A 72,089-nucleotide genomic window follows, 5' to 3' on the forward strand; every position below is an offset into this window, starting at 1 on the left:
GGACCGTGAAGAAGTGAGCTAATGATGAGAATGGTGGTCCGTTGTACAGGACCGGCCCTCACAAGGACTTCTTTCTTCTGGTGGCAGAGCCTCTCTTTGCGCCGGGTGAACATCCTTACCATCAGCAGTAGCCGCGCTAGGGTTTCATCATCACCATGCCCATGTCTGCTTCTCTCGACCACACAGCAGGTGTCTGCTACCAAGGTTTCATCATCAACAACAACGACATCATCGTCATCAGCATGCGTTGACGTCTCAGAAATGGAGGAGCAGGAGCCACAAGAAGTCCAAGATGAAGACGAAGATGGCGATGAAGGTTTTGGCAGTAGCCACACGCCCGTACTTTTGTCCGAGGTCCTGGCCGCTTTCCGGGATGTCCACCTTCACACCTTCGTCGATTGCACCCTTGGAGCCGCCGGACACGCTTCCTCTGTTAGTAGGCCTCGCTGCTCCTTGCATCTCCGTGTGGCTGTGTTGTTAAATTTTCTTAATTCCCACAGGTAGGCAATGAGGATGGAACAACCCTAGTGTTGGTGCACTTATTCAAACAACGAAAACCACCTTAAGATAGTCCCATGCATGTGTGCAGATCATAGGGGACCACTCGGAACTGAGAACTTTTGTGGGACTGGATGTCGACCCGACGGCACATTCAGAGGCTGCCCCAAAGCTCCAGGATGCCATTGAGCATAGAAACCAGAACTTTGCAAGCCCTTCAGAATTGAAATTACATGTGCTCGAGGCGAATTTCAGGAATTTAAAGAGCACTTTACATGGGCTGGGTCTAGCAGTTCAAGGAGTAGATGGGATTTTGATGGATCTTGGCATGTCCTCTATGCAGGTCTCCATCCATTTTTTGACTTGAGACATGCAATATTTGATACAGGTTGGACTGGTTTGCAGAAGAAACAATTTCATCTTTATAGAAAAAGTGGTTTAGAGAAGAAATGGTCTCGTCCCTATAGAAAAAGTGCTTGTTTGCAGAGCTAGAGGTTTCATGGAGCTAACTAGGAGGTGTTAATGCAGTTGAACGTTGCAGAGAGAGGCTTCAGCTTGCAGCAGGATGGGCCACTTGATATGCGCATGGACCCATTGGTAAATCTAGTCTCTTTCCAGTAGGGTTGCAGAGCTCCTGTCATATCTGGGCATAATCAACACAGAGATTGATTTCCATTAGTCCTTTTTTCTTTTTTTCTTTTTTTCTTTTTTTCTTTTTTGATATTGCAGGCAACCTTAACAGCAAGTGATATCCTAAATAACTGGCCTGAGACAGAGATTGGGCGAATCATTAGGGAGTATGGAGAGGAAAGGCAATGGAAGAGGCTGGCACGGAAAATCAGCGAGGCCCAACTCTTGGGAGGCATTCATTCCACCTCAAACCTCTTGCAGCTAATCCAAAAGTCTTTGCCTTCTAAATTTTGTCCAGGTTTTTCTCCAGTTTCAATATGATGATCAACATTCCTGTTAATGTAAATTGCTGCTTGGCCGGGGCCTCATGTATACCTTTTGATGCTACAGGAAGGGCAGGATGGAAGAAGACTGCCATCCGTGTTTTCCAAGCTTTACGGATTGCAGTCAATGATGAATTGTCTGCCTTGGAAGTAGCTCTACCTGATGCATTTGAATGCTTGAGCTCCAAGGGTCGATTAGCAGTGATTACTTTTCACAGTCTAGAGGACAGAATTGTGAAGCAGTTTTTCCTGAAGGTTATGGGTGAAGGTGTTGATAGGAAGTCACGTACGGATAGAGAGTCGAAGTATGCCATATCTATACAAAGCAGTGACCAGAAGGACACCAAGCTAGAGGGGGTGAGGAGAACAAGGGGGAATAAGATGCTAGAAGGTAGACATGCTTTAGTTCTGACCAAAAGACCTATGATTGCTGGGATAGATGAAATAAAACAAAACTCCAGGGCCAGGAGTGCCAAGTTAAGGATTCTGGAAAAGAAGTGAAGTGACTCTTCTAGTTTCACCCTTCATATAGGAAGGTCTGTTAATCATTTGATTGTTATACATCTTGAAGGGGCATTTTGTAGATGCGCTATTTTGATGAGTGGATGAATGTGCTACATGTATCTTTGCATTTCGTGTGTCTTAAGCAGGGGTAATGGTGTAAGTTATGCCAACAATACGTGAGTGGCCATGCTTATTTTGAGTGTGAAGATTGTTGAAAAAAGGCACATCCACAATATTGCAAGGCTACCTTCTGTGTCTGATGCACATCATTCAACAGGAGCTCATTTGTTGTCTGTTATGGGCACTGTGAATGCTTTGTTGTTTCTCAACAGATTTTATTCTTTTAAGAATTTTCTAGAAATATATAATTGTTTTAGGAAGGATCGTTGCAAGTCTACATGGTTAACGTGTCTTTAAATGCTTTAAATAATGCATGAAGTCGGAGAAAATCATTTAACACTTAGGTTTGCCTTGTTGAATCAGGTTGTCATCATCCCTTTTTGGCTTGCTAGGTATAGTTCTTGCTTTTGCTTAGAGAGTGTTTGAAATGATTAGTTACCTTCTCTCTCACTCTCGCTCGCAAACCCTTGACCAATTATTTTCTTGTTCCATGAAAGTTGTCAAGATACTGATGCAGAGTTAGCAGTCAAAAACCAATCTAAAGTAGGCTCATTTTAGCAAGGACCAATGATGCAGTCGCTAGAAAATATGGTTAAAATCTGTTGAGGAACAACAAAGCATTCACAATGCTCATAGCAGACAACAAATGAGCTGGTGTGCATCAGATAGAGAAGGTTCATCCTCACAAAATTGTGGATATGCCTCTTTCCAACAATCTTCACACTCAAATTAAGCATGGTGGCTGACTTACTGATGGCATAAGTTATGACCATTACCCTTGCTAAAGACGCACAAAATGCATGGGCAATGCGAATGCTTTGTTGTTTCTCAATAGATTTTAATCTTTTAAGAACTTTCTAAGAATATATATTTCTCTGAGGAAGGATTGATACATGGCTACATGGTTGCTAACATGTATTTAAATGCTTTAAATAATGAATGAAGTCAGAGAAAATCAACACACTTTTGTTTGTCTTGTTGAATTAGGCTTCCATCATCCCTTTTTGGCTTGCTAGTTATAGTTCTTGTTTTTTTTTGCGTAGGGATTGTTTGAAATGACTCTCCGTCTCTAATGGAGGCTCATTTTATCAAGGAGTAATGATGCAATTGATAGAATGAAATCACTATGGTGATGTTGATGAAAGCTCCTCCTTTTGTGCTTTTATGTAGTTGTAGTTCAATAGTAGTTACAACAGGAATATAGTAGGGATATCTATAGGAAGCTCAAGTAATCCACCCAAGGTAAGATACTTGTCAATTAGACAATGTAGGTAATTAATTGCATCCACTGTTAGTTTTCAGATGAGAATTGCTTCATTGAAGCACAAATACTTTCTCCATAATTACCGATGCATGCCAAAGTAAGATTGTGCATTGCTTGGTATAATTTGATTTGGTTCCAAGTTAGAGAATACACACAAATCAAACTTCAAAAGAGGCCACACAATGTAATTGTGGTACATGTAGTTGGATCATAGAGTGAAATTATGAAAGGTGAGAATATTTGTGTACCTTGAGAATATATCTTGATTAAAGATATGAGTTAACCACATTAGAGAGAGAGAGAGAGAGAGAGAGAGAGAGAGAGAGAGTTCTACAGACAATGGATCATTTTTCGGGCAAGTCAAGCCTGTATATCAAGCGGTTGCTCTCGCCACAAGAGGGCAAAACCTTAATACCTTTGCCAGGAGACCACCTCTTCAATGCTACGATTGTGGTGGACCGCATCGTGTAATAGGCTATAGAAGATCGCTACTCAAATGCAACCAAATCAAGGGAGCAAGTCGGGAATGCCGATACTTACATGTAATCGTTGTGGCATAGATCATTTGATTGCTCAATGTTCACATAATCCAAGTGCACCCAAGATTACGCCATTGAATTTGGTTGAGGTCACCAATGAGGCACTAGGAACCACACCTGTTGTACCCGCAAATGTAGTCACACGGTCAATGCTTTAAAATCAAAACTACATTCTTGAAGAGAGGGATACTGCATCAATTGCTCGAGCAAAGAAAAAGAAAACGTGACGGAAGAGATCGCGTAATGCCACAAGCTCCAAACCTAGTTCAAAGACTATTATAGGAACATGAGACAACCCTATGTATATGAATGATCCTGAAGATGATTCTGATTCAATAGAAACCATGGAGACCAAAGCCACTACTTTAAGGAAGGAACCCACTCAAGAGCGCAACGAAGGAGAATCAAGCAAAGACATAAATCGGGGAAAACAAAAGGAAACTCCTCCTGCCACCACCACACAACCAAGTCAGCTAATGCCCTCTCAACTACCCAGACTGACTGAGACTCTCAAAGACAAGCCACGTGGGCCAAAAACCCTCAAGAAAAAGATTGGGACTTATCCAAACCCAGTAGAGGAGATTGAATGAGTGCAACACTTAAGGGGTTTGGTGGAAGAAACACAAAGAGAACTGGAGCCAGAACATAGAAAAATCAAGATCCCAGACACAGTGTTTCCTACACAAGTTCAGCCTCACAGGAGCCATAAACCGTTAGCTCTACCTAGTATTATTCGGGTAGACAGTGAGGATAGGACATCAGGAAGTGGGCAGACACCCTTCTTGCTTGATCCCATCGAAGAGGAAGTGATTCCATCTTCACCAGTCCCTAGTCAAGGGCCGATATCTCAAAAAGTACCGTTGAATGTGTCAAAACTAATGGATTTCATGTCCTCTGAAATCAGAACCACGATCATATCCAAGTTATACGGAGATCCTGAGCTATTCTTAGCTCTTCGGGCATTTCTCAATGGAGAATTGAAGGTGGGGTTACCACAATTTGCAAATATGAATAGACCCGACACACTTCAAGATGTGGAGGAACATTTGGATCTACAGCCCAACCTAGATGAAGACTCGGTGGCTGAAATACTTGTTAACAAGTTGGGACGGTACTTTGAAGGTGATGAATCTAATGCAACCCTCCCCATTACTACCAAGGGATTAACTCTAAAGGGAATCCTTAATGGTGGTGCTGGAGTGAGCATTGTGACTAAAAATTGTTGGGAATCTATGGGAAGACCCCTCACCTAGAAGTCACAAACATAGTGTGGTTAAGATGGCAAACGAAACTTTAGCTAAACCTATTGGAATGCTAAGGGACCTTAAGATCAAGGTTCTGGGATACAAGGTAAGGCATACCTTCATTGTAATGGATTTCTCTAAGCATCCTATGTCATATCAAATGACCTTAGGACGTCCTTTTATGATGAGGGAAGCACAAATGGTGCATGACTGGTTGAAAAACCATGTCTACTTACAATTCCTGGACTCTGTCATTCGAGTTGATCTTGAGAATGGTCACGCACATCCTTTAGAAAGCAAGGTTATCATTGATAATCGATCGGATACCACTAAACTCAGCCCTATTAAAGTATTGCTATACATGCGAAAAAGGGACCGATGATGGGGAAGATTCTCCTTATATGGATGTCCTACCGGGCATGACTGAGTCACATAACATAGATTGGGTACACCTAGCGGCAACCATAGACACATGGAGAAATAGAGGCACAAGTTGGGTAACACCTGAGGGGCAAGATATGCCACCATTAGTGCCAATAAACATGATAGGTGTTATGCACTTGACTTCTGATGACAAGAAAATGGCAAACTCCCTTGACACTGAAAGTAGCGAAGACTCTGACCAATGTGACTCCGAGTCTGAATCTCAAGAAGAAACTGACTCTGAGCCTGATAGGGGGTATGAATTGAATATTCACCCAAGTGTGGGCTCAAGGCCTAGGACAGTAACCTCTTGCAGTTCATCCGAGAGTGAGGGGGGCACAAGTGAAGATCGATCAAGTGAGTCTGAATTTGATATAAACAAAAATCAGAAACTAGGTAAGAAGAAGACGAGACATAAGCGACAACGCTATCGAGCTAATGTACAAGCTAGAATAAACAAAGAGAGATCCACTGCAGAATGGCTTAGTTATGTAGGAGCATATGACGCTCATCAAAAGTTAGTGGATAATTGGGGAGAATACCTCCAAAGTGTCATGTGGTGTAGTCCGCAACCTCATGACATCGCCCAATTAGAAATCGAAGAGAAGCCGAAACTAAGTCGTACTGCGAGAAGGCGTCAAAACCGAGTTAGCTCAGCAACAAAAGGAAGCGAAATTTAAAGAAAAAAGCATGGCACAACAAGAACCGGTAGACTTACACCCTGCACCCGAGCATTTCAAATCTTTTACCGTGGGGGAACGTAAAGTCGTCTACACAAAAACCCAACGAATGCCTACCAATGGGAGTAGCGGTGTCTACGATGGCCCAGCGGTAGTTAAGGAGATAGAACTAGCAGATCCACGTGAGGAGTCTAAACCAGTTTTTATTACTGAAGACCTCACCAAGACGGAAGAAGCTACACTTAAGATGCTTCTTAAAGAATTCAAGGACATATTTGCTTGGACATACCATGATATGAAGGGTGTTCCACCCTCTGTGGTGCAACACACAATTCCAATTATTAGCACTGCTAAACCAATCCAGCAACGTCCCTACCCAATGAATCCTAAGTATGCAAAGATTGTACAAGAGGAAATTGAAAAGCTTATAAAATGTGGATTCATATACCCTACTGAGCACTCAGAATGGGTTTCTCCGATAGTCATTGTACCAAAGAAGAATGGGAAACTCAGAGTGTGCGTTGATCTCAAAAAGGTTAATGCAGCCACCAGAAGAGATCATTACCCCTTGCCGTATTCGGAACATGTGCTTGAAAGAGTTATAGGCAAGGAGGCTTATAACTTTTTAGACGGGTACTCTGGTTATGATCAGATCACAATTGTAGTAGAGGACCAAGCTAAAATAGTTTTTATAACAGAGTTTGGAGTGTTTGCCTTTCGCGTCATGGCCTTTGGCTTAACCAATGCACCTGCAACATTCCAACGATTGATAAACACAGCCTTTAAGGAATATCTAAGGGACTTTTGTGAAGCCTTCTTAGATGATCTTTGTGTTCATTCCTCTTGGAGACGAGCACTTGATGTGTTTACGAAAAGTATTTGAAAGATGTAGATTATATCGCATCTCCTTGAATCCTTTCAAATGCCAATTCTAGGTTAAACACAGAGTTATTCTAAAGAGTTGCTTCAGGATATCAATTCACTTGTAGATGCTTCACAAATTGTAGAGACCTATGACACAGTGGGTGGTGTATCGGGATTTATCTGGATTATGGTTTAAAAATTTAAGACATCAGAAAATAAAGGCTTTTGGATTGCCAAAAGGACACACAATGTTGTCAAAGCACGAAATCAATTGAATCTAGAAATAACTACTTTGGAGATTATTTTCATATAGAAGGCTCCATGCCATTTGAAAAATAGAAAAGAAAGTCTATTTTTGAATATACTACTTTTAATAACATATGGAGGGACCTAAGAAGAGTGAAAATTACTATGGTGCAACTGTATGGAATTAGTGTTAATGTTTGAAATTTGTCTTAAAGTTAGATGAAGCTCAAATTCAAAAGAGCGAGAAAATGGAGTGCAATTAGAAATGGAGCTGTTGGTGGATTGGTTGTGCCTAGGTATCGGTAGAAAACCATCAACAAACACTAAAATGGCTTTTTTCTCATACTCAAATTCCTAGCATTATTGAATCTCAAAATGCAAGTGAATGTCTCAATGTTGATGGTGTTGGAAGTTTTGCAATTAAATGGCATATGAGTGCAGACTTAAAGGCATTAAAGTCAATGTTTGGTATAAGTGGTGGTGCTAACACTAAACATCCTTGTCTTTATTGCATGGCAAGCATGGGGACAAATGAGTGGTGTAACACAAGGGGAAGGCCACCCACAAGGAGTATGGTAAATTTATCAAAATTCAAAAGTACAAAAATGATTGGGATCTTATCCTCCCTATTCAACTCCAAAATGTTCATATTTATACTTTGCATGCTGAAATAAGAATACTAGATAAAATTCTTCATCTTCACCTAGACTATGCATATTCAATCAAGTCTTCAAACATTGCAAATGAATGCATAGATAAACGTGAGGTATTGCTTTCAAAGATAGGTTTCCATGGTGGTCAATTTCACCTTAGGAAAGACCTTAATCTTTCTGGTAAGATAGGTGATGTTCTTGCAGATATATCAATGGGAGGATCAAAGGCTAGAAGATTTTTGAGTAATCATGATCAAAAATAGGTAAATGCCATGTAGAAATGTTGGAAAGAGCTTTGCCAATTAACAACAAATGTAGCAAGTAATCCACATGTAGCAAACAAGAGAATGGAAGTGTGGATGTGACTTGATGAATTCTCAAGCTTCTAAGAAAACAAAAAAGAACAATAACATATGCACAGGGTTTCAAAGAAGCAACAATCACAAATCTTATTCAGGAAATCAAACTGGCATGGGGAGAAAAAGATATCACATATTTTTTGGTAAGACAAAAGAGCCTTTTGCATGCTATTTCTTTTAGCCATTTTCTTTCTACGAAACAAACTTGAATAGTATATAATATTCTTGCACATGTAGCATATTCTTTATAATCATGTGCCATTCTTTGCTGAGAACCAAGGACCAATTGCTACCTAGAGTACTCAAGGCATGGAAAAATCACATTATCAAGCACACATCATTTTTTAGGAGTACAAGGCATGGATGAGGAAAGACAAGGAGCAATGCATTGAAAGAGCTATTCAACTGGTTTTTTAGAAGAAAACTTCAAATAATGATAGCATGAATTCAATAAGAGGAACAATGCCAGTTTTGAACGTAAATATATTAGCAGAATACAAGCTCTTGCATAAAAGCAATTCTGAATAGAAATTACTTCTTGAGTTTTTTTTTTACATTTTTGTGTTCAGGCATATCTTCTCTATAGCTCAGAAATTTCTTCTTACTATATCCACCAAGAAGGTTGACATCTGTCTTATTATGTGCAATAGCATAAGATGAATAGCACAAAAAATAACCAACCCTTGAATAACCTCGCTAAAAGCAAAGGCTAGCTAGGGAAAAGACAATCAATGGATAGTGTAAATGAGTAACCATCATCACATCCAGAAAGAACTCCTACAAAGGTGGTGGTTATGGAATCAACACTTGAAGGAGGAAAACAAGGCGTTGAGGGTGCATATGATGAGGATGTGGTCACACAAAAAGTGAGTAAGCAACAACAAGTCAGTAAGAGCAAGGGTGCAGAGACAAGTAGCTCAGTTCACAAGTCTCCTAGATTGGATGGAAAAAGTATAGAAGCTGGATTCTTGCACATAACTGTGTTAATGTATTATGTTGTTATGAGGTGTTGGGGTAATTTGTAGGTGGGTTTTCTTTTCATAACTATAATTTAGTCTGTGCTACAATAGAATGTAGTATAAAAGTACAAAGAAGAGTATCCAATGAAAGCACATGGGAACCAATAGGAAAGAAGACTGCAATCGTCCGATCTTTGTTGTACAAGCCAAAAAATAAGTCAAAGGTAACCAAAGAGGCTAATAGGGGAACACCAACCAAGGGTTCTGGGGAAGGACTTTCAACACGAGGTATGGGTTATTTTTGTTTGGTGACTGGGTTATGTTGGATCTGATCGTTCTAATACTATGGTTATTCCAATTAGTGATCTTATGTGCTTGCTTATTCTAGATTTAGTTCTTGTTTTGAAGCACCTCATGGCAAAAAGGCAATGGACACCAGGGTAGCATCAGTAGATACCTTAGAAAATATACCAAATGAAGTTTCTCGTGATCCGCAAGAGGATGAAACATTGACTGAGCTTGATGAAGACATGACTATTGATGTGGATGTTGTTGTAGATAATATCGCAAACCATTATGCCAAGGAGGGGGAAACCAATGCTGTAACTAGAGATTGTAATGAAACAAATGAAGTGGAAGGCCAAAGCATCATTGGCAAAGCTTTGAATGGTGTTGATGAAGCAGGGCAAAAATCTTCTAGTGCAGGTGTGGAAGGGAGCATAGACTTAAATCCTTCGAGTGGTGAGCAAGCTGCAGCCATTATGCAAGGTGTTTTGAAACAAAATATTGAGGCATCTATAACCAGCAACATGGAACTACTTCAGTCAGTGACTTGGATATGATGTGTGTGTTACTTTTGACAAGGAGCTTTGACAAGGAACCAAAGGAGAACGAGAAGGAGATGCCATTAGAGTCAAGTGGGCTTGTAGACAAGGAGGCAAAGGACAACGACAAGGAGATGCCAGGAGAGTCAAATGGTATTGAAGACAAGCAAGAAGATGACAACAAGAAGGAGATTCCAAGAGAGTCAAATGGGATTGAAGACAAGCAAGAAGATGACAACAAGAAGGAGATTCCAAGAGAGTCAAGTGGGCTTGAAGACGAGCAGGACGAGGACAACATGCCTCTCCAACGCATGTTTCATGGTGTGGCCTTTAAGTTAACAAAGTCACCTATTTTTTCAACATCAAAGACACCCAAAAAGAAACCACCAAGGCCCTCTATAGTAAAGACTAGGTCTCATTCACGACATGTTTTGAAAAGTCTACGGACATGTCTGCTACCCATGTGAATTCATGGACAAGTGTCATGTAGGATGCTTCCTAGTCTGTAACTCTTTTTCCCCCTTCAATCAAGCTGCATTTTTTCTCATCATGGTGCACTAATTAAAAAAATATTTTTATAAAACTTTGCTTTGTGTTTTGTATAAATGGACAAGAGCTCAATCATCATCAAACAATGCCAAGAAAGTTGTTGATTTTTTATGTAAACGGTGTGATTTCAAAGCGTTGGTATAGTGGAACACCAGATTCTTACACAGGGTAGGTCTATAAATGTGGAAGGCATGCGATGTCTTTTAGACCAGGGGCTGATGCAATTTCTTTGATAATTGCTAAAGATCTTTGAGGTTGCAATCTGGTCCTCTATGAGAGATGTCAACTTCTGGACTCTTGTCGAACTTATAAAAAAAGAGTACATTTTGCATGGGTTTGGCAACGCCAAGTTCAAGTTTTTTTTTTCCGCAAGGGCACTGTAGGTAGATGAAAGGCCACACACATCCAAGTTATCCTTCGGACCTTCTTTTCTTGAAGCCATTTGTACTGCTAGGCTGAGTTTCATATTTCTCTTGATCCAAGGCACACTTTGTTGGTGGACAAAAATGCTCAAAAAGTAGCACTCAATCCAAAACATACTTGTGTATCTCCAAGCAGTTATGAAGGGCAGATTGATCATAATGAGTTGATGAAATGTGTGATGCATGTTGTCCACTCATAGTGGGACTATTCTAGAACTGTTTCTAGAGAGATACAATTATGCTCAAGTTGTGGAGGCAATTACTTGTTCTGGTCCATGCACAATGCTAAAGGAAGTTGTCTTTGAAGTCAAGGACTAGCAGACACTTGAGGGACAAGACATTCTACGGGAGCTGTTTGAGGATCCCTTGCCAAGCACTTGGGAGGAGGTTGATGATAGACTCTTGAAGCTACCACTGCCAAAGAAGCATCAGTTGCTCAATACACTTTAAGAGAAGAACCTGTTTCAACTTTGGAACACTTCATGATATGTTACAGCATAGTCTTTATTGTTATTATAGTGTAGCATAATCTCAAGAAGATTACCATAAAGCATATCATTTTGGCGCAGTCTTTTTGCAAGCTAGCAATATAACCCATAATTTACTAGTTGTTTTGCAATTATATATATGTACATATAGTAATACAAACACCATGATTATGACAATTTTTGTGTCCTGTATGGTGTACAAGTGGTGCTTTTGAGGTGGATTTAAGTACTGTTTTACAAGTAATTTTTATCCTGTATGGTATACAAGAGGATGAAAGTAGAGATTTTCAAGTGGATGTAAGTATTGATTTAAAAGTGGAATTAAGTATTGGTTACAAGTGGATTTAAGTAATGGTATGGTGCAAGGGAAAAAAAATAGTTTTTATTATGATCTAGTTAGTTTATAAGAGTGGACAACTTTACTATTGTTGCAAGGGACAACAAATGTTACATGCATTAGAAAGGTAGGTTACATCGACAACCAAGTAGTGCCATGCACTTCAGGTGGTTAAACAGTATTTCACTAGCTTTCTATAACTCTAAGTTATGCAAGATAGTGTCGTGCACTTTAGGGGGTAAACGACAAAGCACTTTATGACCCTTAACTTTGTGTTGCCCTTGCATCATAGAGAACTTGATTGCAAGCACAACATCATCATGTACAATTGTTGTTGGAGCATTTTTTAATAGAACATAACTACTATGGCTTGAAAGTAGTTTTTGGTACTACACGCCATGGATAACTTTGTTGCCAGGGTTGAATACATTCCCCCAACCATCCTTCACCTACTTCTCTAATACCATCTTCGGTGTCTTACTATACAGAGGACAATGTAGTAGTCCTCATTCTTTACATTCATAAGTGCGGAGAGTACTGCAAAATTGTCACCCATCTCCACCATATCTGCCAAGCGCTTCGTCATATGACAATATAGGACATCATCTTCCGTGAGGGAATCAATAGTAGGTGCTTTTATGGGCTCTAGCTTCTTCATTGTCCCTACATGTGTCAGTGCTACACACTTGTCCCATTCATCGTCTATGCAAAACAAACAAAAGCATGAGAGAGTCATGAACAAAACTTGGGTGGGATCCTTCATGCTAAAACCGAGTATAGCATCATGTGTGCTACATGTCCCCTTGATTGTGTCACAAGACCATGCATTGCTACGGTCCACATCACCCAAATTGACTCCTACAAACCATCTTTGCACTTTCTCATCATCGCCCATCTTCCACGTGAGCCACTCAACAACATCATGTGCATTCTACAACTTTGCACCATTGGCGTGAAGGTGTTCTATGGTAAGTGCACACTTTATGACTTCTCCTGCCCCATCATGTTTGGCCTTACCATGCCTGCTCCCAAAGTAGTTCCAAAACATGCAAACACCTGTCAGAGACAAGTACCTGTAAATGTAGCGAGTTCATAGCATGGTGTTAAAACAATGAATTCTGTTATTCATTACTATAGAAAGCAACTGTAGTGTTGAAGAAACATGGCATGTAGAGGTTGTCACCGGCCTATGAAAGTAGAAAGGCCGAGCCGCTTTGAATTGGGACGTTGCACCATCCAACCAAACCCAATGACATCTAAAGGAGAAGCCTTTTTCATTCAACCTTTTGTGATGTTGTAACAGACAATGCTGCACAAATAAAGTGTCGTGCTACTTCTTATCAGAGATATAGAAGATGGATTGCTTCTTTATTTAACCATTTTCCTTCTAGTAGCATATATGTACAAGAATTTTGCACTCATTGCTATGCCAATGCATTGATTGAATTTCATTCTGAATCTTGAGGTGGAATTCTCAATAAAATCAATGACAAAAAACACTACATCATTAGGGAAGTGGTGGATGCATTCTTTAAATTGTGCATGTTGTAAATGATGCGAAAATTATGGGTGATGAAGATCTTCAAATGGTCTTTGAACTGCTTGATGATGAATGATAGAACAGTCTCCTTGTACACCAGCTTGATTCTCTTCTTATTGTTGTTACCTCGCTTATTTTGTTTTGTGACGTACTCATGTGCCTTCAACCTAATCAGATCACCAATATCATTCAACTAGTGTAAGGAAAATGGAGGCTCAGGGCAATGTCCACATTTACCCATCAAGCACTTGTAGATTATGCCATTCCGATGATGACTCCTTTGGGCATACCACAGATCTCCAAAGTTGTGGCACTAGCTAAGTTTAACACTAACATTGTTTTATATAGTGAATACTAATAAAGAATGATGTACTATTATAGAACTATGTATTATGTACTATGTACTAGCAAAGTATTACAAAGACCATATTAGATAAAATGGGGAAAATCTTGCATTTTGGAAATTTTAAAATTGGTATGTTTTGCATAAATTTGGAATTTACCACTTATTGTGGGAATTTGTATGTGTGTAAAGAATGGCCGTTGGGCCAGTCCATACTTGCAAGGAGATAGATAGATCATGTAGGAAGGTGGTGTTGATAAACACCATAACAAGGAAGCCACATATGTCTTGTACATAAATACCCACAGACTTCATTGGCAATAATTAAATAATGAAACAATCTTTAAATTTAAATACCAAGTCTTGAACAAGTACGATGGTAGATTATGATGGTGGAAAAACAATCTTGTTTACAAATTAGGTTGTGAGAAATAGAAAATTTCAAATAACTTAAAGTGAGACTACTACATTTTTGCTATCATGCAAATTTAAAGCACAAAAGTCATAGCACCCACAAAAGTCATAACTCTTCAAGGCAGGCACTGTCAAAGTATTCCTCATGAGGTTGATCTCCTCCACCTAGACGCATTCCTTCTTGTGCTTTTTTGGCTTCCTTGACTGGTATCTTGATTCTCGTATAAGGCCCTGGTTTTCTGAGCCTCCATGACCAAATAATTGCATCCGCCTCTTCCCACACTCGAGGATCTACCTTGTTCTCCGCCCAAAACCCCTTCCAACAATGAGCATAGGCCTCTGCATCTGTCAAACCACCCTTTCTTCTTGCACACGGTGCCCACCAATACTGTATCAGAATCTTCTTGTAGTTTGGTGAGTTCCTATCCATATTAATGTTTGATTCAACCATAGCAAGCCAAATAGGATACACATCTCTGTTTGGTGGGAGCAACAAGATAAAGTCCCCTTGCTAGACATCTAGCATTGGGTTGCATTCTTCCCTTGGTTTCTTTCGTTGAGGCCCACAATAATGATCATTGTACTCCTCGTAACCTAAGAACCTTTTAGGATCAAAGGAAGCATCCATGTCCTGCTATTGAGAGCCTTGAGACTTTGGCCAAAAATGTGTGTACAATCTAGCCTCCGATGCTATAATTGGTTTATCAAGCTCTTGGATTACATTATTCTAGTAATCTATCATAGGTTTATAATATCTTGGAACAAAAGAACTGTTTCCAAGATTTTGCCAAAATCTAATATAAGACTTTATACCTGATATCGCATCCTCATGCCCCTTTACATGCTCTGCCATCGACAACAAAGGTGGATTACCTGGTGGTAACATTGGCTTACCTTCACTATCTTTCTTCCATAGTGGAATACCTCCGTCACTAGGCCTCTAATCAGGTGTTGCTACATGCACTTTATATTGCATTACTGGTGTGTCCCCATTCATGAAGAATTGAAATTGAAGTGGCCTAGAGTGGCCTATAAGTACATCTTGCCCATCACAAATGTATCCATCACAATATCACTTGAAGTCAGGCACTTGAGTTAGCAAAAAAGGCACTAGTGAAGAGCTTGAGCTAGTCCTTAAGGTGTCCATCAAATGTGGTAAAGTGAAGGTCTGTCCGACTCTCAATTTTTCTGAGAACCTACTAAACATTGCATCTATGTCCTCATGTGTGTGTCCGACCATTAAAAATCCCAATTGAACAGTTTTAAAAACCCCCCTTGCAACTAGAAGGGATAGATATGCAAACAAATATCGATTCTTGTTTTCACCTGCACAATTATGTAGTTGCAGTAGGAAGTTCTCTGGCAATATGCAAAAAGATGAAATCACATTGATACCTTGTAAATCATTTGGACCTGATGCATGTTCTCGTGGAGCAATGGTTGTTGTGGAATTTGCATGTGCATTGGCACTCGATACATTCTAGCTAATAAGTTCTTTACCCATCAATATCATAGTGGTAATCTAAAGCTTCCCTTGAGCTCAAGGCATGGAGAAGTGAAACATTGCTCCTTGAAGCCCCATCTGTAGCTAGATCACCAAGGGGGTGCTTATCCAACTGCTCTAGGTTATGCAAACACAATGCAATTGATCCAATTGTGAGATTAGGATCCGATGGCCATAACCCATTTAGCATAAAGTGACCGTAATGCACCTCCCCATGTCCATGAGTAATCATACCAATCAATGCCACTTGCAGCTGCCATGCTGAATCTGTGTCTTTTTTGGTACCGTTCGTAGTCTGGGAATGGCCGTCATCTTTTAATACATCTTATCATGGATGATGCACACATATTTCTCTGGTTGTAATTCTAAAAATGCACCCCATGCATAGTACATGTTTCTACAACTTTGTTTTGCTGACTCATGTGAACTTTTGTTTCCTCCTTAATCTTTGCTCTTTCCTGTAGACTTGGCTTGGCTCCCATTCTAGCCTTCAATGAACTACACAAACTGCACTTAGAGAACTCACTTGTCTTTATCAATGCCACGTGGGGATACTCTTGATTCCATATTCTCCCAAAAGAAGACTTCGATAACTTCTTTTCATATCCAATTGATCAAGCGTTGTATTGATCTCATCTAATATGTCAACCTGCTTGTATGTTTCGGGTATCCTTAACTGAGTCTCCCTTGAGCCATCCAGCATAGTTCTACTCTTGTTAGGCATCCGCTCTGAGTTAATGTTGATGAAGTCCTCAAGTAGTTCTCTAGCCATACCAGTATGCTCAAGGCTTCTTCGGACTATATCTGTGTTTCCATTTACATGTTGATGCACACTAGCCTCAAACTTTTCCCTTTAGCAGTAAAAGGATGTCTTTAGGATTCCATGCACCTCATACCATGATCGGCAAAAAACAGACACCCATCCCATTAAGTTTAAATTCATATTTAATCTTTTTTGAGTCTTGTAGCCAAGACACAGAGAGCACATCATATACATAGTTTGTTTGAATTTCTTGAGATTGTCCCAAAAAATCTTGGTGTATGCACATTATCATGTTGCAATCTGCAAGAAGCTAACAACATTTGTTTTTACAACAATCAATAGAGGCAACCCTTTGCACTGATTCCATTGACAAATAGAAACTCGAAGTTGGTGGTTCTCTCTCATTTGGAGTTCTTTTTATGAAAGTATAGCGTCTCTTTTTTTAGGCTGGGACCTCCTGAGCCACCATTGGATACTCAACTGTGTTTTGCTCGCCACCGTCACCCTGCATGTCTTCAAAGGCTACATAGTGCTACAATGGAGTATTGTCTAACATTGTAATTTGCTTAATAGGCCACTTAACTAAGTTGATGCTATCCACCTCATAACCATTTCCACTTAATGGACCCTCTGATGAAAAACAGGTAGAGGGAGAGGAGACACACACACAGGAACAAAACCTAATGTATAAGCAAACCCTAACCATAGACAGAAGCCATCTCCCTTCTCACACAATGCATAAAGTCCTAATCCATAATCTACAACACACATGTGTTGTGTCCACACACAGTTAACCCTAGCTAATTTCCACACACTATGACCAGCTAGGCCACTTAACTACGTTGATGCTGTCCACCTCATAACACAGGAGCAAACCCTAATGTATTAAGCAAACCCTAACCATAGAGAGAAGCCATCTCCCTTCTCACACAATGCATAAAGCCCTACTCCATAATATACAACACACATGTGTTGTGTCCACACACAGCTAACCTAGCTAATGTCCACACACTATGACCAGCAGGCTAGACGCGGTCATTTATGTCTCACATATGTTACTACCTAACATGTGAGCACATAGTGCAACTGGCACAAGCTGACATCGAGCTTGAATCTCAATAGCCCCTTTCAAGCTCATGATGTACTGCCATAGATGGTGTAGATGAGCTTGGGCTATCAAAGCTCTCAATACTCCCTCTCAAGCTCATCCCATGTACTCCCAACATAGTACGAAAGTACTCAAACTTCTCCCTACTAAGTGGCTTTGTAAAGATGTCGGCCACTTGCTCTTCAATCTTCACATATACTGCAAATCCACTGTACCATCCAACACTTTCTCTCTGACAAAATGATAGTGGAACTCTATATGTTTGGTCCGTGCATGAAAAACTGGATTCTTGGCCAACTATATGCTGCTCATGTTGTCATAATGAATGACAACCTTGCCATCAATAGGCTCACCCAAATCAAGCAAGAGACTCTTTAACCATATTCCTTCACATGTAGCAATGGCTGCACCCCTGTATTTCAGCCTCTGTACTAGATAAAGCAATAGCAGGTTGCCTCTTACTGCTCCAACTCACCATTGCACTTCTAAATGTAAAGGCATAACCACTAGTAGACCTCCTGTCATACGAGCTACCTACCTCATCTACGTCTGTGTAGCCATGTACATCCAAGCCTTTACCATGCTCATAAAGAAGACCATAATGTGCAGTGGTCTTTACATAGCGCATAATGCGTCATCTCACTACATCCAAATGAGGTTTTCTGGGGCTTTGTATAAATTGGCTTACTAGCCCCACAGCATAACTGAGATCTAGTCGTGTGATAGTCATGTAAATAAGACTGCCAACAACAACCATCTTTCTATACATAGATGGATCATCCAACTCTTCTCCAAAATCAGCCCGCAGCTTCACATTCTACTCCAAAGAAGGTGTACTCATTGGCTTACACCCTGTCATCCCATATTTTGCCAACATATCCAATGCATATTGGCATTGCACTAACCATGTTCTTGCATGGTCTTTGATCACTTCAATCCCAAGAAAATATCTCAATTCACCCAAGTCTTTCATATCAAACTGTCCACTCAATGCCTTCTTAGACATGCATAACATCTATAGCATGATCTCCTGTGACAATTGTTGAGATATCGAGCTCGTCTAGTGAGGCGATGGACACTGATGACCCGCCTGGGGGATAGGCCCCACACTTACACCACTGGCATGGTTGGTGAGATCTTGGGTGATATGCGGCCAGTGGGATGACAGGCTGGGTGACAGCCATTCTAGAGACTGGCATAGTTATAGCACCAGCTCATTTAGTTGGGTTCACACTATAGAGAACCCGTGTATGTATTGGTTGAGTACCTTTCATATCATGTGTACTCTTATCTTGTATATGTGTGTTGAGTGTTGAGTGTTGAGTGAAGAAGAAGAAGATATTCAGCCTCTCACCTTGTGTGTTCTCTATTTAGGGTTTTGTGAGTGTGTGTGTGCTTGCAAGAGCTCAAGCTCTCTTCCCCCCTGCATCTTTTAAAGGTATCAGAGCCTAGTTCGTGCTAAGGGCTGAGCTGCAAGCAAGAGAACCACAGGAAGCGGTGTGAGGGTAAGAGCTTCAACTACTCTTCCCTATTTGTGTTGGTGACTACACCCTTGTCGGGAGCTCTACGGGAGGCACCGGCAAACGATCTCTGATTGAGGAGCTTTCTTCACGGGAGTAAAGCTATAGGGCAACTATACTGTCCTATCGGACTAAATTTTTGGGCCAAAAACGCGTTTCGGGCACGTCTGGACCTCCGTTTTTCAGAAAGCATGCGATTTCGAGCACTGCGGGTAAGTCATTAATTCTCTGCAGAACTCTGTTTTAAGAACTGCAGGAAGACAGATTGGCTGTGCAGACACTGTGGGTGCTGCAAAGAGGTGAACAGTTGCCATTGGGTGTATGTATGCACATTGAAGTCACTGGTTGTGACATTTGAGAGTACTACAGTACCGCTGTAGAAAATACAGCAGTTTGTGCAGAAAAACCAGAGTGCTATTTCTGGTAAAATTGTGTGTTTGGCAAGATGTCAAATGATGGGATAACCCAGATTGTGGCTGAGAAGCTTGATAAGAATAACTTCCATGCTTGGAGGTTTAGGTTGACGAATTTCCTGATGGGAAAAGGCTATTGGGACTACATAGAAGGTGAGCATGAAGAGGCACCAGAGATACCGGACATAAATCCGACTGCTGCAGATGTGAAAGAGTTTAAAGACTGGAACCAAGGAGCCAGGAAAGTAATGTATTGGCTCTCCATTAGTATACAGGACACCATGATTGGGCATATTCAGGATGCCAAGTCCCCCAAGGAGGCGTGAGACACCTTGGTAAATCTCTATGAAACAAATACCAAGGCACGTAAGATACAGTTGAAGAATGAACTTCATACTGTGGAGAAAAAGAGCATGTCTGTGAATGACTATGCGTTGAAGATAAAGGGTATTGTGGAATCCCTTGCATCTATTGGTGTGTCAGTAGATGATGATGATAAGGTGGAAGTCTGTCTACGTGGTCTCGGGCCACAATACAAGGCATTCAAGACGTCTATTCAGACTCGGGAAAACATTCCCAACTTTACAGATTTGGTGTCTATGCTGATTATAGAAGAGAAGAGCTTAGGTGAAGACCAATAGTCTTCACAAAACAAAAACAGTTCAGAGCAACAGGCCTTCTACACAAGTTCAGGAAGAGGACGAGGTAGAGGAGGCCGTGGACGCGGTCAAGGAGGTGGCCGAACAGGTAATCAGAATTATGGGCAGCAGCAACAACAACAACAGTCCCAGAATACACAACAACAACAACAACAACACGCAGGTGGAAGAGGCAAATTCAAAGGCAGGGGAGTCAAAGAGGCCGTGGAAATTGGAAAATGCAATATAATGATGCACGTGAATGCTATTATTGTTGTAAGCCTGGACATGTGCAAGCAAAATGTTATAAGAAGCAGGCTGACATGCAAAATGGAAAAGTGCAGCAAAACAACTATGCATCCTCAGGCAGAAATAATGAGGATAATGAAAGGTTGTTTGTTATGCAGCATGTCGTGAATGCCATGTCTGAAAATGTTGAAGCAACACAAAAAGATAATGTGTGGTATGTGGATTCAGGTGCTTCGAACCACGTGGAGTGGTTCAAGGAGATGAAAAACCCGAAAAGACTAGGTTTTGTGGAAACAGGGGATGACACTGCTCATCCAATTGCCCATGTTGGAGATGTGCCATTATCTATGCAGGATGGCAAAGTGAAGTACCTTGCAAATGTACTTCACGTTCCAAACATAACAAAGAATCTGGTTTTAGTTGGCCAGATGATTGAGCAGGGTTTGCAGGTTCGGTTTAACCCTGATGGGTGTTATGTTGAAGATTTTAAAGACAAGTACAGGTTGGTTGCAAAAGACAACAAAGTGGGCAGAATGTTTACGTTGAATGTAGACATGCCTGAAATGAGTGCTGCGATGTTTGCAAATGGTTCAGGAATTGTTGCAGACACAGACATTTGGCATAAAAGGATTGGACATGTGAATGTGCAGAGATTGAAGTCTATGCAGATAAAAGGAATTGTGACAGGGCTGCCAAAATTTAAAGTGGAAGGTATGCAGAAAATATGTGAAGCATGCCAATTTGGGAAGCAAACAAAGCATGTGTTTCCACGTAATAGATATGTGAGCAGAAATGCACTAGATATTGTGCATTCAGATGTATGGGGTCCTACGAAGACCATATCTATGGGAGGCTGCAGGTATTATGTGACGTTTATTGATGACCACACAAGGAAAGTGTGGGTATATTTCATGAAGGAGAAGAGTGAGGTGTTCACTCACTTTCAGAATTTCAGAGTTTTGGTTGAAAAGCAAACAGGGAAATATGTAAAGTGCCTAAGGTCAAATGGAGGGGGAGAGTACTTCTCCAATGAGTTCTCTGAATTTTTAAAGAAGAATGGTATTCGGAGACAGTTTACATGCAAATACACTCCGCAGCAAAATGGAGTTGCTGAGCGAAAAAACAGGCACATTGCTGAGATTGCGCGAGCATTGATGGAAGAGAAGAATATGCCGCATAGCTATTGGGCTGAGGCTGTTTCTACAGTAGTATACATCATGAACAGGACTCCAACTGCAGCCATACATGATGTAACTCCAGAGGAGAGGTTTACTAGCAGAAAACCTGATTTGTCTCATCTGAAAGTCTTTGGATGCATTGCATATGTGCATGTGCCAGATGAGCTAAGAACTAAGCTGGATCCAAAAGCTGAAAAATGTGTGTTTATTGGATATTCCTTGAGCAAAAGGGATACAGGTGTTATAACCTTGCTACACGTGAGTTGAGGGTAAGCAGGGATGTTGTCTTTGATAAGATGAGCAACTGGTATGCTGCTGAAAAAGAAGTTGTTGGGGCTGATGTCAGTGGAAGTGTGGTTGCACAGAATGCAGGTCAGCAATCACAGTCTTTGAGTGGACCAGGAGAGTCCTCATCTAGTGGGTTTGTTGATAGACCATGGAGTGGCAGGCTGCATCATAATACCAGTCCTGCAAATGTGATTAGTACATCACGAAAAGGAAAAGAGAAAGTGGTTGAGCCCCTTGGTATGCCTGATATTTCTGCAGGGCATTCTCATGTTGATGGAGAGTCTAGTGGCTCAGATATGAGTCTTGATGAGGAGCTTGGGATCCCAGATATGAGAACACCTGGTGTAAAGAAAGCTATGGAAGCCATGAATGAAAAGCTGCGAAGATCTGGGAGAGTGAAAAATCTTGCGCAGAGATTTACCTATGATGGTTATGTGGCACATCACTATGCATATATGGCAAAGGTTGTGCAAGTTGTAGAGCCCACATGCATTGATGAGGCTGTTGGAAATGTGTGTTGGAAGAAAGCTATGGATAAGGAGATGGATGCACTATATGGAAATGAGACTTGGAAATGTGTGTTGGGAGAAAGCTATGGATAAGGAGATGGATGCACTATATGGAAATGAGACTTGGGATTTAGTGCAATTGCCTGAAGGTAAGAAAGCCATTGGTGGATGCAAGTGGGTGTACAAAGTAAAACATAACAGTGATGGAAGCATAAATAGGTGCAAGGCTAGATTGGTAGCCAAAGGATATGCGCAGACATATGGCATTGATTATGAGGAAACTTTCAACCCAGTTGCCAAGATGGCAACAGTGAGAGTTGTGATAGCAGTGGTTGCATCAAAGCAATGGTCTTTACATCAAATGGATGTAAAGAATACATTCTTGCATGGGGATTTGCAAGAAGAGGTGTATATGTTGCAGCCACCTGGTTATGAGGATGTGAGTCACCCCGAGCATGTTTACAAGTTGAAGAAAGCCTTGTATGGCTTAAAACAAGCACCAAGAGCATGGTCTGACAAGATTTCTGAATATCTTGTCACTATTGGCTTTCATGTAGCCAATGCAGATTTCTCGCTATATGTGAGACATGGTGATAGAGGAGTTGTGCTTGTTGTCATCTATGTAGATGACTTGATCATTACGGGGGACCATGATGCAGAGATCTTTGATGTAAATATCTTGCTTAGACAGAAGTTTGAGATGAAGGATCTGGGGGAGCTTAGATATTTCTTGGGCATTAAGGTGATTAGGTCACCACATGGTATTGGATTACTGCAGAGACAGTATGGCTTGGACATGTTGTCCAAGTATGGTATGACAAGCTGTAAGCCTATTTCCGTGCCATTAGATTAGAATGGCAAGTTGAGTGCAGATTCAGGAGAGATCTTGGAGGATCCTACTATGTATAGGCGCATAGTAGGAAGCTTGATCTACATGATGATCACCAGACCAGATTTGAGCTATGCTGTTGGGTTGGCGAGTCAGTTTATGCAGGTTCCACGAAAACCGCATTTGGATGCATTGAGACGCATACTAAGGTATGTGAGGTCTACTTTGCATTGTGGACTATTCTATGAGACTGGGACAGAGATATGTGTACATGGATGGGTACACAGATGCTGATTGGGCTGGTAGTATCTCAGCAGACAGAAGATCTACCAGTGGCTTCATGTTTTCTTTGGGGAGTGCTACTGTGACTTGGAGCAGCAAGAAGCAGCCTACGGTTGCTCTATCCAGTACAGAGGCCGAGTACAGAGGAGCTGCTATGGCAGCATGTGAGGTAGCTTGGTTGAGAAAGCTACTTGCAGATTTGGGTCTATCAGTGGATAGACAAGTTGTCATTTTCTGTGACAACATTAGCAGTATACAGTTAGCCAGGAACCCAGTTTTTCATGCTCGCACAAAGCATATAGAGGTCCACTACCACTTCGTCAGAGAGAAGGTCTTGGCAGGAAACCTTGACCTTGTTTATGTCAGCACAGAGGATCAGATAAACATCTTTACCAAAGCATTGGGTACAGAGAAGCTCCGCAGATTCAGGGCTTCGCTTGGTGTACATGAGATGGAGTTGAGCTCGAGGGGGAGTGTTGAGATATCGAGCTCGTCTAGTGAGGCGATGGACACTGATGACCCGCCTGGGGGATAGGCCCCACACTTACACCACTGGCATGGTTGGTGAGATCTTGGGTGATATACGGCCAGTGGGATGACAGGCTGGGTGACAGCCATTCTAGAGACTGGCATAGTTATAGCGCCAGCTCATTTAGTTGGGTTCACACTATAGAGAACCCGTGTATGTATTGGTTGAGTACCTTTCATATTATGTGTACTCTTATCTTGTATATGTGTGTTGAGTGTTGAGTGAAGAAGAAGAAGATATTCAGCCTCTCACCTTGTGTGTTCTCTATTTATTTAGGGTTTTGTGAGTGTGTGTGTGTGCTTGCAAGAGCTCAAGCTCTCTTCCCCCCTGCATCTTTTCAACAATCAAGTCATCCACATAGATGACAAGTAAGACAATCCCATGATCAGTTTTCTTCACATAGAGTGAAGAATCTGCTGAAGAAACCTAAAATCCAAGGGAGATAAGATATCAGCTTATCTTATCACTCCAAGCACGAGGTGCTTGCTTCAAACCATATAATGCTTTCTTTCATGGTTGTCAATTGATACATAGTACCAATGACAATAAGGGAGCCATTGTCATCTAAGATGATCTCACAGATCTTAAGCAATAAAGGCTCGTCTCCATCTACATGGCATAGATGTAAAACATGAGAACTTGTACCCAATGTAAACACAATAACACCTAAAGTCTTAATGTTGAAAAATTCCTCTTGATCACTCACATGTACAAATATTCCATGATGGAAAAATAACATCAGGGTAGCCATAAATAGAACCTTGTGTGGGAAACCTCACTACAATTACAATACAATCACATCCTGCGCTTGTATTGATACCTTTAATATTAAATATCCGGTTTGCCTCTTTGATGCTTTATAACATATCAAAAAGATATGCTAGCTCCTCTGGTAACTCTCCTGGTTTTGAATTGCACGGCCTATCTTGAAAGGATCCCCCAACAAATTCTCTCACCTTTAGAAAATTATGACTTGTTACACCATGTTGAGAAGAGTTACACATTAATTATCATTACACAATATAAAAACGCACATTTATTGCCATTACACGTGTTGCACAATTGATTAGTAAAATCATACCTGGCAAATTCACTTAGATTGGTGTCAACACACCTACGCTAGGTGGATTATTATGTCAAAATAATGCATGCGATGCTTCACCTCTTGCCAAGCTTATCTGGACCTATAACTAATTCATCTACGTTAGTATTCCAACTATGTAATAATAAAACCCCTCACCTCTTGCCAAGTATCTCTGGACCCATAACTAAATCATCTATGTTAATATCCCAACTATTCAATAATAAAACTAATCAATCACGAGTAAAAGAGTGGATTGCCTGTGTTGCTACATGATCCACTTCGTTAATTTTTTGGGTTGCCTTGATGGACCGAGTGTTATTCTTGGAATCTCTTTCGTCATACTGTGATTATGCAAAGAGATTAGTGTCATCTTCTTCCCCTCATGCCTTTGCTTCTTCCTCTTCATTCGTGGCATACTTCTTTGGCACTTTTGCCCTTCACGATCATCATCCTCTGTATCTTCATCATCCCCTTGATCTTCCATAATCCCTTTGCCCTTGTCTTGAAGATGTGATTGGTCACATAGAATTCGAGTCGTCACAATATAAATCACGATTCAAAAAGATATAAGATACAATATTAGAAATTAACTAAAATATCTAATTATATAGTACATACCATCTTAGATTGCTTTAATTTATAAGCCCAAGTGTATATCTCCTTCTCTATCTCGGGAAATTTTCCATTTGGAAAGTCAGGGAATAGTAGGCATCTCTTATATTGTTACAGGTATATATTTTATTATATTTTTATATGCACAGTAGTTGTAGAAAATATGCTTTATTAACTGTGTGCAAAAACTAGCTTAATAAATGGAATGTGCGAATGTGAACAAGGTTATTTTATGAGTTATTTTTGTTGGCCACGTGTCAAAAGATTGCGCTTGTGCGTGGCATTGTTATATTACGAGCTCATATGTTAGAAGAGTTTTGGTTATTTTACATTGTGTGTGAACAACCTCTAATGCTTGAGTTATTTTTGTAAAAAGTGAAAAAGAAAGCTGAATTTTGTACGCACAACTATTAATAGTCCCTTGGGCTATATATTGAATATAATTCTCAAAATACTCATGTTGTGGAAGTGGGGGCTACATGTATGAGGGGGGAGATGGCACCCAATAGTGTGTTGATGTGATGTCTACTGTATCTCATATTTTATTTTATGGTGTGGTTCAATTTTGTCAATTTAATTCAAGTCTATGCTTTAATCCTTAATGTATATGTGAGTTTTGATTAATTTTTTCAAGAAGTATACTAGGTCACATGATAATGGTATTAGAGCTATGGGTACTTGCACTTGAAAAAAAGCAAGAAGCTCACAAAAATCCAAAGAAGCTCACAAAAATCCAAAGGATAAAGAACACAAAAGCTCAAGAACTCTTGGACAAATCTTGGAAGGTTTATGGGAAATTTTTGAGCCATTGAATGAAGATTTGGATCAACTCATGAGGTTTTAAGCCACCTTTATATAGAAAACCACTCTTTTTAAATTGAAATCACCCTTCTTCTTCCCATAACCACCTTCAAGAATCTTAATCCTCTCCATAATCCATCAGTATGGATGGAATTAGCACATTGACAAGATCAAGGGCCTAATCTCAAAATTGCTAAGCACTTTGTATGTTTAAAATCCATAATAGAAGGTGGAGGATTGTCTATAAATCAATTTGAGGGAAAAAGCACTTATTGGCTGAGTACAGTAGAATATCGTAAGATTAAAGCTTTAATCAAGAGAGAATCCTAAGCTTTTACAAGAAATCCAAAATTTTTAATCTCTCTCCACCTGACGGCTTGGCCTGGTAGCAAAATTCGGCGAAAAATAGAAGCGTTGGCGGTGCTTCTTTCCTTGTCTCTCAGCCATGCTTAAAGCTATAAGCATTGAAAGCTTTAAAGAGTATTTCTATAAGCTTTTAAAAGCTTATTAACTACTTTAAGCTTTAAAAGCTTATGTCTCTCATAATCTAAAGCTTATATTTCTTTTATCTTCAACAAAAAGCTTTTACCCCTAGCTCACCTTAATGCAAAAGCCTCCAAAAAAAGGTCATACTACTCAAGCACAAGCTTCAAGAAAATTCAACACCAAGGATTACAAGGAAGAGCAACTTTGAGCAAATTCAACACCAAGGATTACAAGGAACAGCAGCTTTAAGCAAATTCAGTCAAGAGAAAATCTTCAAGGCTTAGCATCTAAACTCTATAAAATCAACAATATCTCATAGTTTTGTCTAGATTTGATATTTGCAAGTTAAATCAAGACTTCTTCAACGTGTTATTACTTAAATTATTTGAGCATCAAATGGACTTATCTTCCACATTGGATACATTTCTTGGGCAATATTTCTCAAGTTTTTGAAGACTTCCAGAATCATGGCTATTTGTTGATTATTCAACATCAGCAAAATTCTTTATGCTATTTATCTTTTGACATTATTATCAGCTAAACCAACATGACAAAGCTTATTTTCAAATCAACGAGGGTCAGATATAATGCTCCTTGCATTATAAGCTTGAGGACTTTTCAGATTAGTACTTTGATTCTCCACCCAACCATATCCCAAATAGTCTCTAAACTCATGGTTATATAGGTCTAGGTGGTGCATGCCCTTCTAACTTCAGCCTCTTGACCTTTCCTTGGTGGCTAGACATTGCCTTTTCCTTGTCTAATGCCTCTTCAACTACCCCTAGAAGGGGGCGCCTACTTCTGTGTCCCTTGGGCTTCCATTGTGCACCATCTATTCCCTTTTCGCTTTAACTTTAATGCCTATTAACCATTGCTTAGGTATTTCCTATTTGAAATCCCATGAACCTTCTTTATATGCAACCTTTTACATATAAATACTCTTTCCTAGTCTTACCTCTTAGTGTTTCCTGTCAGTCTCATAACATTTCCTCCCCCTTGAAAGAAAAGTTTTTCGTTCCCTCGAAAAAAAACTCAGGAAACCTTTTCTCTTTAGTGTAGCACTGTTTCCCAAGTTGATCCTTCTTTTCTAGTCTATCTTTCCACTTTACTAAACATTCTTTAAACATAGAATGTCTAGTTTTCTCTTCTTAATATTCAAGAATCTTTTTAGGCTCATGTGGAAGAATAGGTGGTTCTATAAAATCAACTATTTCTTCTTTTCCAGTGTTTCCCGTCTTGCGTTTCAGTCTACTAACATGAAACACATGATGTACTCAAGATCCTTCACTAGGTAAAACTAACTTGTAAGCTACACTTCCATTTTTTTTAAAGTATTGTATGAGGACCACAATACCTTGGACTTAACTTTGAACTTTTCCACTCTTTAAAGTTTCTGACTTTTCAGAAACCTTTACATAAACTAAATCACATTCCTTGAAATTAATTGGTCTTCTTTTAACTTTCTCATAACCAATAGAATGATCATATGCTTTTTAACATTGCAACATTTAACATGCCTTGCATGTCTTAGAGAAAGTCTTTTACACTCTATAATTTTCCTTTTCTAACCCAACTGCTATGCGTGCTCTAGGTTGAAATTGATACATTAGCATGAATGGACTAAAATCAGTAACATAATGTTTAGCACTATTATCAGCAAATTCTAATAATGGAAGATACACATTTACACATTCCATTTATTAAGCTGGTTTCTACACACACTTAATTAAGAAATTTTTTCTATGATTATTGTGCATCAAAAATATAATAAAATATATACCTATAAATAGTTCTCCCGTTTGAAGAAAAACTATCCTCATTTATGTAGAAATCAAATAACACAAAATGCTGTGATAACAACTTTTTGTTCATCTCTGGTGGTGGTGACGACATAACCTGCAAGGTAAACTTAGAGGTCCACCAAACATGGCACAGAGGCGAATCGGGCATGGCTCATAGGTTCTTATGGACATGGAATACCACAAAAAGACTTAGAGGTTCAGTGAGACTGAGCATAGCTTGAGCATAGCTCACAGGCAGCACAAAGGCATGGCTCAAAGGCTTGCGTAAGAATGAACTACATCAATAAAACTCGTGCAGCACCTAAAAGCGGTGACCCTCGCACTCATCATCAAATCACAATAATAATATGAAATAATACTAATCCAAGATGATATGATATAGAAAAGATCCTCCATGTGCGATACGTGCCTTCTCACAAACATAAATACATTAGTTATTCCAATTGATTGCCTTCTCTACAACTAATCCCAATATGAAATGTTGATAGGCACAAACACAATATACACTTACCACTTGTTTCACGACGATGAGAGTATCATTATACACATAATCTAGCATGGCATGTATTACCACTTATTACACTTCAATTAGAATGGCACACCAATTGCATAAACCACTTGTTATGCTTTGACCGTGTGCAATTGTCTAGCATAGTCCACTTGCTTCACTTTGACCACAATACAGCCGCCCGTCCCAAGCATGGCACTACTTGTTACACCTCAACAACATACACCCATCAACACTACGTAACTAATATTTAATGTGGGGTCACCCATGATACCAATTCACTAGGATAGCATGCTAGCGGGCATCCCCGTTTAGCTAAAGGGTGGACATTATGTAACATCCCTCTTGCCTAGATAAGTAACTGACCTCAGTTGCATGTTTGCTTATTACAAGCAAAGGAGATCATTGTCTTACGATTTACACATTCTAATATCCTCTTTAATTAGGACAAAGAGACATTGTATCAAGGGTCTAGTGTACCATACCACCATAAATTATCCCACATAAATCTGGAGATAATTATGCATCAAAATTCTTCACACAGGATCAATCTTGTGTTCCATACCATAAGACTAATATATAGGAAAAATTTCACAAAGTATAGTACAAGATGAAAGGGCTAGTTTCTTCAAGAAATTCTCCTTTTGATGCAAAAAAAAACTCTTCTTGAAATTTTTTAAAAAGTATTAAATAAAATTTATTTGTAAGAATAATCAAATGAAATGAATATGTTACCTCAAGAGTTGTAGTCGTCATAGTAGAAGTCTCAAATTTTAGTACTTTTTTGGTAAAATAATTGGAGAAGCGATAATTTATTTATTTTTACCAAAATAACAAGCTTATCTGATTCTCATTTGTTGCAAGAAATCTTCCTTTCTAATTCTTCTCCCCGACTATGCTCACTGACGAGTTGAGCTTGAAGAGCATTCAATTGATCTTGGATGATAGGATGTAGAGGATAGAACAATGTAAAATAATTAAGAAATGTAAGAATTAGAAATAGCAAAAATGAGAAAGCTTATATGATGTTATGAGATTGATAGAAAACACTGAGAGGTAAGACTAGGAAAGAGTATTTATATGTAAAAGGTTGCAGATAAATAAGGTTCATGGGATTTTCAATACCTAAGCAATGCTTAATAGGAATTAACCATTGCTTAGGTTGCAGATAAATAAGGTTCATGGGATTTCCAATACCTAAGCAATGGTTAATAGGAATTAAAGTTAAAGTAAAAAGGGAATAGATAATGCACAATAGAAGCCCAAGGGACACAGAAGTAGGTGCCCCTTTTGAGGGATAGTTGAATAGGCATTGGACAAGAAAAAGGCAATGTCTAGCCAATGAAATTTCAAGGGTCTAAAGTTGGAAGGTCATGCACCACTTAGACCTATATAATCATGGGTTTAGGGACTATTTAGGATATGGTTGGGTGGAGAATCAAAGTACTAATTTTTCAAGTCCTCAAGCTTATAATGCAAAGAGCATTACATTGCTACTATCAGAGCCAAGTTCTGAGTCTCTTCCATATTTCCATTGAGCTACTCATTGCTAACTATAATCTCTACTCCTTAATCTCATTTCTATTCATTTCCATAAGCTAATCTCTATATTTCTCAAATCTTCTGCATACAAAATGCCTCTTGCCTAATAAATTAGGCATACTTTGGGGCTCTACATGGAGCAGGTGGAGTACAAGACAACCTTGAAGGATCTTTGAAGCAAATATCAACAAGGAGGAATCAATGGAATTGTTCTTCATGTCATTGGGGACAATTCATAATTACCCAACCAAGTAAGGTCATTGTGTTGCTTTTTTTTTGCTTTATAAGAAATTTTCCATTTTGCTTAGTGTTAAAGTAAATGGCTTCTCAAGGTGGAAAGATGAAATTGGTGAGAAGGGAAAAAACCCAATGTCCTCTTTCCATATGGAAGAGGATATTACAAAACCAGATGAAATAGATATGCAAGATTTAAACTTGAGAAAATGATGGGTCTTCTTAGCTCCTTGATGGGAGGGGAAGGATTGGGAATAAAAGAAATATCTAAAAATATTGGTGAGGGAAGGGAAAAAACTCTAGAAAAAAGGTTGAATGAAACCAATTGAAGAAGGTCCTAAAACTAGAGACTAGGGTATGGTATTCAAATATTTAAAGGCTGCTACTAGACGATTAGCTGTGATTGCAAACCTTGCGAGCAAACCTTGCGAGCAAACCTTGCGCAAGGAGAAGGTTTCTTTGAGTAAGAAAATCTACACTCTTCCCTCTTAGTCTTTTTGGTAGGCAACGACATATTTTGGTTTTAATGTTGTGGTTAGATTTTGGTGTTGTGTATTATAGTCAACTAGTGCAAGTAAATTAGGATGACAAACCAGATTGTTTGATAGAGGATAGGTTGTTAATCTTGGCATCTAGTACATTGCCAAATTTCTTGACTACGTTGATAGAGGATAGATTGTTTAGCTTGACTAGAAAACTATGAATTTAGATATCTTGATTGATGGAGATTCACAGAGTCTGAAGGACTTACAAATTCCAAAGAGCAAGTAATAGTTATTTCCCTTATTTTCTTGATATATACAAAGCATTGTATGTTGTATTAATAACAATTTCAATGGCAACACAGCAAATGCAAGTTTATCTCAAAGATTGGCCAAGATGAGAATTGATATGGCACAAGATGTAGTAGTCCTTGTAGAAATAACAGATAAGTACAAAATATTTTTTTCAGATATATTTTAGGAGAAACTCATCGATCTCAAGAGACTAGATTTTGGGAAGCTGTTTAAGGAAATGGTGGGATCCTTGAAAAAACAAGATGTGGTAGCTTCAAACCCTACAGCCAACAAAGCTACTAAGCATGCTATATTTAGGTGCATAACAATCTAGAAAGATTACTTACAACTTTATTGTATTCTTGCATTCATAATTTGAATGGAAACAATTATATATAGATGGATTTGTAAGTGCCATGTTGAGAAATATATTGCAGATGTGCTAGCCATCACATAAATGAGTGGTGGCATCCAAGACATAAGAACATACTGTATACATAGCAACAACTTCAAGAACTTTGAGATGCAGGGATATACATATCACAGGACCTCATATACTTTTAAAAAAAAATCAAAACTCACATATACATCAAGGATAAAAGCATAGACTTGAATGAAATTGCCAAAATTGAAGCATAGCATAAAATAAAACATGAGATAGAGTAGACATCACAACAACACTATTGGGTGCAATCGCCCCACTCATGTATATAGCCCCCACTTTCATGACATGAGTACTTTGAGAATTGCATTCAATATATAGCCCCCACTTTCATGACATGAGTACTTTGAGAATTGCATTCAATATATAGCCCAAGGAGCTATTAATAATTGTGCATACAAAATTGGGCTTGCTTTTTCACTAGCAACCTTACTAAGGTCACCCTCACTTTGGGCGATTTGATAATAAATGTTTATATAGCTAACTCCATATATAATTTATTTTAATTATAAATATTATTATTTTATTTCTTCATATTTTATTTAAACAACTTTAATTATTAAAATTTTAATTAAAGATTTAACATCAATCATTATAAATAGTGTCATTAATACACAAAATCTAAAATTTATTTTCCAATGAGAATATTTGATAATAAATGTTTACATAACTAACTCCATATATAGATTATTTTAATTATAAATATTATTATTTTATCTCTTCATATTTTATTTAAATAACTTTAATTATTAAAATTTTAATTTAAAATTTAACATCATTAAAATTACCCTTAAAACAATCTTACTAAAATTAAGATCACTTTTAATAAAAACAACCTTTGAATTAAGGACGATCTTAGTAAGGTTGCCCTTACTAAGGACAACCTTACCAATACACATGGAAAATCAAAGTGATCAAATGAATGGTAGCTGGAAATAGTATAGCACGTTGAAATGTATTTTAGATTTTGTCTATTAATGACACTATTTATAATGATTAAAGAATGTTTTTATGATTTTAAAAAATAATATATTTATATGAACAATATTTTTTTTAAAATATTTTAATATATATGATTTTAGTGTTTAAAATTCAAATTCATTTTTATTAGTTTGTTGTGGATTTGTGAGTTATTTTGAGTTATTTTTGTGAGACATATAGTACTTTACAAATAGAGATCTATTTCTCCTCTATCTTCTTTTAGTTTGTGTTTTTGTTTATTGACACGAAGAACACAACATTTCATATTTTTCCATGAGGTATAGAGAGTGATCCTGTTGTTAAAACTATGTAGGGATGTTTTTATATTACTAAACCTGATAGAGTCAAGCAACACTACAGTAAGCACACCAAAGTAAGTCATTAATTATTGATCTTACAATAGAAGATTCTCCCACAGGCACACCCTATCAGAAGAGTATGGTCAAATACTTATTATCTGGAGGAATCTCATGTAGGAGTTCTTCGTGGAATGACATTAGCATGCACACATATTGAGAAGCTAGAAGAGATTCTTCAAATTTACAATAGGAATGTGGCTTTTGAGTTACTGAAAGTATGTGATCCTTCAGCCTCTCCAATGCAAGAAATGGAGTAAGCACATGATGGCCATTGTTGGGTGAAACCTGGGGAGAGTCACTTAAATTTTTTCAGAGTAGTCCAAAAGAGTTCTTGTGGAGGATTGTCTAAGTGTTCTTATGCCTTGTGTGTGGAAGCAAGACTATGAATGGCATGCCGAATACAACATCATAGATTGGTAAGCTTATTATCTTAGCTCAATTTCAAAAAACCTTGATTAATAAGAGTATTTATTGGGACTGTATTTTTTTAAATAATAGACAAGCTCACACAAAAGCTTCCCTCATTGGGCTTAACATCGGATGGATATATCTCCCTAGCTTGTTTCTATTACAAGATCAACCTATATAGCTCCCTAGCTTGTTTCTATTACAAGATCAGCCTATATGTAGAAGCATGTGTGGTGCTACAGTGTACTATTGTATGCTTGATGACCCACATATGACTAGATTGATGATACATTAAGGGAAAAATTTGCATGAGGTGCAAAGAGACACATCAAGACAAGCATTACAAAAGATAAGAGAGCTTGTGCAAGAGGCAATTTCAGAGGTGGCTATACAAGTGGTCCAAGAAAGATACAAATAGATATCACCAAACAACTTGTATTGGATGCAGTTGTTAGAAAGCATGCAAAGGATAGATCAAATATTAGAAACATGGAGTTATCACTATTATATTGGAACATATGCATCCCTTAATTCAATATCAAAGGTAATTCTAACTCTATATTGATTGATTTATTTTTTATTGTGCTTATCAACTTAATTTTACATAGATTGTTAAGTTCTCCAATTTCTCTTGTAGATTCAGGAGGATGGTACGTGCTTCTAGAATCAATGGTACAGTGCAAGGTGTAGAGTCTAGTATCTTAGATTTGAAGAGAAAATGCATTTTTTAGTTCTTCCATGGTAGTCATTTTCATGGGCAAAAGCTTTGGATGAGTTGGAGTGGCGTTACATGTTTAAAATGTCCACAAGGCTCGCATTGGACCTAGTGAACCGTATATGTCAAACAGGAGACAATGATTTGAGAAGGGCTTGGGTTTTTTTTAATCACGTCATGCATGTGCAATGATGGACAACAATGGCTACACATGTATATGATCCAAGGTATAGTTTAGTCTAGTAAAATTCCTTTAAAAATTGAACTTCTTTATAGCTTTTTTACAACTCTTATATGATGGCATACAGCTTGCAAGAGCTTATGACAATTGCTTCTTGTGAAATGAAAGAAGAAGACATAATGGCACAAATTCTATTCTAGGAGATGATTAAAAATGTTGTGGTGCACAAAGGCTTTTTCAAACCATATTTTTTTAGCTTCATGGGTCGATGAGGCTGGAGCCAATTGGAGGGTAGTAAGGACATTCTATAATAATGGACCAGAGAACATATTGGAAAGTCGTGAGTGATCATGTCTTTTTCATTGGAAAACAGCTTGAGCATCCATATAGTTCAATTATGTAGTCATGAATTTTGAAGGAGAGCACAAGGGACCGTGCTATCATTGGTGTTTTGCATTGAGTGAAGAAGAGACACTTTTGAAATACAGACACATTAGATTATGGTAGATGAAATGGTAAAGTCGCTGATGCAAACTTACTAGCCATGGATTGGTGGGTTAGTTAGTGGCATACTAGATATCCCCGTTAGTTAGTGGCATACTAGATATCCCCGTTAGAGGAAGCACCTTATAGGTGTAAGTATTGCTTTCTTAGTTTTGAAAATACATAGCTTGCATTTAGATTCTCAATTGTTAAGTTAATATTTTCTTATAGAATGTGTTTGGAACTTACAACTTGGATTCTCATCAGTTAATAGAATGTGTTTGGAACTTACAACTTGGATTCTCATCAGTTAACTTAATTTTCTATTTATAGGATGTAGACGATGCCACTTTGTCACACATGCCAACCACCAATCTATAGAGCAAAAATTAAACATGCAAGTTGGTTAGTAGGAGAGGGTTTCAAGGGAACCATCTCTTTATTGTTACCATATTATAGTAGTGATGTGTGTGAACACACTTAGGACCGCCGGGGCACTTTTTCCCTCACTAGGAGGTTTTTTCCCCCGTGCATTGTATATACGCCCATTATCTTCTAGGGCTTGTCATCTTTCATTTTTGGCACTCATAATACACTACTGTGTTGTGCTCAAGCTTCCTCATCTTCTTGAAGTTGTGTGTGCATTCCTGCAACCCTAATTCCAACAATTGGTATCAGAGCAGGCTTCCTTCTCCCGGGCAGCATCACCGGCACCTGCCGCTTCATCTCCTCCGATTGCAACGAGGTTTCACGAGCGTCTGCAGGTTAGTATATGCCGTGGGAGAGCCCGTAGGGCTTGGTCGTTTCAGAATTTTGATCTGAAGTCATTTCGCCCTCCGTTTTTGCATTCCAAGTACTGCGCAGGCAAAATCGTCCTACTGTGCAGATTTTCTGTCAAGATTAAAATCTGCAGGACAGGTGCCCATTCGTCTGTTTTGGGCTGTGCTATATAGCACAGGTCGATTTTATACAGGTTTACCTCTTGCAGACAGCATTTACATCTAGTAGTACAGTCATTGGCCATGGCTGACAACAATGATGTATTCCGCATGTTGGCTGCTGAGGATAAGTTGGATGGCACCAACTATCCATTGTGGGCATATATGATGCGACATGTATTGGTAGCAAAGGGGTTATGGAATATTGTGCAGGGTATTGATGCACGTCCTATTGTGGCTGGAAATGCTGCAAACACATCAGAAACAGGTACTGTTGATGATGGTGCAGGCACAAGTGCTGTAGCAGCTGTTCGAGAACCACCACTTTCAGCAGAGCAGATTCGTTGGGATGGTAGAGATGCGCAGGCTCATGCCTTGATTGCGCTGTCTGTCAAACGTACCATTATCCCACATATTCGCTCCTGCAGGACTTCTAAGGATGCTTGGGATGTACTTGCCACATTGTATCAGGCAAGAAATGAGGCTCGTGTTGCTTACCTCCGAAAACAGTTGGAGAATGAGCATATGAACGAAGGTGATTCTATGGATAGCTTTTTGACAAAGATCAAGGATTTCAAAGAGCAGCTCATTTCTGCAGATGAAATCCTGTCAGACAGTTCACTTGTGCAGACTGTTTTGAATGGTCTACCAGATTCTTATCAGGGTTTTGCTTCCACTCTTCGCTTGATGATGAAAGGCAATCCCAATGCCTTATCATTTGAGGAGTTAGTTTCTGTTTTGCTGCAAGAAGACCAGTCAAGGCAAAACAGGAATATTATGCGTGTCGCAGATCAAGCTTTCGGTGCTAGTCAGAGAAGCGGGAAAGGTAAAGCTGGCTTTTCTTCTAGTAAGCAGAAATCTGCAAATGCTGCGCAACCAAAGAAGGAAGACAAAGATGAGAAGAAGGGTGACAAACAGAAGACATTTTGTAAGTACTGTAAGGGAAATGATCATGTCATCAAAGCGTGTCCTAAGCTGGCTGCGAAAGAGGCTAAGAAGAAAGAGGCTGGTATGGCTGTTGCAGATGCCTCTCCTTCTAACAATGAATCTGCTAATGTTGTGCTAGATACAGAATGGGCATTCAATGCGCAGTGCAGTTATGACCCATCTTTGCATGACACATGTATGTCTGCAGTAGATTCAGATGTATGGTACTTTGACAGTGGTGCCACTAAGCATATCACCTCGCAGCGCAGTTTATTCACTTTCCTTGAGTCTGCTCCCACAGGGAATACTGTCACTTGTGCCAATAACTCCTCTTATCCCGTTAAAGGAGTTGGACAGATTGTGCTGAATGTTGCAAATGGCAACACCTTTACACTTTTTGATGCATTGTATGTGCCAGGGATCAAAAAGAATCTGCTGTCAGTCTCCGCATTTGCCAAAACAGGTTTGGTTGTAAAATTTGTGGATGACAGATGTACTGTTCATGATCTCTCTTGTGGTGACATCATTGTAGCATCTGGTTCACTATGTCGAGGGCTGTATAAGCTCAATATGGATGGCAAATGTGTAGAGGATTCAGCATGTGCTATTATGGATACGCAGGCTATTTCAAATGCAAAACTGTGGCATGCACGTTTTGGTCATCTGAATTTTGCAAGTTTGCTGCGCCTGCAGAAATCTGAAATGGTGTCTTCTTTGCCTAAGCTTGAGGCACCTGTCAAGCATGTTTGTGAGGGCTGCATATTGGGTAAAATGCAGCGTGCTTCCTTTCCCAAAGATGGATCAGTGAGAGCTGAACGCAGATTGCAGCTTGTTCACAGTGATGTTTGTGGTCCCATGCAAACTCCATCATTTGGAAACTACCTTTACTTCGTGACTTTCATTGATGATTTTACCAGGCATGCATGGGTATATCCTTTGAAGGCAAAGTCCGAAGTGTTTTTGTGCTTCAAACAGTTTTTGGTTATGGCTGAAAATGTGTCAGAAAGTAAGATGGGCACCCTCCGTTCAGATCGAGGGGGGGAGTATATGTCTTCAGAATTTAATGCATTTCTGGCTGAGCGTGGGATAAAACACCAATGTACAGTGCCGTATACACCACAGCAAAATGGTGTGGCTGAGAGAAAAAACAGGTCTCTCATGGAAATGGCAAGATGTATGGTTAAGAGTCAAAGTCTACCACATGGTTTTTGGCTTGAGGCTGTCATGTGTGCCACTTATGTACTAAACAGGTGTCCCACCAAAGCATTACAGGTTGTCACTCCATATAAGGCTTGGCATGGCCGCAAGCCATCTGTTGGCCATTTACGTGTTTTTGGTTGCCTGGCATATGCATTAGTGCCTGTGCAACATCGCAGAAAATTGGATGACAAAGCTGTCAAATGTATTTTTGTTGGATATAGTGCTGAGAGCAAAGGCTATCGTTTGTATCATCCACAGACAAAGCGCATTTTGGTTAGCCGTGATGTTGTATTTGTGGAAGATGCAGTTCAGCCCTTGGTTTCATGTACTAAGGAGACAGATATCAGCTCACGTGATGTCTATGATACATTGTTGCCTCTTTTCAGTGGTGCACAGTCAAGTGCAATACCTCATGAGGCAGTTTTTCAGCCTATGCAGGTTTTAAATGATGGCACAGATCAGCCTATATCTGATGCAGATGTGCATGATGCACTTGAGGATGAGAGACAAGAGATTGAGGGCTCTAGGAATATGCCTAGATGGCTGGTGCAGACTTTGCGTGACAGCAAGTTGGATGCCCCTTTGTCTAGTCGCACTCGTTCTGGCTCTCATGGTGCCTCTTATGCGTCAGATTGTTATGCATTGGCTGTTTCTAGTATGTGCGATGAAAGTGAGCCTGTTTCATTTGATGAGGCACAAAGTTCAGAAAATTGGATGGCTGCTATGCAAGCAGAATACGATGCTATTATGAAGAATGGTACATGGTCTTTATGTGACTTGCCCCCTGGCAAGAAGGCCATTGGCACTAAGTGGGTATACAAATTGAAGCGTAAGCCTGATGGCACAGTGGATCGCCATAAGGCTAGGCTTGTTGCAAAAGGTTATGCTCAAGAGAAGGGCATTGATTTTGATGAGACTTTTGCTCCCACATGTCGTATGACCACTGTTCGTAGCATCTGTGCATTAGCAGCTCATAATGGTTGGAATGTACATCAGCTGGACATAAAGACTGCGTTCTTAAATGGAGATTTGCATGAGGAGGTGTATGTATCGCAGCCTCGTGGTTTTGTTCAAAGAGGGCAGGAAAACAAAGTGTGCAGGTTAAAAAAGGCTTTATATGGTTTAAAGCAAGCTCCACGAGCTTGGTATGAAAAAATACATGCATATTTGACTGCACATGGGTTTCAGAATAGTCCAACAGAAAGCACTTTGTATGTTAAACGTGTGGATGGTGTACATCTAATCATTGCTCTCTATGTCGATGACATGCTGCTCACAGGACCAAATAAGAGTCATATTGCTGATTTTAAGGCTGATTTGAATGCCTCTTTTGAGATGTCAGATTTGGGGCATTTGCATCATTATTTGGGGATACAATTTAAGCAGTGTGATGGAGGTATTGCTTTGTGTCAGACAAAGTATATTGAAACATTGTTGCGGAGATTTGGCCTTGAAGACTGCAAGCCTATTGCTACTCCAATGGAGACAGGTTTGAAGTTGAGTCTTCATGATGCTGGAGATCACTTTGATGTCACACTCTATCAGACAGCTGTTGGTTGCCTCATTTATGTATGCATTACGAGGCCAGACATTCAGTTTGCAGTCTCACAGGTGAGCAGATTTATGCATAGCCCAGGCATTAAGCATTGGCAGGCAGTGAAGCGTATCTTTCGCTATTTGAGTGGTACTCGGCATCTTGGGTTGTTTTATCCCAAGGGGGGATCATTGCCGCCAGATTTACATGCTTTTTCAGATTCTGACTGGGCTGGTTGTTATGACACACGCGTGTCCACGAGTGGTTTTTGCTTCATGCTTGGAAGCTCATGCATATCATGGTTGAGCAAGAAGCAGCCTACTGTGGCCACTTCTAGTTGTGAAGCTGAGTACAGGGCAGCTTTCACAGCTACGGTTGAGTGTGTGTGGCTCAGACGCCTTATGGCTGATTTGGGTGTTGGGCAGCCATCTGCCACCACCATCTTCACTGACAGTCAGAGCGCATTGGCAGTTGCGCGGAACCCAGTGTTCCATGCTCGTACGAAGCACATTGAGGTGCACTACCATTATGTCAGGGAGAGACTCTCTGCAGGAGAGATCAGTTTGGCTTATGTGCCAACACAGGATAACCTTGCAGACCTTTTCACAAAGGCTCTGCCTCGTGAGAAGTTCGAAGCTTTTCGCAAAGCTTTGGGCTTACTCCCTTTTGTGGATTCGTCCACATAGCTAGACACTTCCCTATACATGAGTGCTAGCTCTTGTTCACCGCATCACTCCAGGGGGGATTTGTTACCATATTATAGTAGTGATGTGTGTGAACACACTTAGGACCGCCGGGGCACTTTTTCCCTCACTAGGAGGTTTTTTCCCCCGTGCATTGTATATACGCCCATTATCTTCTAGGGCTTGTCATCTTTCATTTTTGGCACTCATAATACACTACTGTGTTGTGCTCAAGCTTCCTCATCTTCTTGAAGTTGTGTGTGCATTCCTGCAACCCTAATTCCAACATTTATATTATGCTACTGTTTCAAATGTTACATTATTGGACCTCTATGGTCTATTGTTAGGGACGCCCATCTAACCATTGTGTCATGCTTGCAATTAGTATCGTGAGTGATGTCATATTAAATACTACATTGTAAGTGTGATTGGCATATGCTTTGTGGGTCTATGCTATGTATGCTGTGATTGGGTGATGCCATGTGTACGCATGCTAGTGTTGTTGATATTGGTGTTTGATTGCCTCACCTCACATGTTGACTTGTTGAGTATAGGTGATGAGTACAAGGATGCCAAATGAGGCATTGTACTTGTGCAAGGGTCACCGAACGAGGTGTCGCCAAGCGCATGAGTGTGCAAGAGTCACCGAACGAGGTGTTGCACGCGCGAGGATCACCGAACGAGGTGTTGCGCGGATTTTGTCATGTGCATGTGCATTTACATCGCCTCAACATTTATGAGTTATACTTCATTATTTTTGGTTGGCCGCGTGCCATTTATTTGTACTCGTATATTTATGCACCCCGATGTGCACAAGTGTAGTACGTGTGAACTAGAGGTTCACTAGATGTGTGTGAACATCCTCTAGAAGGATTGATTATTTTTGTAAAAAGAGCCCTATTTTTTGTAAAAAGAGACCTATTTTTTGGCAAAAGCTTCACGATTGGCTCAAGGGCTATTTTGAGGAACACATGATTAAATACTCATGTCGTGCAAAAAGGAGCCAGCACGCATGAGGGGGAGATTTAACCCAATCCTTGTTGATTGATGGTGATGTTTTATTTTGCGCACAGCTCAAGTTTATGGTTTATCTTCCATGTTTATTTCCATGTCTATGTTTAATATGTCTGAATCTGTTATTTGTTTGGAGTTGAATATTTATTCGTGATTATTCTGTTGTAAATTTTGGTACTTTGATTCTCTTTTGTGTGGCAAGTTCCTGACAGTGGTATCAGAGCCAACCACACTCAAAGAGAAGGTATCTCGTGGAGAAATTGGGCAAAAGCATTACATGAAGGTCAAAGGCTTTGTATATGGTGGAAAGAAGAAAAATCAAAGGTCTCAAGCTTGTATGGTTTAGGCAAGGCATTGAATACAGGCAAAACCACCTGCTGTGCAGGGAGCCCAAAAACCACGCCTCTGAGAGAAAAAGCGGTTTTCTTCAGCAGTGCATCTTACACCGATCCAACCATACAGATCTTATCAGCACCAAGCAAAACCCAAGCTCCTGTTCTCAAAAATTGAAGAGCTTCACAGATAAATGCATAATCAAGGGTTGGGTGCTTTTTCTCCATCCTCACGGCTGCGCTGTGCTATTTTCGTGAAGGAAAGATTAGCTACAAGAATCTAATCATACTTAAGGTTTAATCACCTCAAGTCTTTTCACACCATTCAATCTCAAGGTTTTCAAATATTTCCAATTTCAACCCTTTCAAAGCTTTCCAAGCCAAACCAAGGGAGCACATGCACATGGAGGCTCCGGGTTAATTTTTGAAGGCCTGCAAAAAATTACAGATTTATTGAAAATTAATTTTTTCTTGCCAAGGCTCTCCGTAACGCCTTGAGGGAAAAAAAATTAATTGTCAAAGCTTTCAAAAATTCATTTGGCAATTTTGGACGAATCAAAGGCTTCAACACCGAGCAAGTGTGTGTGGTTTCTGATATCTCTCGACGGTATTGTCCGGGAGAATATGAGTATCATCGGTGCGCTTGAATCTCGAATCGAATCGACTCTTTGCAAATTTCGGGTTCAACGATAAGTATTATCATCATAAATCATCTTTGCTGAATTATTTCCATCATAAAGTAATCAATTTTTCTATATCTCGACTTCATTACCCCTATTACAATGAGTCTGCAACCCCCAAATGTGGAGGAACAGTTACTAGCCCTTCAAGCTCAGATTTTAGAGGAGAGGGAAAAGAGGGAGAAGTTAGAGCAAAAGTTGAGAAAGAGGAGTAGAGGGGAGGAGTCTGATTCAGTTGATAAAATCCGGCGTACGGTAGAGGCTACCCTTAGAGCCCAAGATTCTAGAAAGGAGAAGAAGATTAGTCAGAAGGCCTTTTCCTTCCAAAATTATGATGGGAAGAAGGACGCCAAGTTAGTTCTCTCTTGGCTTAGTTAGTTAGATGACTACTTTTTCGAGGAAGACTTCTCTAAAAAAGATAAAGTCAAATGTGCTGCTAATCATCTTATAGAAGGAGCTGCGTTGTGGTGGAATGCTACCAAGACAGGCCATCATAAGCATCGTACTTGGAAAGAATTTCAGAAGGCAATTAAGAAAAACTTTTTGCCACCACAATACAAGGCCATGAGTAGACAACAGTGGGATGGCTTACGTCAGTTGGAGAAAGAGACCGTTCAAATGTATGTAGACAAGTTTTGGCAGTTTCTCCTACAACTTAAAGCCATTGAGAAGGTGCATGAGAAGGACCAGAAGAGGAAGTTTATAGCGGGATTGAAACCTCACATTAGGGCCAAAGTGAACATGTTCCATCCGCATTCTCTCAGTTCCACAATCTCTTTAGCCATTAATTGCGAGAGAAAGAATAATGTTCCGAAGGAGAATTGTGTTACCCAGGAGTTCCGTCCTTTTAAATCTCAAAAGCAAGTTTCTTCATCTAAATCTTTTGACAGGACTCAAGGATGGCGCCGCAACTTTAGTCGGTTCAAGAATAAAGAAAGCAATGAATTGGAAAGTAAGAAGACCGACAATCTTTCAAAGACAAACAAAGAGGAGCCCAAGCGTCGAATCCAGTGTTTCAAATGCAATAAGGAAGGCCATGTAGCATTTGAGTTCCCAGAGAAGAAGAAGAATACACCAAAAGCTAGTATCAACATGTTGATCAATGAGGAGGATAACGTCTATCTGCCCAAACAAGAGGGTAACTCCGAAGACGAAGATCTCTTAGATCCAGGAGGTAAGCCTAAATCTTTAGGGTTAAGTCTTAATCTTCATGACCTAAGTCCACACCACATATGTTGTCGAAAATGAAAGGAAAGATTAAGAATGAATCTATTACAGTCTTGCATGATGACGAAAGCACACATGATTTCATTTCTGAAAAGATTGTAAAGGCACTTAATCTTGAAATCACTCCATCTCATTGTAAGGTTAAGTCTGCTTTTCAAAATCAAAAATATAATTGCACCAAAGAAGTAAGGAATTTAACAATATCACTTACACCTTATGAGGAAAAACAAACTTTTTTGGTTGCACCACTGCAAGGTGTAGATGTAATTCTTGGCATGCCATGGTGACACCAGTATAATCCATATATTAATTATGACACACATTCATTGTATTTCATGTTCAATGATCAGCATTTGTGTATTAGGGGAATGATGGAAGACAGGAGTAGGGGAATGATCGAAGACAGGAGTGCACCTTTCCTTAGCCATACCCAGGCTAAGATAGCACTGAGGAAGAGGGAGAAGACATTTCTCGTCTTTGTGAATGAGATTACTGCTCATGAACCACCTCCCAAGGACACCTCGCATGATTCCTTCCTTTCTCAGTTTTTTGATTGTCTTGATGACCTACCCCCTGGCTTGCCTAGCTCTAGACCTGAAGACCATAAGATTGACATTATCCCTGGTAGTATACCTCCCTGCAAGGCACCTTATAGAGTAAATCAGATTGAGCAGAAAGAAATTCAAAGGCAGATAGAAGACCTTTTAGAGAGGAAATTGATCAGGCCTAGTAGTTCACCCTATTAATGCAAGTTGGTCACCCCATAGCATTTGAGAGTAGGAAACTTAGACCCCCCGACGAGTGCAAATACAGCACTTATGACAAAGAATTAACTCTTGTAGTCCTTGCCCTAGTCCTTGCCCTAAAGATTTGGAAACACTATTTAATGGGATCAGAATTTATCATTAAAACAGACCAGCAGAGTATCATGCACCTACTCACCCAGTCTTTGATATCTAATAAACACATCAAATGGGTTGTTTTATTCAGAGTTTCCAGCCTACTATTCTCTATCAGCCCCCCTGGAAAAGAGAATGTAGTCACACTGATGCCCTTAGTCGACGGCCTAGTGTTCATCACATCACGGTTGTAGTAGATAGCTCGACTTTCGATGCTATGAAAGACTCTTATGACCAAGACTTAGACTTTTCAGACACTTGGACCCAAATGAGAAATAATGGGTGGAGTCCCCACTCAGATTACTCTTATCATGATGGATATCTCTTCTTTCAGAGGAGATTATGCATCACGAGACCTTTTAGACAGTCTGTTTTGGAGGTGTTGCACCAACCCCCATATGCAGGGCATAGAGGAGTATCATCTACTTTACAGACCATTTCCCAAGACTTTTATTAGCCATCTATGAAAAAAAGATATAGCCAAGTTTGTAGTCGAATGCATTACTTGCCACCACCAGAAGATTAAAAGCTATAAGGGGAAAACTCAAGGATTACTTATGCCACTCCCAATTCCCAATGAACCATGGGAACAGATTTCAATGGACTTTATAACTGGTTTTCCGCTTACTGCTAATCAGAATGACATGATTTGGACAGTAGTTGATTTAGCAAACAGGCTCATTTCATTGCATGTAAAAAGAAACTGACTGCTCATCAAGCTGCTCATTTATTTTTAAAGCATATATTTGTGCATCATGGTCTGCCTAAAGTCATTCTGTCAGATAGAGATTCTAAATTTTGTAGCGATTTTTGGAGAACATTGTTTGATAATTTAGGCACAAAATTAGATTTCTCTACTGCTTTTCACCTTGAATCCAATGGCTAGACTGAAGTGACCAATAGCACTATCCTAGACCTTCTTCGAATCTATGTTTCATCACAGCCTAGGCAATGGGATAAATATTTACATATTCTCCAATTTGCCTACAATAACACTCCTCACTTTGCCACTACAAAGGCACCGTTTAAGATAGTGTATGGAAAGACCCTTCCCACTCCAATGACTCATCTTTCCCACACTATAGAAGCTGTTGATGAATTCATTAGAGACTTTAGCTCTATTCATGACCAAGTTAAAGAGGCTATTAGGAAGGCTTAGGAAAAGTATGTAAAATAGGCTAATAAGAAAAGGAAACCCATGATTTTTGAAAAAGGAGACCATGTACTTTTGAGGATAGAAAAGAGGAGACTTAAAAGTGTAGAAAAGAATCCTGTTGTCAAACTAGCACCTCGATTCTATGGTCCTTTCAAGATAGTAGACAAAAACAATGACCTGGCTTATAGATTAGATCTTCCATCCCATTGGAGGATTTATAACTCTTTTCATATTAGTCTATTGAGACCCTCCTTTAAGGGACCAATCCCTACTCATCCTGCTTATGAAGAACCTCCAGAGCTAGTTGATGAGATGAAGAGCAATTCATACCTGATGAAATTATTAACCACCATGAGCAAACTACTACTAGAACTGGCAATGTTTATAACAGATATCTTTTGACCTTCAAGAACCATCCGAGAGAAGATGCTCATGGGATGCCCGAGCGGTTTTTCCGCACATGCCTTGACTTAATACACTCCTATCAAATACGCAACTGAGGTCAGTTTGCTAACCCGAGCAAGAGGGATGTTACATTATTGGCCCTCTACTATGGTCTATTGGGGACGCCCATCCAACCATTGTGCCATGCTTGCAATTAGTATCGTGAGTGATGTCATATTAAATACTACATTGTAAGTGTGATTAGCATATGCTTTGCAGGTCTATGCTATGTATGCTGTGATTGGGTGATGCCATGTGTACGCATGCTAGTGTTGTTGGATTGGTGTTTGATTGCCTCACCTAACATGTTGACTTGTTGAGATAGGTGATGAGTACGAGGATGCCGAATGAGGCGTTGTATTTATGCAAGGGTCACCAAACGAGGTGTCGCACAGGCATGAGTGTGCAAGGGTCACCGAACGAGGTGTTGCACGCGCGAGGATCACTGAACGAGGTGTTGCACGGATTTTGCATGTGCATGGGCGTTTACATCGCCTCAACATTTATGAGTTATACTTCATTATTTTTGGTTGGCTGCGTGCCATTTATTTATACTCGTATATTTATGCACCCGATGCGCATGGGTGTAGTGCGTGTGAACTAGAGGTTCACTATTGTTTTTGGTACACACTAGATGTGTGTGAACATCCTCTAGAAGGATTGATTATTTTTGTAAAAAGAGCCCTATTTTTTGGCAAAAGCTTCACGATTGGCTCAAGGGCTATTTTGAGGAATACATGATTAAATACTCATGTCGTGCAAGGAGCCAGCACGCATGAGGGGGAGATTTAACCCAATCCTTGTTGATTGATGGTGATGTTTTATTTTGCGAACAGTTTTCAAGTCTATGGTTTATCTTCCATGTTTATTTCCATGTTTATGTTTAATATGTATGAATCTGTTATTTGTTTGGAGTTGAATATTTATTCGTGTGATTATTTTGTGCAATTTTGGTACTCTGATTCTCTTTTGTGTGGCAAGTTCCTGACATCAAATCTCGCTAATGCCTTCTTGAAATCCACAAAAAAACATGCATTCATGCAAGGTAAATATCACGGAGCAGGCCCTACAATAACAAAGTTGATTAAGAAGGCTAGATCATCAAAAGCTTGAAGCCCATCAAACCACTAACAGATTGGTGGGGGAAGTAGTGAGTGGCACACCAATGCATGTGCAACCAAAATATATTAGTGAGATAACATTACAGTTAGCCGGTGTTGAAAACTCGCAGTTATAAACCTTGAAGATGACAACTCATCACATTGTCCGGAGTATGTCACAAAAAACTAGCCACGCAAGAAACAAGGTAGAAGATTAAAATTTTCACCCATTGTTCCTACAGTTACACAAGGTGGTCAACACAATGCAGAGGGATTTGCAACTAAAGTAGAGGTGCAGAATATTGTGGAGAATCACATACATGATTCAATGTAGGCTATACGTCAAACACCTCTACACAACAAGCTCACTTGACCAAATAGGGTTAGGTGGCCAAGATGGCAATTGTAAGTAGAGCATCAAGAACTGTGGGTAAGGTGTTCCAACTCCATGTTTCTATGGTATGAGAGAGTGGTCAGGGGGCAAAAGGCATCAAGTCATGTGGTTTTGTAAACAATAGCATGGATCATACTTAGAGACTATGTAATACTATTTGTCAATCACTTGCTAGACCCCGGTTATATGGCCAGTTGAATGAGGTACAAACCTTACTGCGACTGAGATCCGAGCATTGGAGGCTGGTGGATTTGTGTTGCAAAAGGGACTACACCAAGAAGCAAATGATGCAACCCATCGATCAAATAAAGTATAGAAGTGGCATATCCGATATGGCGGCTAAGAGGATAAATTTGGCAATTGTAAACACAGCTACGGTCTTAAGGCATTTGGCCATTAGGCCAGGCAAATGGAAGTGTTTATAATTGAGACCGAGGAATCACAACTACGTATTGTAAAATACAAGGTGACTTATGGGAAAGAATCCATCATGTACATGTCCCGACTTTCAAATCAAGGTAGAGGCTAGTAGACCATATTGTGCCTGCAAGCACCTTTATTTTGTTTATTTGCATATTTTTTGGTTAGATCTGAACCATAATATGTTTATACATCAACCCACTCTAAAAAGGAGGACCTAATGAGAATGTTTAGTAGTAGGAGAACAATCTGAAAAGGACCTCTATGTTGAAGATATTATACTGTTCTTTTGAAAATGTTCTTCATTTGAAAATGTCCTTCATTTTGTGATAATAAAATGTCATTTATATCATGGTTCTTTCAACTCTCTATGAAGGTCTATTTACTTTTCATTTTTTAAATTTTTTATGTACGACAATTATATGGTTGTATGTTGATGGTTGGAATATCTTTATTTATTATTTTAAGGTCTTCTCATTGTTGATATCAACATCATTTTATATATTATCAATTATTGGAATTCATTTTCTTAAATATAGCATTTATTCATGTAATTAATTTTCATACACAAACCACTTATCCATGCTATTACTTTTCCAAATTTAGAAAATATCTATACAAATCACTTTTTGCTTTTAGCATGTTGTATCTATATATATGACCCCCTAATTCTTACTCTAACCCTCACTCGCATATCTCATTAACTCCTTCTCTCTCACTATAATTCTATCCCTCCCTATTTATCATTCTTTACGTCACTCTCCCTCACCATCATTCTCTACCTCACCTAGTCTTACCTTCTCCCCCATTCTCTATCTCTGTCAATCTCACCATGTCCATCAAATGCCCCCAACTCTACTCTCAAAGATACCCTTGAAGCTATTTGCAAGGATTTGTGCAAGAAGTCGGGTGGAGATGTGCAAGAACATCTCAAATTACAATAGAGGCTTGTAATCTTTGGAGCAAGCTTCTAACATATGAGGCCATCAATTTCGGAGATCTATATGTATGAAATACGAAGATTGGAGCCGTCATCGAAAATTGGCAGAGTTACAACTACATTGCTGAAGAAAAGGAGGAGCCCCTCTTCTGAGAGAGGAGTTAAAGAATGGAGTAGCCCATAAGCACATAGGTGTAAGAACCTGTGCGCTTTTGCCGCACAGGTCGTAGCTGGGGACTTGCCGAACACCGTATACGAGCCACGAATGGCTGCAAGCATACAACCAGGAAAGCAAGCTCAAACAGAATGCAAAAGGTGTGTCACTCACTGCTCAACCACCGCCTTGAAGGATTCCCGCGTCGCAGTGAAGAAGGAGCCACCGTCGCCGCTCTACCGCCTCTCCGCCGCCGTGCCGCTACACAGTGCTCGATCGCTCTCTCACTCTCTCTCTCTCTCTCTCTCTCTCTCTCTCTCTCTCACGCAGGAGAAGGAAACCAAGGAGATAAGGCAAGAGCACTCTTGTATTCACAACACATGAGAATGAGGGTTTTAGGGTTACATTTGACTCTTATAGGTGACTTGGCCGTTCACACATGGGCGCCCATACATGGCCGGCCAATCCTAACCCTTACCCTGCTGATATTCAAGGTGCGCCTCTCATCGGCGATCACCCAATCCCTTTATCCTTAACATATGGTGCCGACAAGCCCGGCCCATGACTCAGAATATTTAAATTAATGACGTAAAATATAGTACGTCTCAATGTCCGTCATAGGTTAACATGCCCCCCATCCTGATGTAGATTTCGTCCTCGCAAGCTATGGTATGGTAAGCTTGATAGGGTGTTGTGGTGGACCGTCTGCAAAACAGGGAAGTAGAGTGAAAGTATGCTGGAATTCAAAAGATATAAAGTGTATAAATTCAAGCATGTTAGACCACAATGGATGTTGCTATGAGAACTTAGTTTAAGGGTCACATGAATGAGCTAGTGTAGCAAATTAACAGGAGTTTAAAATTATTGAAAGTAAATCAAGAGTTAGCAAGGTGTCAAAGGTTAATCAAGGTTTATAATTGGCCTAAGTCAAGGAAAATAACCAAGCTTAATAAATAAACAGATGACCACACTGTGTCTACTCTAAGAACAAGTTAATACCACGAGCCTAGGGACACAAGAAACATCAAAGTTACAGGAGCCTTTTGCCTTTATTTTTTTTTAATGCACGTGACAATTTTTACACACATTGGCGACCTTCCTAAGGCAAAACTAACATCGATCCTGGTACCATGTTTAACACAAGGCATTATCCAAGAATCTATTAGTTCACCTTAGGCAAGGCTACCCCCTACCAACCAAGCATCGGTCTGGAGTAGAATACTCCTCGCCTACCAAGTATCAATAAGGCGATAGGCCAACATTAAAGCACATCATAGACTTGTATTGCCATTTATTGTAGGCTTTTTTTTAAATTTTATTTCTTTATCTTCGCTCCTGCACTATAATTTGTCTTGCATCCTTTCGACAAAGGGGTGAAAGCTATGTCCTAGAGGTCAACACACACATGGCCAGGTGTCAAACATTAAGATGGTTTGATCCTAGACCTAAGACAATCGTATTCCAAGGTTAACTAAAGACTGCATGCATTCTCAAGAATATATCTAATAAGGTTAAACTCATTAATGATTCACACTAGCACATCAGGCAACTTCAAAAACTAAGTAGTACATTGACAATTTCCATGTGGTCATGCATTATAGTTCATGCAATTAATGAACAGTAAAAAATTAAAGAGAGTGGGCATGGAAGAATTACACCTGAAATTGGAGATCTCCTTGATTTGACGAGACAGCTTGCAATTTGATGTAGATATATTTTGATGAACATTGCGGCAGTCTCGGGACTTGAAAGCGATTGCACCTCAAACTTTTTAACCTGTACAATCAACTAACAAGCACTATACCTCGAGAGGCACATCAGTGTGAAAAATTCAAGACTCGTTTAAGGACTCCAAACTAGAAACAACTGGAAAACACTAACCTACCTACCAATCACCACACTACTACTGAGGATATGGTAAGAGGATGTTGTAGAGTCCTGGCTCTAGCCCTAAGGCTAAGCCTCTATCCCCTAAGGCTAAGCCTCTATCCGCATCATCCAAATAAATAAAGTCAACCTCAGTAGTGCCATGAGTTTCATCCGTCCATTCATCATTGTCAGATATTTCTTTTTCATTTTCCCATCCACATAAACTCATCAAGAATATAACCATGCGAGGATAGTCATCTTGTGGAAAAGGAAAGCATTGGGCTAATGGGGATATGTTCTCTACGGAGTAGGGGTCAGTCATGGTCAATAGGCGAATTAGCCATTCTAATTCCTCAACATTTTCCTCTCTGGCTAGTACATCTATATGATCCCATTCAATTTCAATAACAGGATAGCACATGTGAAATATCTGAGAAAGGTATAGATGATACCTCTCACCAAATGTGGGAGTGGATGAAGTGTATGATGATCGTGCATCTGCCATATCTACAAACACAGATATAGCATCAGTAGGTTTATGACAGGTCAATCTAGTTCTTGATTGTATATACGGATATTTATCCTCTTTTTGTGCTCTTGCTCTTTTTACTATTTTTTGTTTTTCTTTTCTTTTTTTTTTGTTTTTTTTTATGTATGAAGCTATATATATACATCCCCTTGAATTTGGCAATTACATGGTCAGGGAAGAAGGTTAAGGAGGAAGCATTAGAATGTCGAGCGTGAGTACATGCTCCCCCTTTCCTTGGGTAGATCATATTATTTGCAATGATGTTGCAGCCTCTTGGAACCAATTTGTCCAGCGGGTCATAGGTTGTGATGTGGACAGATAGCTTTTTATGACCCTTGTGGCCACATCCAATTGCAGAGATGGTAGTGTACGCTCCCAATGACGAATGGAGGAAATGGTTTCCGACGATACTATTACAAGGGGAGACGTAGACTCATCGGTTTTTTGTTGGGTGTTGACAAGAGTAGGTGTAGAGCATGTAGAAACTTCTATATCAGCTTGTGCCTGGCATGAGGAGCTAGAAGCTTCATGTGGCTCCCCCCTTCCTGAGCTAGGTGGTAATGATCAATATCGTTTGGGAATCCAAACTAACTCTGGAAGAAGTGGTGCGGAGCACTCTATTACCTTTCCCTTACCACGGTCTTGAATTGTCATGGGGGTGGCAACAATTGGTTTGCAAGGTTTTACAGGTGATGTAGAGGGATTCAGCTTAGGGACCCAAATCTGGTCATTTCCCTCGTAGTACCCTTGGGCTACTAATAATTTTTTAGGGATCCATTGCAATGTTACATTGCCCTTTCTTGGGTGGTTAGCTGCTTTCCTTTTACGAGGCTTCTTGGTGGCTGAACGAGATTGAGCAGGGGAAGTAGCTGTTAACGAAGCTTTTGGGACCCATTTGTATATACTCTTTGGCATAGTAAGTAGAACCTTAGAGACCACCTTGCCTGTTTCCACTCTTGGCGTTGAAGCGTTAGAGGGATGGCAAACAATCAAAGATGGTTTTGCCACTGGACTTTGTGATTTTTCATTATCTAATATTTGAGTGGATGACTTAGGTGTGGGATTTTGAGCGGTCAGACCTAGTGGTTGTTCTTGCGTTGTGACTCGTCTAGTTGCCCAATCGATATTGCACTTGGTGGCCATCATCCATTTGCGCCCTAAGTTTACAGTCCCTTCCATGGTACCCGCAGGCAAAACCAAAAAGCTTTGAATTACGGTCCCCTTGTCATAGGCAACCGGAGTGTGCAGAACTCCTGAGACAGGGGTTTTTTTCTTGTTGATTCCTTGAACTTGGATAGCACTCTTGGATAAAGGTGGTTTTCCAAGTTGACACCACACGCCATATGATAGCAAATTGTGTTGAGCTCCTGTATCCAATAATGCATTATACAGCACCTCCCCGTAAGGACTCTGTAACTCAATTGGGTATCTTAGAGGTGGGTCAGGTTCCAGTGCATCCTCCTCTGCTTCCTCGAAAAATACTTGCATAATTCCCAAGTTGGCTTCTCGTTGTCACCTAGCACGCTGTTGACGTTCTTTGGCTTCAACTCTCGCTTGTATTTTCTTAAGCTCAGCTTGTTCTTTAGCTGCCTTCTTTTGATGGATTGCATATAACTCCTCTTGGCTTAGGGGATCATAGTATCTTTTGAATTTACTCCCATCCAATGGTTTCAACTCCGTCGAGAGTCTCCACTCTGATGGTACCTTGCGGGGTAATTTCACATACTCTATATGGTCCCTTACCAGCATATTTGAGCTTCTTCTTTTTGTTTCGCACTCCATACATCAGGACTTTATCCCCAACCTTGATGTCCTTGAGGTGGCGATCAAACCATTTTTTCCTTCTATCCTTCTCCACAAGGGCATTGTATACAGCCAATTGTCTTTCTTCATTTAGCCGCTCAAGGATATATAGACGCTCTACTAAGGGATTACCATCCCAACCCTCTTGAGTAGCAACACGAAGACTAGGAATGACAAATTCCCACGGTATGACTGCTTCTTGGCCATATACCATTTTGAATGGTGTGCAATTAATAGTCACTTTGTACGCAGTACGATAGGCCCATAAAGCTGTCGTAAGCTTTAGATCCCAATCCGTGCGATGAGCTTCAACTGTCTTTGTCAAAATAGAGATTAATTTCTTGTTTGTACTCTCGGCTTGGCCATTCGCTTGCGGATAATAAGGAGTAGATTTATGATGGGATATCATGAAATTTGTTGTGAGCTCCTTAATCACGTCATTTATAAAATGCGTCCCATTGTCGCTCACAAGTTCAAAAGGACAACCGAAGCGTGTGATTATATTTTCAAAGAGGAACTTGGCTGTTGTCCTCGCATCTGCCTTACGTGTCGCTTTCGCTTCAGCCCATTTGGTCATATAGTCAGTGGCCACAATAATATAGCGAGATTGTGTGTTTCGGGCCGCTGGGCTAATTGGACCTACAAAGTCTAAACCCCACTTTTCAAATGGTTGGTTTACTTTGATTGGATGTAGGGGCATCTGATCTTTCCGTTGGGGTTTCTTGTATTGTTGGCATTCATCTCGCAACTCTTCACAAAGAGTGATGCATCTTGGAACATAGTGGGCCACCAATACCCTGATTGTAAGATCTTTCGCGCAGTTAAGTCTCCTGAGAAGTGACCACCGGCTACGCCCATATGTGCCTCTTGCAAAATGTATAGATTCTCATCCTCTTGGGCACAACGCCTAAGAACGTCATCCTTTCCTCTTTTATAAAGAGTCCCTGCTATCAGGCAATAGGGTTCGCATTCTTTGATCAGCTTTCGAGCTAGATCTTTACGAAGCTCCTTGGGTGGAAAGCCATTAACCAAAAAGTTAACAATCTTCTCACTCCATTCAGGCATTGTCTCCACCATGAACAGGGAAGTGTCAGGTAAGTCATCATCAACCCCCGTAGGAGCCTCACCATTAGGTATGCAAGACAAATGATCAGCCATAACATGTTTTTTGCCAGGTCTCACAACAATGCTTGATGATCCACATAGAAAACAAACTTGGTGGCAAGGAGGTAATAACGAAATTTCCTTACTGCATATATCATTGCCAACCCTTCTCACTCCATAGCGGTGTAGTTCATCTCAGCATCATTCAACTGGCGACGACTGGCAAAGCTAATGGGGTAGTCTAGCTTGTGTTCTCCAGGTTGAGTTAACACACACCCAATAGCAAAGTTTGATGCATCAATATGCACATGGAAGAGTAAATCCCAGTTAGGCATTCTCAAGATTGGAGCACTCGCCAAGGCCTTCTTTAATAGCTCATAGGCACGGTCACATTCTTCGGTCCAAATAAACTCGATGAGAAGCTTATACAATGGTCGAGCTATCTCGGCGAAGAATAGAATAAATCTTCGATAATAACCAACGTGGCCCATAAAGTGTTGGACTCCCTTATAGTTGGTGGGTGGGGGCAATTCCAGAATGACCTTGATTTTACTCTCATCAGTGGAAATCCCATTTTTGGACACTATATGCCCTAAGATAACTCCGTGTTTAACCCAGAATTGGCATTTGAAAGGATTCAATGAGATGCGATATAATCTACACCTTTCAAATATTTTTCGTAAACACATCAGGTGCTCGTCCCAAGAGGAATGAACACAAAGATCATCTAAGAAAGCTTCACAGAAGTCCCTTAGATATTCCTTAAAGGCCGTGTTTATCAATCGTTGGAATGTTGCAGGTGCATTGGTCAGGCCAAAAGCCATGACGCGAAAGGCAAACACTCCAAACTCCGTGATAAATGCTGTTTTAGCTTGGTCCTCGACTGCAATTGTGATCTGATTGTAACCCGAGTACCCATCTAAAAAGCTATATGCCTCCTTGCCTGCCACTCTTTCAAGCACATGTTCAGAATATGGCAAGGGGTAATGATCCCTTCTGGTGGCTGCATTAACCTTTTTGAGATCAACGCACACTCTGAGTTTCCCATTCTTCTTTGGTACGATGACTATCAGAGTAACCCATTCTGAGTGCTCAATAGGGTATATGAATCCACATTTTACAAGCTTTTCAATTTCCTCTTGTACAATCTTTGCGTACTTAGGATTCATTGGGTAAGGACGTTGCTGGACTGGTTTAGCAGTGCTAATCATTGGAATCATGTGTTGCACCACCGAGGGTGGAACACCCTTCATATCATGATATGTCCAAGCAAATATGTCCTTGAATTCTTTAAGAAGCTTCGTAAGTGCAGCTTCTTCCGCCTTGGTGAGGTCTTGAGCAATAAAAACTGGTTTAGACTCCTCACCCGGATCTGCTAAGTCTATCTCCTTAACTATTGCAGGGCCATCGTAGACACCGCTACTCCCATTGGTAGGCGTTCGTTGGGCTTTTGTGTAGACCACTTTACGTTCCCCTGTGGTGAATGATTTGAAATGCTCGGGTGCGGGGTGTAAGTCTACTGGTTCTTGTTGTGCCAGGCTTTTTTCTTTCAATTCTGCCTCCTTTTGTTGCTGAGCTAACTCTTGGTTTTGCCGCCTTCTTACAGTACGACTTAGTTTCGGCTTCTCTTCGATTTCTAATTGGGCGACGTCATGAGGTTGCGGAATACACCACATGACACTTTGGAGGTATTGTCCCCAATTATCCGCTAACTTCCGGTGATGAGCATCAATGGCTCCTACATAACTAAGCCATTCTGTAGTGGATCTTTCCTTGTTTATTGCAGTGCGTACATTAGCTCGATAGCGTTGGTGCTTATGTCTCGTTTTCTTCTTACCAAGTTTTTGATTTTTGTTTCTATCAGATTCGGACTCACTTGATAACCTTGCTTCCTAAAGGATGTGCACGACCATTCTCAAGATCAACTCGAATGACAGAGTCCTGGAATTGTAGATAGACATGGTTTTTCGACCAGTCATGCACCATTTGTGCTTCCCTCATGAAAGGACGTCCTAAGATCATTTGATATGACATAGGATGCTTGGAGAAATCCATTACAATGAAGGTATGTTTTACCTTGTATCCCAGAACCTTGATCTTAAATAGGTTTAGCAATAGTTCCATTTGCCATCTTAACCACTATGTTTGTGACTTCGAGGTGAGGTCTTCCCATAGATTCCCAACAGTTTTTAGTCACAATGCTCACTCCAGCACCACCATCAAGGATTCCCTTTAGAGTTAATCCCTTGGTAGTAATGGGGAGGGTTGCATTGGATTCGTCACCTTCAAAGTACTGTCCCAACTTGTTAACAGGTATTTCAACGACCGAATCTTCATCTAAGTTAGGTTGTAGATCCCAATGCTCCCCTTCATCTTGAAGCGTGTCAGGTCTATCCATATTTGCAAATTGTGGTAGCCCGCCTTTAGTTCTCCATTGAGAAATGCCCGAAGAGCTAAGAATAGCTCAGGATCTCCGTATAATTTGGATATGATCGTGGTTTTGATTTCAGAGGACATGAAATCCATTAGCTTAGACACATTCAACGATACTTTTCGAGACATCGCCCCTTGACTAGGGATTGGTGAAGATGGAATCACTTCCTCTTCGATGGGGCCAGGCATTCCCTCACTAAACATTCTTTCAAGCAAAAAGAGTGTTTGCCTACTTCCGGATGTCCTATCCTCACTTTCTTCCCAAATGATACTCAGTATAGCTAACGGTTTATGGTTCCTGTGAGACTGAACTTGCGTAGGAAACACTGTGTCTGGAATTTTGATTTTTCTCGGGTTTGGCTCCAATTCTCTTTGTGTTTCTTCCACCAAACCCCTTAAGTGTTGCACTTGTTCAATCTCCTCAACTGGGTTTGGGTAAGTTCCAATCTTTTTCTTGAGGGTTTTTGGCCCACGTGGCTTGTCTTGGGGAGTCTCAGTCAGTTTGGGTGGTCGAGAGGGCATTAACTGACTTGGTTGTGGGGCCGAGGAAGTTTCCTTCTGTTTCCCCTTATTTATGTACTCGCTTGATTCTCCTTCGTTGAGCTCCCGAGTGGGATCCTCCCTTAAGGTAGTGGCTTTGGTCCCCATGGTTTCTATTGAATCGGAATCATCTTCGGAATCATTCATATACACGGGGTCGTCTCCTGTCTCTATGTTAGTCTTTGAACTAGGCTTGGAGCTCGTGGCATTAAGCGATCTCTTCCGTCGCGTTTTCTTTTTCTTTGCTCGAGCAATTGATGCAGTATCCCTCTCCTCGAGAATGTAGTTTTGATTTTGAAGCATTGACCGTGTAACTACATTCGCGAGTACAACAGGTGTGGTTCCTCGTGCCTGGTTGGTGACCTCAACCAAATTCAATGGCGTAATCTTGGGACACATATGGCTATTCTGAGGAGCTCGATTACCCCTAAAGTATTCTTGGAGAGCCTTAGTAAGGTCGATCACAAACATTTCAGATATCTTGGGCTCCTTGGCAATAGGTTTCACCGTCATTGGCTCGTGCCCAGATACTTGCGAACTAACGGATTTTGTCTCCGAAGACACCTTTTTACCTGCAATCATCAAGTCGTCTTCTAACTGGATTGCATTGGCAGTGACTGCTTCCCATGTTGTAAGACCTCTAATGACTAGGCCATTGTATATGTCCTCGTGGCGCAATCCTCGGATGAATCTATCGAGCAGTTGGTTATTATTGAAGCGCTCATCGAGAGTGCAGCGAGAATTTAGATGCTTCAATCGACTTATAAAGTCTCTCACTGACTCCCCTTCCTCGCGTTCAGCTTTTTGGAGTTGAGATGCTACTCCCCAAAGCACACCGTCACGTATGTATTCTTTCAAGAACAATCTCTTGAGAGTGGGGTAGTGAGTGCGCTCTTCAACCCTTAAGGTTCGATACCAATCTCCGGCCTTCCCACTCAGGTTAAGCCTAAGGCTTTACACTTATGCAGCTCATTGTGCTCTTCCAAGGAATCACACACGTGTTCAAAGACTTCAATGTGCTTCCTAACATCCTCGTTACCACTGAAGTTTTGAGTGAGCTTAGCCACTTGTACTACCTTGCTTCTAGGTTCTCTCTCAGGCATGCCCTGCATGTTTTCCGCAATAAATCGTCCGATCGTCTGAGCAAACGCTGCGAGATCACCTAGGTAAGCAGGCATAGCTGGTAGAGGCACTTCTGGGATAGCTTGGCTGATAGGAGTTGGCGTTGGTCTGGGTATGTTGGCAAATGACGTAGGACATGATATGTGGCTAGGCCTAGCTCCTCTTGGATAAGGGTGGTGATAAGGCAGTCGTGGAGCATACGCCATTGGCATACTAAGAGGCGTAGGAGCTACATGAGCATGAGTAGCGATAGGTACATAGGGTCGATAGGCACTGGCACGCACTGTTGTAGGTATTGTTCCACTAGGTAGCGGTGTCGTACTAACTACAGTGGTAACAGGTGCGCTTTCTGTCGTGCTCATCATTGGGGTAGGCATTGTGGATTTGTTAATGGAAAGTTGAGCCAAGGTTGGAAAGCTAAAGTTACTGCACGTGGGCTCAACCTGCATTGAGACTCCAGGCGAAACAACATACGAAGGGTCTATGGGACTCTCCAATTGTGATAGGGTTGGTTGTTTGGCCTTGCCCGTATCCAAAAATCTCATAGGGCCAGTGGAAATTAAGTTCACTCCCCTATTTTGCCTCTCAAATTGGATAATTCTATGAATAACCTCACATATCATTTGTTGTTGCTCCTCTAGATTAGTGGCACTAGATGTAGATCGTAGGACTTCTAACCAACCTACATGGTATGTGTAACCCGTGTATAGGTCAGTTAGAGTCTCTGTGTGTAGATCATATTCCCAATTTTCATTGAGAAATATCCCATCCAGACTTGGTGTGCCAAACGGTTCTCTTGAAGTAGACGTAATGTCACTTCTTATGGATTGGCTTCTAGGGACCTCTACTTTAGGAAGAGCATAGGAAGGTGGTAGCTCAGTAGGGCCCTCATTAAACGAAGTGGGTAGAATATCCACATGGACACTCTTTGGGAGGGTAGGGTCTACATAAGATGTGAATGGCGAATCTACTACCCCTCCTTCCTCATTTACTTCGCTTGTCGCATGTTCAGAGCGTGTAGCTCTACTAAAGGTCTCTATTAGACGACTAAACATGCTAGATCCGGGTTGTGGGGCCCAAACTGGCATGTTTTGGCTTGTCTCCTCAGGGTTCTTGGTAGGGTGCCCTTCCATGGCTTCTGAGTCAGAGGACGAGTCACTATCCACTATTCGTGGATCTTGGGTTGCACTCCCTTGGGTTCCAGCCGAAGGCCAAGATGCCAACGTGGAGGGATGGTGTGAGCCCACATAAACTGAAACGCTTTCTAGTGGTTCAGGCTCTAGCACCCGACCAGAACGTAGATGCAAGTGACGTGGGTACCCTACGTGCGTTGGTAACTACCCTTGAAACTCACACAAGTGGTTTCTTAGGTGTTTCGCACCCCGTTTTTACTTGTTTTTAGATTGTTTTTAGATTGTTTTTAACTCATTTTCGACCCCCTTACTTACGGTCGAACTTGGACTAGGGCGTGTGATAGCTCGAAACGAGCATATCGTTTAAAGGGTCCTAGCGTGCTTTACAGCACCGTGTTCGCCTATCCAGAGCTCCTGTGGTCCTCAAAACAGTCCGTTTCCCTATGGGGGAAGGAGCAAAAGCCTATTTGCTTGTGGAGGAAAGGGTGAGGGCTTTATCCCACATGCTCACTTTACTCCTTGGGGAGTGAGCTACATATACGGCACAACTTCCCATAAGCTCTCACTTGAAAGAAAGCTATGGAGGCTCACTCTCCTATATATATATATCAAAAAACCGAGACCGAGGCCGGGGTCGGGGTCAATTGGGGGTTTTTCTTTTCAAAATTTTTTTCTCCAATTAAAAAATCTTTCCTCTCCACACGTTTGGTTATTTCTTTAGAAATAAAATTTAATTTTTTCTTTTTTTATTTTCGAAATTAATTTTTTCTTTTTTTTCTTTCTTTTTTGAGATAAGTTTTCTAGGGTTTCTTTCTGGGGTTCAACCTTGGCCGCGGCGCAGTTCGCACACAGCACAGGTCAGGTCTGGGGATTCAGAAATCCCTCCATCACACGCAGAAAACCAGATAACAGAAAACACGTCCACACGCGGAGCGAAAAAATAACAAAAGAAATAAAAATGCAGAAGACAAATTGCAGAAACAGAATGCAAAACACGGAAACACCTCAACAACAAACACACAGTCGCTTTCCTACAGTGTAAATTAAACTTCATGCAGCAGCCCGAGCTGCAAACTGGAGCTTGGTGCAGGGCAGCTCCCCGCAGCGGCGCCAAAAATGTGCGCTTTTGCCGCACAGGTCGTAGCTGGGGACTTGCCGAACACCGTATACGAGCCACGAATGGCTGCAAGCATACAACCAGGAAAGCAAGCTCAAACAGAATGCAAAAGGTGTGTCACTCACCGCTCAACCGCCGCCTTGAAGGATTCCCGCGTCGCAGTGAAGAAGGAGCGGTCGTCGCCGCTCTACCGCCTCTCCGCCGCCGTGCCACTACACAGTGCTCGATCGCTCTCTCACTCTCTCTCTCTCTCTCTCTCACACGCAGGAGAAGGAAACCAAGGAGATAAGGCAAGAGCACTCTTGTATTCACAACACATGAGAATGAGGGTTTTAGGGTTACATTTGACTCTTATAGGTGACTTGGCCGTTCACACATGGGCGCCCATACATGGGCGCCCATACATGGCCGGTCGATCCTAACCCTTACCCTGCTGATATTCAAGGTGCGCCTCTCATCGGCGATCACCCAATCCCTTTATCCTTAACATATGGTGCCGACAAGCCCGGCCCATGACTCAGAATATTTAAATTAATGACGTAAAACATAGTACGTCTCAATGTCCGTCATAGGTTAACATAACCCTTATGGAGTTATGTCAGGTTGTCTTTAGTAAACAGTATGTAAGGTTGTAGTCCTTACAAGTACTTAGTTGTAGGAACCCTTATGTAGTTACGTGAGACTGTCATGTTATCTTTAGTAAACAGTATGTATTGATGATGTAACAACCTTTTTAGAATAAATTCTTCTTTTACCTATAATTCTCCTTGTCATTTTTATTATTTGCCTTGTCAAATTTTACATTGTTTAATGTTTTTAGGAAACAGTATGTGATATTTGATGTAATTTCTTATGGGGAATAAAATTATCTTTTGTCCACAACAATTGGCTGCAATATTATCCTTTTCAATTTTACATTGTTCATTGGTTTTTATAACATGAAGCCACATGCAAAGGCGTCCAATGACATGCAATGACAAGTGTAGGTTCATAATGATGTGCAATACTCTTGAAATGCATGCAATGACATGAAATCACATGCAACACTATGCATTGTAAAGTAGTAACATGCAATCAAATGCAATGACATGTATATGTAATAACATCCTAATGCTATGACATGCCATGAAATGCAATGTATTGTAATGGATCATACATGCATTGGCATGCAGAGAGAGAGAGAGAGAGAGAGAGAGAGAGAGAGAGAGAGAGAGAGAGAGAAGAGAGAGAAAGTAAGACGAGGAGAAAAAGAGAGGGAGGATGGGAGAGTGAAAGAGGACAATAGGAGAGTGACAGAGAGAGGGAAAGGAAGGAGAGAAAGAGAGTGGGAGAGGGAGAAAAAAATGTCGAGAGATAAGGAGAGAGAGGGAAGGACAAAGAGTGAGAGGGAGGGTGGGATATAGAGGAAGAGTGAGAGAGAGGGAAGGAGAGATTATGTATAGGGAGGGTGCGAGAGGGAGAGGGCAAAGAAGGAGTGAGGGTAAAGGGTGAGAGAGAGAGAGAGAGAGAGGGAGGGAGGGAGAGGGAAGAGGGTGGGAGAGAGAGAGGGAGAGAGAAGAGGATGGGAGAGGGGGAGAAAGAGAGGGAGGGAGGGTGGAAAAGAGAGAGAGAGAGAATGAGAGATTATGCATAGGGAGGGTGAGTGAGGGAGAGGGAGAGGGAGAGGGAGAGGGCAAGGAAGGAGAGAGGGAAAAGGGTGGGAGAGGGAAGAAGAAATTATGCATATGGAGGGAGAGGGAGAGGGAGAAGGAGAGAGAGAGAGGGAGAGGGAGAAAGAAAGAACGAGGTTGGGAGAGAGAGGGAAGAAGAGATTATGCATTGATAGCCATTTTTCAGCTATCCACATTACCACAAGGAGCTACCTCGGCCAAGAAAAATCACATAAACTCTTTGTCATAAATACCTTTTCACTGTAAATAGGCGTGTGTGCGTTAGGGACTTTACCCATATCTTCTATATATTTTTTATATTATTAAAAAAAAGTTTTTGCTAGCTACTCATCAAAAATAAATAAAATTATTACGGCCCATTTTGTGTAAATATTTCATTTTATATAAGGGCCTAAATATGGGGGTCTCTATTTTCTCAAATATGTAAATACTTCATTAGGCGTGTGTATTACAAAACCTAAGTATATTTTATTTATTATTATTATTATTATTATTATTTCTTCATAATACTTTTGGACCATCATTGTACATATGCTTCAACTTCACCATGCATAAGTAAATCCTATGCCCTCACATTTCTACCCACACCATGTAGAAAGCCTACTACCCAAATCACTTTTTCCCTTAGACTATTTCATCTTTTATTCTCTCATCTACCCTAAAATAATGAGGGTCTCCCTCCCTTTTGACTTCCATAGTTTAGTATTTTTGTATATATTTTTTACTATTAAATATTTTATATAAATACTTTTTCATATATCAATTATTTTTGTATATTTTATTCACAATTAGATCTCTTTGTTTATTTTATGAAAGATGAGAGTTCGTTAGAAACTGCATTTATGAAAAAAAATCTCCTCCATGCAAGTGTCCACATACACTTGAGTCTCTAAGGTCAGGGTATGATGTATTGGGGGGCTCACTCTTGGAGCTATCAAGAAATTCCACCAATGGGGACCCACACAAAGATTTTAAAAATTCAGAAAATACATGATTCTGCTGAATTTTTTGCGCCTGCCTCCATTCCGAATTTGGACTGGTCATCAAAACACAAAAGCTGGCTCGGAAGCTCAGGAATATGCTCAATTTTTTTGAGAATTTTTGGAGCTAATGGCGGTGAGATATGAATTTTTTATTGGACCCCAGTTTGTCCACTTTTTGGCAAGGTACACCTAGTCTCTTCTCACCTCCCTTACACATTCATCACCTACATACTTACTCATTCCTTTCTCACTCCATCAAACCTGCAAACTTCATGTCCTCTCTCACCCTCTCCACCTTTTCCCTCTCCTTCCATCTCCATTTGCTCTCATATCCACCTTTTCCCTCTCCTTCCATCTCCATTTGCTCTCATATCCACCTTTTCCCTCTCCTTCCATCTCCATTTGCTCTCATATCTACTCTACACCCATACCTCATCTCCATTTCTCTCCCTACTACTCCCATATTACTAAATTATTTTCCCAATCTCAAAAAATACATAAAAAATCATCATGAATGTATCATATTAACCTCTATAAATATGGGGTTTCCATCTACAAAAACCCCTATGTTCTTCACCTCAATCAACTTTTGTGGCGTCAAATGCAAGAAGGAGATCGGCGGTTAACTTAAAGATCTACACATGGGAGAATCCAAGCTTCTTCGAGCTTTCAACCACACAAAGGATCTTTCCAAATCTTTACTCCTCTCACTCAACCTCTCAGCCCTTCTCACCCATTTTGTACATTGTATTACTAACCTTTTATAGTGATTACTAACTACTAACCACTAACATTTGTAAATAAGCACCCACTCTACTACTTTTGGAGTAGGCATTACTACAAGTTATTTGCTCAAACCTCTACATCACACTCTCCTCTCATCTTCAATAATTCTCTCACCTTGAGCCCACATCCATGTGACTCAAGAGATAAGAAGAGGCCCACTCTCATTTCAAAATAAAAAATCCATAATCTATGATTTCCCATAATAAGATTGATTAGGCTTAATCCTAATTGGGGCTTCTCAAACCTATAAATAGAGCCCCCTCCATTCCTTGTAAAGGGGGGAGATTACACACATTGTACACCACTCCTAACTCTAGTGTGTAAGGAGATAGTGAACTTGTGAGCTCTCTCTATGCAATCAATACCTTTGATTGCATAGAGAAGCTTGAAGCTTGAATCTAGTTATGTCATTGTGAGGGCTTGAGTGATGCCATACTCCCTATCATAATTGTATCTTGCCTTTGTGCATAAATAAGATTAGTAGTTTGGGTGCAATTGTGTACAAAATCTTAGACTCCTACATCTCTAAAGTTGATTTAGCAAAGCGGTTCGATGTTTGATTTAAGGTAAATTCGATCCTTGTATTTTGTGGTGTGATCTTATGCTTGGCGGCTTGAGGGCCTATTTTTGATTTGTTGCCTTTCATTCCATGGTAAGAGGGTTGTATGGTGAGAGGGTTCCCGTAATCTTAAGACCATGTGTATATCGACAACAAAATCAAGTTTATATTATCTCTCTAAGCTCTTCTCCAAGTTTGGTGTGCATCTATTTGTGTTATGCTAGTCTCCTCCACACACAATATTATATGTTATGAGTGTTTGTTGAGGGTGTGTGTGCCTTTTGATTGATGTTATGGTTAGCTTGTATTGATTTGCTACAAGGAAAGATGTTTGGTGTCCTAGTTCACACACATAACTAGGTGGTGCCCCTTTTCTTGTTGGGTGTGTGGTTTTGGGGTTCTTATGTTTGTGTTGCGTTGTGCCCCAAGCCCTTTGAGCAACACGGGAGCCTTGAGGAGTGCTTAGAGGCCGCTCTTCTTGTTGCCCACCCCGGACTGCCTCAATGTTGGTGCCCCCATTAAGGATCGAGCAGTTTTTGAATGGGTATTTAAGGTACATCGATCTCTCTAACACATAAATTTCCTTGTTTGCTTGTTGGGTATCATATTTTAAGAAGGAAAGTGGTACTTTTGTGTGATCTTTCATGAACAATCCACCTCCTCCTAATCCTCTTGGGATTCAATTCAACCAGTTTCATTGGGTGCACTCCATTAGAGTGAATGTTTACATTGATAGAAAAATTTTCTACCAATAACGCATGGTTCTTCTTTTTGGTCCTGAAAGACTAAGTGAGATTTTAGCATCACCTAATCTTGTCATACTTCCCATTGTAGATTACACCATTTCCTTTGATGTGCATATTTTCATCTTGTTTTAGCTTAGTTTTATGAATCAAAAAAACTTATACCGTAGGCCAATCTCTTATGCTAGGCAAGAAATACACATAGTTGTTGGTAGTAAGTTACAATTTCAGCATGTCATTCGTCGTATGTTTGGACCTAGGCAAGTAGCAGCCATTAATGCCTCAATTAATCCATTTATTTTGCCTTTGATTCATTATGACATAAGCTTTGACGTCTACATTTTCATTCTACTTTGAAAAAGGAAAAAAAAGAAAAAAAGAAAAAAGAAAAAAAGGAGTGAGAGAGAAAGAGAGTGAAGGAAGACCTTTGTGCAGTCATATTTGTGCTTCTTCTTAAGCATGGATACAACTAGGCAAATGAGTGGCTACACCTTATTCTTTGGAGAGCCCGGTGAGGATGCCGAGTTGTTCTTATCAAACTTTAGAATGGCACTCCACATAAAGAGAGTGGTAGGAGACCAAGAATGCTTAGACATGTTTGAGTTGGTCCTACGAAGAGATGCTTCCACTTGGTTTCAATCTCTACCTGCACCCGCACGAGTAGATTACAAGGGGGTCATGCAACTTTTTAGGGACAATTACTTCACTCCTTTGAACACACAAAAGCTATGGCAAGAAATAGTTGCTCATAAGCAAAAGGATCTAGAGAACTACTTGAGTTATAAGCAAGAATTCTTACGTCTTTGGACTCTTTGGTTGCGTAGTCTTCCTAACCCTGGAGATTGTGCAGAATTCTTGAAGAAGGAGAGATTTATTGCAGGGATGTACCCATCACTAAAACTCCAAGTAGAGTCAGGAGAGCCCACAACATTTGATGCTGCTGAGGCTAGGGCTACCAAGAAACTCCGAAAGATGAGGTGTATGCTTGGGGGGGGCTTTATCTTTGATGACTCAAAGCCTAGGGAAGAGGTACAGTCTTACACTCGTAGAGAATTACCTAAGGTCACAGTCGAGGTGATAGAAAAGTTAAATGAGTCTTTAAATAACTTGTCTATCCACTTTGCACAAGCTGTGGAACACAAGGGCCAAGCTAAAAGGGTTGAAGAACGAGAGCAACGACCTAGGCGACTCTTGCAATGTTGGAATTGCGGAGAGTCAGGGCATGGGATGTATAATTGTCCTTGGCCTCGTGGGGAGCCAGGGAAGCCTAACATGAATTATCCAGTGATGAATGCAGGTGAAGGCACTAGTCAACAACAACCGATGATTTTGCAGAGGCCCAATGCAACAAGACCACCTCCACGAGGAGTGGAAGGAATGCCACCCTTGCCGGACCCAAATGTACATGTGGTAGAGGTAACAAAGGCCAAGGAGGTAGACATTGAAGCAAATGGTGTCAAACGAGGGCGTGGAAAAGAGAAGGAAAAGGAGGGTGTGGCATCACAAAGTGACCATGGACGAGGAAAGAAAGTGAAGGAAAACAAGGAAGTCAAGAGGAGACGATGTCGTATAAACCTCCAAGATTTCCCCCTTGGACATGGTATGGCTCCATACAACCTTTTGGAAGACATGAGAGGTAAGGGTCCTGATATCTCGTGGCCTCAATTTCTAGCCTTATGTCCACAAGTTAGGAGGGAATTAACAAAGGCCGTGAGCACTAGGAGAAAAACAAAAGAGAATGTGCTTGTTGTAAAAATTTCACAAGTCGAGATGGATGAGGACATTACACCTATATTAGATTGCTACATCAAGGGAAGGCTAGTTAAGAAGGGTCTAGTAGATGGGGGTGCACAAATTTGCATCATGACAGAGGACCTTATGCAAAAACTAGGAATGCATATTCATGAAACACCTGAAATTAAGGTGAAAATGGCAAACAATAGCAAAGCAAAGTGTCTTGGGATTTGTAAGAATGTTTCTGTGGAAGTTTTTGGCATTAAGAAGGTCGTTGATTTTTATGTTATGTCTACCAAGGGAAGTGGTTATCCATTTATCCTAGGTAGACCATGGCTAATGAGAATGCGAGCTCTGCAGGATTGGGAAAATGGAAAGTTAATTTGCAGGAATGAAAATCGTAAGAAGATTATCTTTGACATGAAGGAGCAACGACAAGAGGAGATAAATGAAGAATCTTCTCAAGGCGAAACAGAGGAGGATTGGACCGATGACGCCTCAGAGGAAGAAAGCAGCAATAGCACTATGGACGAGGAGTCTTCCATTGAAGTCATGGGAGTAATATTCTGAGCAAAAGACAAAGAGACACCCTGTCAAGGTTTGGAGGAGGTAGGCTCTCAAGAAGACCAAATTGTGCATGATGAAGAAATGTTTGATGCTATGCTCTCAAAAACGCTTACATCGGAGGAAGGAGAGGAGTTTAAATGTGTACTAAGGAAATTTCCTAGGTTTTTTGCTAAAGATTACACAGATGTGTGTGGCATAGAGGCCATTCAACACAAGATCGAGCTAAAGCCAGAAGCCAAACCTAAGGCACAAAAGCTACGAAGACTAGGAGTCATCAAGGAGCAAGCACTACTCAAAGAGGTGAGGAAGCTTCTAGCAGCGAGGTTCATATATCCTGTAGAAAATTCAGAGTGGGTCTCTCCCGTCGTGGTCACTCCCAAGAAGAACGGCAAATGGAGGGTGTGTGTGGACTATCGTCCACTCAACGAGGCGACAAAAAGGGACCACTTTCCTCTTCCATTTCAAGATGAGATCCTAAATGAGGTAGCAGGTCATGAGAAGTATACAATATGTGATGGCTACTCGGGTTACTTTCAAATTGGGATTGCATTGGAGGATCAATTGAAAACAACCTTCATCACTCCTTGGGGTTGTTATGCTTTCAGAGTCATGCCGTTTGGTTTAACCAATACTCCAGCGACATTTCAACGTTTCATGAACATGGTGTTTCAAGAATTCTTTGGGAAATCCATTAGAGTGTTCATAGATGATTTTTGCATCTATAGCTCTAAGTCATTGCATGTGCAGAGGGTGGAAGAAGGCTTGAAGAAACTCTACGACATGGGGGGCCAACTCAATCCCAACAAATGTCATATTGGTGAGGATGAAGTAATCTTGCTTGGTCATAAGGTTTCTTCCAAAGGCATTGAGGTGGATCCTACAAAGGCAAAGGCTCTTATCGACCTACCATCTCCAAAGAGTCTCAAGGAGGCCATCTCATTCATTCAAAAGGTGAAGTACATGTCACGCTTCATTCACTTAGCCTCGGAGTTACTTCACCCCTTGCAAAAATTGACTCAACAAGTAGAGTTTGCATGGTCTAATGAGCTTGAGGAGTACTTTTGTAACATTAAAGTCATTTTGTCAGAGCTACCAACACTCATGCCTCCTTGTTGGGAGTACACTTTCTTTGTTAGCTCTAGTGTTGGAAAGGAAACAGTGGGTGTAGTTTTGTTACAGCAAGATCCCCACAGTACTAGGATGCGGCCCATCTACTTTGTTAGTAGGGTCATGAATGTCTTGGAGAAAGGCTACACGGAAGCGGAACTCATGATGCTTGCTCTCATCTTTGCGGTGAGAAAATTTAGATCCTACTTGTTACCAAAACCTTTTGTAATTCTCACTATAGAAAATTTGTTTCCTTGGGTGTCTTCTCAAATGACTATCAGTGCTAGAATCACAAAGTGGGTGTCTTCTCAAATGACTATCAGTGCTAGAATCACAAAGTGGGTTATGGAATTGCAAGAATTCCAATACTCTTTCAAGGTAGAAGATAGTGTGCATGCACAATTGGCAGGGATTCTCACTTATAGAGTGCATGAAAAGGAGATTAAGCTGCCTGAAGTAAAGACCCTACCATTGCCACCACCCAAAACTATACCTAATGCATTCACCTTGTTCTTTGATGGAGCTTTCAGAAAAGCCACAGGTAAAGCAGGGGAGGGCTGGTGCTGCTCAACCCAAATGGAGAGGTGGTTATGAAGGAGAAGGTCAACTTGCCAAATTCTACTAGCAACAATGAAGCAGAGTACGACATACTACTTCATGGTTTGAAGGTGTGCATCAATCAAGGGATACAACGTCTCCTGGTAAAAGGGAATGCACTTCTTATTGTAAGGCAAATTTCTTGCATTTGGGCATGCAAGAATGAAAGATTAAGGCAAAAGGTTCATGCTATCCATAGGCTGTTTAATCAATTTGAGGAGGTGCAATTGTATCATATTCCTAGGAAACAAAATGAGGATACTGATCTACTTGCACAACAAGCTGTTGCATGTGTTAAGAAGGATATGCAAGTAGTAGTCTTGGCTGCAGCGGCTATTAAGCAACCAATGGAGGCACTGGCTCCCATAGTGAGCTACATCTTGGAAGGTGAATTCCCACAAGACTTCACAAAGGCACAAAAGAGGAGGCTCATGAAGAGGGCAAGTTCTTTCTTGTTCTTAGAAGGTGCCCTCTACCAAAAAGGAAAAGATCAAGTGTGCAGAAGAGTACCAACAACCAAGGAGATTCCAGCCATTTTAGAGGGTTTGCATGAAGAAGGATGTGGTGGCCATTTTGCTCAAGAACTAACTGTGAAAAAGATTTTGCTTGCTGGGTATGTTTGGCCAAGCTTACATGTGGATGTCCAACATTGGTGTAGGAGCTGTCATAACTGCCAAGTCAATGGTAATAAGAGGTTGCTACATGGTCCACGCCAATTAGTCTCATTGCAAGTGGTCCATTTGAAAAATGGGGCATTGATGCTATGGGTCCACTACCTAGAACTAAAAATGGAAAATTGTACATCTTAGTGGCCATAGACTACATGACTAGGTGGGTGGAGGCTCAAAGTGTGGCAAGGGTGAATGGAAAGACTTTAAGCAAATTTGTTTACACTCATATATGTTGCAGATTTGGCACCCCCTTGGAGATTGTTTCTGACAATGGTCCAGGTTTTAGAAAAGGTTTACTCACCGAAGTTTGTGAAGAGCTTCATATTTCACATTATCATAGCACACCCTACTATCCCCAATCAAATGGGTTAGTAGAGAAGGCTAATGGTGTCATTGCAGGAATCATAAGGAAGATGGTGGAGAACAAGACGAAGCTTTGGGATGAGTTCCTTGATGGAGCACTATGGGCATACTGGACTACCTACCGAGAAGCAACGGGGTTTATGCCCTTTCACTTGGTTTATGGTCAAGAAGCATTGCAGCCTATTGAGCTCAACATTCCAACAATGCGACTACATGGAAAAGGTGGACTAGGAGATCAAGATGCATGGGTAGATTAACTTCTCACTTTAGTTGAGCTAGAGTGGAAAAGAGAAGTTGCATACGAGTGTTATAGAAGAAAAGCCATGCAAGCAGCAGAGAAGTTCAATACAACTTTGAAAGACAAGGGCATCAAAGAAGGAGATCTTGTGCTAAGGTATGACAATCGACTTGATAATCGGTTTGATGCCAAGTTTGAAACTAGATGGCAGGGACCATACATTGTCAAGAAGGTTTTCAACTCTAGCTATTATCAGCTCATGGATTTGGATGGCAAAGAACATTCTAAGAAGGTTAATGGCTACAGACTCAAGCCATACTTGAGTCGCATTCTACCGACAGACTTACAGAAGCAACCACAAAAAGGAGATAAAAGAGCATGTAAGTTATGTGGTTTGAGTGATGGATGTGGTGCAGAACACAAGGAACAGAAGAAAGATGGACAAGAGAACCACATTACACCACTTGCTTTAGAAGACCTACATTATGATGGTACATGAATATACCATCATCTAGGGGGAGGGCTAAATGATAGCCATTTTTCGGCTATCCACATCACCACAAGGAGCTACCGCGGCCAAGGAAAATCACATAAACTCTTTGTCATAAATACCTTTTCACTGTAAATAGGCGTGTGTGCGTTAGGGACTTTACCCATATCTTCTATATATTTTTTATATTATTAAAAAAAATTTTGCTAGCTACTCATCAAAAATAAATAAAATTATTACGGCCCATTTTGTGTAAATATTTCATTTTATATAAGGGCCTAAATATGGGGGTCTCTATTTTCTCAAATATGTAAATACTTCATTAGGCGTGTGTATTACAAAACCTAACTATATTTTATTTATTTATTTATTTATTTATTTATTTATTTATTATTATTATTATTATTATTATTTCTTCATAATACTTTTGGACCATCATTGT

The 72,089-nt window shown here is 40.5% G+C and overlaps 1 protein-coding gene across 2 annotated transcripts in view; it reads left to right on the forward strand.

Moving 5' to 3' along the window:
* The window catches only part of LOC147624801 (mraW methylase family protein), a 2,182-nt gene extending 36 nt beyond the window's left edge, over window positions 1-2,146 (forward strand). Inside the window, exons 1-5 of one of the 2 annotated variants that reach the window (XM_086818027.1) lie at window positions 1-432; window positions 590-841; window positions 1,027-1,095; window positions 1,228-1,426; window positions 1,519-2,146. The exon at window positions 1-432 is cut by the window's left edge and continues 36 nt beyond it. In XM_086818027.1, the coding sequence (XP_086674153.1) occupies window positions 22-432; window positions 590-841; window positions 1,027-1,095; window positions 1,228-1,426; window positions 1,519-1,952 (1,365 nt within the window). In that variant the 5' untranslated portion in view covers window positions 1-21 and the 3' untranslated portion in view covers window positions 1,953-2,146. Of the gene's footprint in view, window positions 437-589; window positions 842-1,026; window positions 1,096-1,227; window positions 1,427-1,518 lie in introns of both variants that reach the window. The other variant, XM_086818028.1, reaches the window with a different exon arrangement.
* Window positions 2,147-72,089: the final 69,943 nt, after the last annotated feature.

Source organism: Cibotium barometz, chromosome 24 (assembly GCF_041138505.1).
Source record: "Cibotium barometz isolate CiBa-2024 chromosome 24, ASM4113850v1, whole genome shotgun sequence".
In the NCBI taxonomy this organism is placed as follows: domain Eukaryota; kingdom Viridiplantae; phylum Streptophyta; class Polypodiopsida; order Cyatheales; family Cibotiaceae; genus Cibotium; species Cibotium barometz.